This window comes from Corapipo altera, unplaced genomic scaffold (assembly GCF_003945725.1).
Source record: "Corapipo altera isolate COAL_440 unplaced genomic scaffold, ASM394572v1 1, whole genome shotgun sequence".
Classification (NCBI taxonomy): Eukaryota; Metazoa; Chordata; class Aves; order Passeriformes; family Pipridae; genus Corapipo; species Corapipo altera.
Genome location: NW_020884873.1, coordinates 22,770,077 through 22,842,165, shown reverse-complemented (window position 1 = coordinate 22,842,165; position 72,089 = coordinate 22,770,077). Strand labels below are relative to the sequence as shown.

The following is a 72,089-nucleotide window of genomic DNA, read 5'->3' as shown; positions in this document are numbered from 1 at the left end:
TAGACATCTCAGACTGCCCACAAACCTCATCACCCTTCACAGTAAGTGCTGACACAGCTATCTTAAGGACAAGGAGCCATCTTATCTGCACAGACAACAGAATTAGCCAGGCACACAGCCTATCCACAAAGCAGTGAGGCTGCTCTTGATAACCTTTAAAATTCCAGCACTACCCAATGTTTTTCCTGCTGGAGAATTGGCTGTTTTCATATGCCCCCAGATTCAGCAATAACAACCCCCTAACAAGTGCAGAATGAATAGTTAGCACATTTGGCTTCAAGACGAGTACTACACAGCATTATAGACACAGTTACCAAGATCCTCTTACATGCTGCATATATTTTGCCAATACAATCTGAAGCCATGAAGAAATATACTGCCAACAGAAGCAACCAAATGTGAATGCATTCTGCCAAAAGAACTTGCTATCTCCACTATGCCAACAGACTGTTTGCCAGCTAGACCTCATGTAGATAAGGCCACAGATTTCCACTGTCTTTCAGACTCTCTGTCAGATTCCAGTATTAAATGGATGGATTAACATTTTGCAAGCAACAAGGTGACACTAGTTATCTTCATAACTGTTTTTAGTCACTAGTCAATACTAGTCAGCATGTCAATTTACACCATTGTCTGTACTGAACCTTGTAAATACAAGGCTGCAAATATCTGCAATTGCCTAATGAGATACTCCATATATGTGGATTTACTTGAGAAGTCTGTGAGGTTTCATATGCTGCTACCTATATTACAGGCTTACTACTCCAGCATGTACACCCAGCAGACACTCTCTGGAAGTAGCTTTACAGGCTGTGCACTAGTACAAATCAAAAGGACAGATATAATGTGCTAACAAAACTGGTCATTGTTTATGTTTCACATTAGGATTTTGACTTTTGCAGTCCCAACAATAAAACTACCTTGCTGGAAAACTAGGTGGTGATTCAGGGTATTTGAAAGTTCTCTGGAAATATGTTTTTATTCCTGTTTACCAACCCAATGAATAAGGAACTTTGTGGGAATACACTTATTCTGATTCACCTTTTTATGAGGGTTTGAAAGTCTGTCCAAAGAAAAAGAAAGAGAACAGAGTAAGCATAATCTGGTGCTGAACCATAAAACAGATTCAGATGAGGCATCTGATTTGCCATTTTCCCAGAAGATATAATGTTCGACATCTAATTTACCAGAAATGTTTTGTGTCTTGAGCTTCTTCTATCTTCAAGAGAAAAGATAAACATTAGAAAGTACTTTAAATTTTCTAGTTTATTAAGAAGGACTTTAATAACGAAAAGATATGGGAGAGAAGACATAAATGCTGTCAAACCAATAAGTTAGCAAAAGAAAGCTACAGTTACCCTTGGAATCCTTCCTGCAGAAACTGTAGTACATTGAAGAACCTGTAACAATTTTGGCCACACCTTTTTTAACATAGTCATAACAAGACATCTACAGCAAAACAAACTAACAAAGCAAACTTTCAGTTAAAGGTAACACTCTAACAGATTAGCTTCACTCCCTCAGCAGAGAATGTGAGAGATGAAGTACAGGACAGATAAGTAAACAGATTACCAAAGGACTATATGACAGCAGTCAAATACTGTGACGGTATATATAGAATAAAATATGGGCTCTATTGAAATAACAGAAGAGCCAATGCCTGTCTTAACGTAGCAATAGAATTTGAAAGCAGAGAGAAATATGAAGTTACATAATTATAGATCCCATTTCTTACGCCTATACTAGGATGTAAGCAAAAATGTAAAAAATTCCATCATGTCCAGCAAAGATACTGTAACAATGTCATAGCAAAGTTGACCTCACAAGCCACATGGGCAAAATCAATCAGTTGGTCTCTGTGATAAACACTACACAACATTTACAATTAGTATTAATACAGATTAATGAGAATCACTGGTATCCTGTAAGACTGATACCAGACAGACATATTGAACAGCAAAATGGTTCTGTCCAGTTACAGTTAATCATTTCCACCACAATAAACTACACTGAGATTCAAAACCCAGGAAGGCTCTCACCTTCCAAAATCGATTCTCACTTAGATCAAATCAAAACAGAAATCAAGTTGATTGAGATCATTAAGAGAAAGAAAAGATGTGAAAACAACTGCTGACTTAGAGAACCTACAGTCTGCCACCTCGAAGGCAGCAAGATGTTTCAGGAATCCATGTTCATAACACGGCAAAAGAAATTCTGCTCATTTTGGGAGAAAATCTAAGAGAAGATACTTCCTTGGTGCATAGGCTGAGGCTAAAAATACGACATATTTCTTAGGGTAGAAAGCTTATCAAAAACTAGGCTGGACATCATGATTATCTCAAAGACATTCAATAACTGGTGAAGAAACATGAGGTGTCCATCACCAAACTGCCATTTACACATATTAAATTTCTGAAGGTAACAATATACTCTGTAGTTTTAATTCCTGGGAAAATCTGTATTTAAAGGGGATAAATCAAACTTCATAAGGAAATTTACCAAATACCATTGCCTTCTGCGGATCTTAGTTCTTTGAGAGGATTCAGCAGAAGAAAGCAGACTTTTAGTTTCTCTCCAAGTTTCAAGTTGTAGCAAACTAGAATTTTGAAGTAAGTTTTCTATTCCTATGATTTAATATCTGTTTGTACAGATGACTGGGCAAACACTTGTAAAGGCCCTAGGCAATTAGTAAATATGTTTATGGAAATATTATACTTAAAATGTAAATTGAATCATATTTATTATCTAAAGTCTTTCAAAAATCCTCTTTAACCACTCCATTTTACAAGTTAGAGAGAATTTTGCTCTTGACTTTCATGGTTATAGGATTGGCTCATCCTGACATGAATTAAGACACCCTTCTATTAAGGATCTGTTAGAGATGCACACACTCAGTAATATTTGCACCCTCACTGAAATAATTGTCCTTTAAAAAGAAGTTACCACACAGTCATGTGGAGCAGATAAAAATACTGCCAAAGTAAGTACAACGTAAGCCAGCCCTCTGACTCTTCACATTTTTCAGCTTTGGTGTAGTTCTGGTTTAAAAAATGTGGCTATTCAAGTTCTGTGTTGTTTAGAGCAATAGAGATGGATATTCTTCCCACCTACTTATTCTTCCCACTTTAACACTGTTGTGAGGAGGTATTTCTGATATCCACCTACTTCAGAGAGAATCTGGTCTAAAGGCTTTTTAAATCTCAGTACACTGAAAGACATATTCAGATAACTGTTATAGAGAAATCCTTTTGCAATATCTGCTGTTCATGGTTTTACCTATGTCCCACCAACAGACTAGTTCTGATAATCATCACTCTAACCACTATTTCTAGGACTCATGCTCAGATTTTGGAATAAATGCTAAGACCCCTCTTCAGCCAGGTCTAGCTAGAGGCTAGCTAGAACAGCAAAAGGCTAGCTAAAACAGGTGGTACTAACTAAAGAATTAACAGGATGACTCAGTACAGTAGAATTAAATCAGTTCAATTTAAAAATAGCATTTCCACAGTACATAACACACACACACAAAAATTTATCACTTAAATGTTATCAATGACTAGTATTTTAAATCAGAAGCAACCTATAACTTTTATTTTGGCTGTAGGAAGTAGGTTTCCCATTATGATCTCATTAAAGTCCAAATAGGAAATGTAGGATGGACGGGAAAAAGATATTTAGAAGAATTCTTAGTATGAATGTTACTTTAAAGCTCCACCTTCTTTGAAATACTATTTAGAGAACAAACCGAGCAGGTGCAGGTTAATTTGAGATTGAGACAACTAAGGTCCTTCAGCACATTTTCTGGACTGGGGTTGGGAGTATAGTGATGGTTTATGTAAATCTTGGTGGATGTTCCTTGCAGGATAGTAAATGCAGAATCTCTAAGTCCTATCAGCATTGTATTGAGTAGACAGCTCTTCTTATACGAATTTTGATAATCAAAGCTAAGCTTATCTATTGGGTAATTATCTCTTTTAATTTTTTTATTCTTAATTAGAGGCATTTCTGAGATAGTGACGGTGTGTTACCACTTCTCATTTATGCCTCTGGTGACTGAGCCAGGCTAAGGGTGAACTCTGGCTTAATTAATGTTTTATGGCCTATTCTGTGAGTGTAGACTTTAACGTTTCTCAGAGTCTACAGGATTCCCCTTCTGTTTTAAGCTTTTCAGGGAACAGGGTGTCATAATATATGTCTGCACTACTTTCAACTAAAAACCTGTTTAGGCCTCAAGACATCAAACTCAAGATGATATAATTTGAGCATCTGAACAACCTGAACTGGATTTGTAAGCTTTTTTAACTCTTACTAGAAGGAGTGCCTGAGACTGCCTTTTCTTCCACCATTAGGCACCTCAGCAGGAAGGACCTATTTTTACTGAAGAATAGTTTGTATGATTGAGAACTACTAAAATTGTTTTCTAGTGTTAAAAAGGGTATCTATGGAAACTTCACTAAAGCTCCATGTGTTAAATAAAGAAAACTTATAAAGACATTTGAGAAGCTGTTCTTAAAATATAGTGGAGTAAGCTTGAAATATTATTCAAATTATACAGAAAGCCTGTTTTAAAATTACATGCTACATACAGCTGTGCTTCTTTAGTTTTGCTTTGGAAAGATGAACAGTGTTTTTAACACCTGTTCATGCCTTGTAGCATGAAACTGGCAGCACTGGATTCTCTAAAATGCCAAGTTCTGTTTTGCCTTTTAAATAAAACACTTGGGTAAAACTTTTAAAGTTTGGGTTGTCTACTAACTTTGATCCACATAAATTCTGACAGTAAAGGATGAAATATTCTTCTTGTAGTATAATTACACATTCTTCAATTAAGATGCGACTTTACTTGGCATTGTCTTAGACTACCATCATTGTTGCTTTTTCATACAGGCATAAATGCATGCTTAAACACTTAAACCCAGAAATTTGACTTCAGTGTCATTGGTAGATCACAATTAATACAGGAGTACAGGACATGGATACCCTAAGGCTCTTTTAGAACTGTATGGAGAATCAAATATAGCTCTGCATTACGGGTCTAGTTACTTTGACCTCACTACAATTATTCCCTCTTACCATGTGGTTTCTCTTCCTGTAATTCAAATATCCAACAATCCTGTTACCAAAAGTCATCTTTATCCACTGGCAGAGAGCATTCTTTTGTGGTGGCATTGTTGACAGCATACCAAAAATATCTGGGAAAAGGGCATTGATTTTTTATTTTTCACCACATTCAACTGTTGGAAATAACCTAATACCAATAACAGTGATCAACTTTCTCTATACACTAAAAGTAATTTGTTGTAACTATTGATGCCTTAAGCCCCCAATGGTTTTTTTATTTTTCTAATATTGGTAAGACTTGTAAGTTTTATAAGTAGGTTTGAAAAGCAGAAACCCTCCCTTCTTTGTCCCTTGTCCCTTTCCCTTTCCCTGTAGCACCCTTGTTTACACATTCCTTAACCCTCTTACCCCATTCTATGCTCCCTATATCAGCCCTATTCCTGAATCCAATAGAAATGTTTAGTCTTTTGTCAAGGCAAGGCCTAGACAGTTGACAGAACAGCATATCTGGGCCTAAACCACAGAATGAAGTCAAGAATTAGGTAACTATGTACCTTTTGTGCTCTGATGATGGTGAAGATGATGAATGGAGGGTCCTGAAATGCACCCCAGACCCATTTTAAGGGGGTGGACCCCGGGGCGGACCAGAGAAAAGGCCACAGGGTGGATACATCTGGGATTGGATGGATGATGTTATAAAATGTAACCTCTCGGGCACAGGGGCAGGTATACGCGCACGTCTTGTAACATCTTAGCCTTGGCAAATAAACCCTTTCTTATCTCACCCCTAATTAACTGCTCCGGAGATTTTTTCAGCACCTAAATCCCACGGCATCACTATAATACATAATTTTATTAATTAATTCTATTCTGTATCCTTCTACATCAATAACTTTAAAGGCAACAGCTGTTAATGTACAAGCTGTTGCGCAAAATATTCTAAATGATTTGTGGAATCAATTCTTCCTCTGAAAAACATAGCATCTTTACTTTTATCCTTAACAGAGTTCTATTTCTGGTTGCCACATCTCCTACCCTCACTAATTTCCATATGTTATTCTACTTTGTCTCAGTACTACTAACAGCTATTTCCTGACAACTTCTTGAAACTCTTTGCAATCTTAACTTCAGTAAGGCCTTTGACACTCTCTGTTTAACATCCTCACAGAAAAACTGACAATGTATAGGTTATATCAGAGGACAGTGAGGTGGACTGAAAACAAGAATGGCCAAGCTGAGAGGGTGGCATGAAGTCCAGCTGGAGGCAAGACAGTGATGGTGTCCCCAGTCATCAGTACTGGGTCCAGTATTGTCTAATACTTTCATTAATAACTTGTACGAAGGGACAGAGTGCATCCTCAGAAAGTTCACAGATAACACAAACCTGGACAGAGTGACTAATATATCAGATGGGTGCACTGCTTTCCAGAGCAACCTTGACAGGAAGGAGAATCAAGAAGATAAAAACCTCATGAGGTTCAACAAAGGGAAGTGCAAAGTCCTGCACATGGGCTTTAATAATCCCAGGCTCCAGTACAGGCAAGGGGCTGACTGGCTGGAATTCAGCTCTGCAGAGAAGGACCTTGGGGTCTTTCCAGCCAGTATGTTCACCATGAGCCAGCAATGTGCCCTTGCAGCAAGGAAGGCTAAGAGCGCCCTGGACTGCATTAGGAACAGCATTGCCGACAGGTCAATACCTTCCCCTGTATTCAGCCCTGGTGATACATAGCTGGAGTGCTGACTCCACTGCTGGGCTCCTCTCATGGTTTAACCCCAGCCAGCCATGAAGCACCATATAGCTGCTTGTTCCTTTCCCCTCAGTGGAATGGGGAAGAGAATTGGAAGAGTAAAAGTGAGAAAACTGGTGAGTTGAAATCAAGACAGTTTAATACAGAAAGCAAAAGCCACACATGCAAACAAAGCAAAACAAGGAATTAATTCACCACTTCCCATGGTCAGGCAGGTGTTCAGCCATTTCCAGGAAAGCAGGGCTCCATCACACACAATGGTTAACTCGAGAAGACAAACACCATTACTCCAAACTTCCCCACCTTCCTCCTTCTTCCCCCACCTTTAATGCTGAGCATGACACTATGTGTATGGAATATCCCTTTGGTCAGTGGGGTCACCAGTCCCAGATCTGTCCCCTCCCAACTCTTTGTGCACCCCCAGCCTCCTTGCTGGTATGGTAGTGTGAGAAACAGGCCTTGGCCTGCTGTGTCAGTACTGCTCAGCTGTAATGTCCCGTTTATGTCCCTGTATCATCAATGCTGTTTCCAGCACAAATCCAAAACACAGCCCATACAGGCTACTATGAAGAAAAACTATTCTATCCAAGCCAAAACCAGTACAGCTCCCCAGTGCAAGACAGATTTAGTCCACCAAAGGGCAATTTAGGTGATTAAGAGGCTGGAGCATCTGACGTGAAAGGCTGAGATAGTTACAAGTGTTCAGCCCAGAGAAGAAAAGGGTCAGGTGGATCCTATCCATATGTATAAATATCAGATAGAAGTGAATGAAAAAGAGGGAACCAGACTCTTCTCAGTAGCACTCAGTGACAGGGTAAGAGGCAATGGGCACACATTAAAACACGTGAAATTCCATCTGAACATTAAACCATTTTTTTTACTGTGTGGGTGATCAAACCATGGACCAGTTTGCCAAGAGAGTTGTGGAGTCTCCATCCTTGGACATATTCAAAACATAGATGGACACAGCCCTAAGCAACCTGCCATGGCTGACCCTGCTTAAGCAGGGATTGAACTAGGTGATCCCCAGAGGTTCATTCCAACTTCAACTATTCTATGAATTCTAAAACTGAGATATTGTTAACATTTTCATTATCATATCTTCTTATAAAGCCACATGAGAACAGGACAGAAAAGGATCAATTGAATCTCCAGGTTGTCATCATTTCAATGTCAAGGTGTTCCATTCTCACACCTCATAGTTGAAGGTTAGGTTGTTTTAAAAACATTACTGTAATTTATTTTAGCTTAGTTCACACCCACATGTTCAAATCCCCACAATGGTTTTCAGTCTAACTGTATTTTCCCCTCCCACATATTTATAGAGATGTGAGCCTATTTAGCTTTTATGAACTCTTATAAGATACTCTCCATTCCTGTGATCAACCTCATAGTCTTTCCCTGCACCTGCTGGGAAGAGTTTTAATTCACTCTTCATGAACATGGAGCAGCAGAATGATACATGCTATTCCTAAAAAAATTATATTAATGCCTTCCTCTCTATACTGTCTGTTGTAAAAAATTTCCTCACTCTTTGTAGCAACAAATCTTTTATTCATCTTGCCAAACTAAATTGGGGAAATTAATAAAACAAAGGACTCAGGTGCTTACTTGCACTGTGCTTACAGTTCACACTAGTGTGACTAACAAATGTGAGGCCCCTTTCTGCATTCTCATCACAGTCATAGGGCTATGTCATGCTGGCTGCAGCCATTTCATTAAGATCTTGCTTCCAGGCAAGGATAAATTTAAGTCTTTTTATTACAGTTGTATTTCCATCCATGCACATTCTCTGAGACAACAGACTGCTTTTCTCAAGAAATCTTCAGCAGCCCCTATAAGATGCCTTAAGAAGTAGAAAGATCTTAGCTATGAGAGGATCTAATTCAAGTTAGTCCAGCACATATCAAACTACTCAGCAGAGAGTAAGTGAGTTTGGCTTCCTTTAAACAAGAGGAATCATGCCTATGAGAAACATTTTCAAACTTCTTCTCTATGTGTACCTAGTTCTCTCCAAAAAGAAGAAGTAGGGTCTGGGTTAAATTCAAGACTAGGAGAAATGACTTAGGCTCATCAGTCACTCACAAAAATGAGACTTCAGGGCTTTGAAATCTACATTCTAAGTAAGTTCCTAAATTAGAGAATACACTGAAGCAGAGTTTCAGCAGTAGAGCAGGCCATTTGATAGCCCAAAAATAGCCATTAGCAAAGCAAATATAACTCTTAAGAGATGTAATCTATTTAGAAGAACTTTGGAAGGTAGGTGGTGATGGAAGGAGGGGCAAAGCTAATGTAGAGATGACTTATAACTTATGATGTAAATGAAATACAATCCCATGGCATCTTGAAGTTTGGAATATATTTGTTCATGAGATATAAGCTCATCATCTTCTACACAGAGATAGGACAGCCTTGTAATACTACATTTTTCTGCTCACCATCCCTAAAATTTTGGAGGAAAGTGAGGTAAGAGAGTTATAACACAAAGCGGGAGAAATTACTCTCTTATACTGAGCAATTTATACTGTGCAATGCCAACACAACTGGCAGTTTTGTGCTCTTTCCTTCCTTTTGCAGTTACACTTTACAATAAGACTTTGTTTCTGTCCTGACATTTATCATGTCAGGACAGCCATTAATATGTGAAAGCCCTATAGGGATTTTCAAATTCCTATAACTATTACTCCTCCTATCTTGGACCAAATTTCTTTTCTTGGAGCAAATATACGATGTAAAGAGTGGTGGAAGGTGATATTTTTTTGTTTGAGTGTAATAAAGTCTACAGAACTAAAAGAAGCTGAAATCTAATTCCCATTTTCTAGTTTTTGTAACCACAATTCCACTCTCAAATATTTTGCCACTTAGAGTGACTGTGTATGTTCATAGGAGGGAAGCAAAAGGCAATCCAATATTAGATAGACTTACTGTAGCTAAAATTATAGAGTAAATATCAGTTCACTGAGAACTTACCCTCAATTCATTAGCAAATGTTATCCTCAGTATCTTGATATATATACACTGCCATGCATTCTTCTAGTTCTCAGCAAAATGGATTTGCCTCCTGTCTTGTGTATGATTGTATATTTGTACTCCATATGAATACAGTCACTCTAAAGAAAGAGACACTTACCCTTTGGTAGAGATTATATTTTTAGAGTGTCAGTTATAAAGATATACTAAAGCAGTAGCTCCCTTTTACTGGATAATAAACATAGCCCAACAGCTGAAAAGATATACTTACAATCTTCCACCAGAATCCTCCCAACCCCTTACAGCTAAGAAAAACAAGTGGGCCACTGCAGAGTGTCCCAGAACTATTTTGGTATTGGGGAAAGTGCAAGTTCCAAAGCAGTACGGAAAAATGCCCTGCCAGCTGCTCCCCTCTCAATTCAAATGTAGGCTTAAGCATCTTCCCTGGTCAACTGGCAGATAAAAGCACTTTCAGATAAGTTGCTTCTACATCATTAGTGCCACATCCATAGAGATTTTTGGGCATCTAAAGGCTTAAAGATTCAAATGAAATGCTGGAAGCTAAACAAGTATAACACCTCGGCTGACCTACAGTAACTGGCTTGTGTAAGTCAACAAAAAAAACGCAGTGTAACTCACAGCAGCTCAGCTCCCTTCACTGGGGAGTATGCTCACTCAAATTACTTGTGTCTGCCACATACTAAAGAGGACAGAGCATAGAGACCTATTCAGGCACAGTAATGTTACCTCATACCAACTGGCTCTGCTCTGAGCAACATTTGTATTTATAAATAGAAATCTGCTTTCAAAGCTCTGGCACCTGAAAGTCATTGGTGCTTTAACTCTCACCAGAGATGTTCGCCAAGTGCCAGACGTTCTACCACCTTGCATGCCAAGATCTTGGTTTAGCTAAGCATTTCAAGGGCCCATCTCATGCCTACTGATCACAAGCTATCAGGCCTGTGCTTTGTCTGCTGATCAACACAATAGACAAGCTTACAGCACAAGCGCCACACTAAGACCAGATTAAAATACTAGGTATAACACACATTTTTACTTAGAAACACTGCCAAAGCAGAAGGTGTCATCTCCTACCTTTTCCATAGCTGTCTAGAGTCTGGCATACTAAGAGACTACTCAGCTGAAGGGATTCAAACCCAGATATAAGAATTGTTCTTGGACACATGAGGGCATTGGTTTCTTTAAAAGCGATTTATAATGAAGTTCATTCTTATAAAGAAAAGTTTAAAAGTGTGAACATCCAGTGAGTCCAAACTTTGGAAGCAAACAAAAGCCATGCACATGTGAATTTTTTCCAGATCTCATTAGCTCCTGGAACCTGATTCATATATATGGCATTAATGACACTAATAACAGGCGACACAGAGCATGCTGAAACTAGTTTAGCCTGGAGAAGAAAAAGACAAAGAAAACAGCTGGATGGTCTATATGAACTGCACATAAACACAGCTTCTTGGTCAAGCTGAGTCTAAGAGCCAGACAGACACAGTCTGGTTGCTGGTGCTGCAACATTAGCACTTCCCTGTCAAGAAAGCAGCAGTTAAGATTGAGCAAGTAGTCATAAGATGCAACATCACCTCTTTCATCTTGACTGTTTTGTTTCTTCAAATTAATGCTTTTCCTTGGTATTAGAATCTCCTCTTTCTTCAGAATGAGTTTAAGGCTGCTTGTAAGTTGCAGCCAAAGGTAGGACTGAAGCTGACTTACCCCAAAACTCAATAGCTATAAGCAAAGTAGCTTCAGCTACCACACAGTACCAGGATACTGCCCAGATCTATACAGCTGAAGCTAAATCCAATGTTCTTGTAACCTCAGTGCTGTTGCCTAGGCTAGCTAGATCAGTCTACAAGTGTTGCTGTCACACCTTTAACTGTAATGTAGATACAGTCACAGGTAGTTGTCATTAGTGCTCTGAATTCATGTAGACACCAAAACTGGCAATTTTTCTTCTCAACTATTTGAGACACTAAATTTTTGTGAGTAGGCTAGGTTTTATTAGAAACTGTGGATCACAACTGGAAAGCAGTGACATGAAAAAGCTGAGAAGCATCCTGGGAACTACATCTATCTCAGTGCAAACTGCCAAACTTCCAAGACATCCTGAAGACTGCTATTTCAAACTGAAGAGATGCTAGACATTCGCATTTTGATTGCCTTAATGCTCTTATGAACTCAAGTTATACTACAATTTAAGCAATTGTGTAGTTAAGCTGTGAGAAATTTAAGCAATTTAAGTAGTTAAGCTGTGAGAAACTCCTATTAGTCTGCCAAGATTTATATTTTTTACTTTTTCTGAAAGCAATATATTACACTATAGCAATATCTAATTCTTCTTGCAGTACAGGTATATATTTAAGGTAAACTATAACATATTATACAGACCTGAATAAACCCCACTAAGAAATTGTTTTGAAAAAATACTTTGGTGATCCAAGCATCCAGGAAAGCCTAACAAAATGCTAAGACTTAAAAATGTCTTAGATTTTCTGGGATTTTTATCCTCTATTCAGTTTCAGCTCTGATGCTTTTACAAGCAATAATCAAGAGACCATGTTGCAGATGGAGAGGGAAGAAGCTACAAAATAGAACAGCCACCTTCCTATCAACTAACCCTGAGCACACACCCCATGCAGAATGGCACTATTGGAAGAATTACTGCCTCCCTATCACCTTTCACACATTCACATCTGCTATAATAAAAAATTGTTTCAAATATATTCAGGCTGTTCTCAAGGGTTTTGCTTTTTTGTCTGCCAAAAAGCAAATTCTATGTTAAGTTTCCACCTCAAGATTGAAGGCAAAGGCTGGAAGCTTCTGCTACAACTTCCATATGCAGAATCTCTTGTGTGGGCAGCTCCACAAGAAGCTCTTCAAGGCAGACTGCAGCTCAGAAGACATTGATGGCTGTGTTTGCACAGTGTAGTGACAGTAGATATAAACACCAAGCATGTTTTACATTTCATTTCAGAGCATGTGAACTACAGGCATCCAGAAGATGGGACATAAATACTGGAGAGGAAAATCCAGAGTCACTAGCTGTCACCTCACCTTTGCAACAACAGTAGCTATGAAACATGCCACCACACAAATGCAGGATTAAAATCTTTCATACCTTTTTTTTTCCATAGGGTAGAGGGGGACTTTTAGACTTAATTGCACACAAACATATGATAAGTCAAGAAACAAGCAGCTTTCTTAAATACAAATGCAAAATCCATACTATTGATTGCAGAAAGGACTATCTTCTCAAGTTAAAACGTGAGAAACAATATCCACCATGAACTGACATCTGTGGCAGATACAGAATCAAAATAGAGACAGATGACACACAGAAACTAAGGAGTCTTTGTTGTGTGTTACTGTCAATGGAAAGCTCAACTTGATTGTCATAAAGAAGAAGCTGTCAGCAAACTCATCGTGGATGGTGGCCTGAGGGCTGAGTAGCACCATTCAAACAATGGGTAGGACCAACACGAGAAAGGAAGTGGAACCCAAAACATGCTGTTTGATCCTATCCCATCTGTGGATATCCCAGTAACATTTTTCTGCAGCCTAGCCAAAAGCCAGACCCACATTTGCAAGTGCCCTTAATCACCCAATTCCTACTGATTTCAATGGGAATCAGGCTCCCAAATGCATTTGTCAGAGCAACTTTACCACCTCCAACAGCAATGAGAAGCTTTCGTACAACACTGTTTCTGCCTCAATACCTTTTCAGGAGAAGGGGAAAAATACGTGTGCATCTTAGGCATGATTCATATCTGTTTTGCAAGGAGATAACCACACAGCTAGCACAAAAGGATACATCAAGAAGTATATAATTATGTATGGCTTTTAATATTAAGTGACAGCAGTGGCTGGTTACCACTACATAACTCTTTCAGAAACTCCAACAGCATAGTCCAATATTAAGGAAATTCCTATTCACCTTTCTTTCACACATCTTTAAAAACTAGCTTTAAGGCTCTGCAATTGTGTCATGTTTACCAGCTCTTTTATATACAAAATGTATTCAGGTACAGTTGTCCTGGCTGTCAAGCAGTTTGATTGCATCAGTTTATAATACTGCAGTGGAATGTATTTAAGGTGACTCTCTTCAGAGTTATGTTCTGTTAACATTCTACCCCCATTATGAGAGAATACGACTGAAGGAATAAAGAAAAATAGCATGTGGCAGCTATTGCCAAAATAAACACATACCACATCTTGCTCTGAAACTCTGCATGCTACTCAAGTTACTTTAAGAGTAAAAAGAGGTTTTAACAAAATCAACTCCATTTATTGCCTCCTGGGATTTTGGGGTTTTTTTTGCCTGGCAATGGGACATCCTTGTTGTCATTACAAAGATCTAACAATCATTTAAACAAAAAAAAAAAAAAAAAAAAAAAAAAAAAACACAGCCCTGCTAGAAATTATGAATGTCAAAGGAAATTGAGAATGGTAGCACATGCTGAGTCTTGTTCTCCAGCACATTAGCAGAAACACGTTCCAAAAACAGGTTTTATCCTAAGAAACCCTGATTAGGGGTAAATTCTTCTTGCTACGGAAAAAGAGAGAAATGTGCAAAATGATAGCCAGTATTTACAATACTTTTAATGCTCAAATGGTTCATGGACATACCACCACAGATATCACTTATTTTTGCATGGCACAGTGTCATAACAGATCTTCAGCAGTGACAGCTGACTGACAGTTAATCTCCTTTTGCATAAATGAGACACACCTACTGATCAGACTACACTGCTCCCACAGGACAAAAAGTAGTCTTTCTTTCTAGAACAAGGACTTGGAAAAGTAGGACTTAAAATGTCATCTGGTCCAGTCCTCTACTCCAAGGAAGAACTCTTGGGGTTTAAACAGTATTATGACATTTTTGAACCTGTATCTAGAATAGCCTATATCTGATGACTAGAAGATACAAGTGAAACCAAACCTCCTCCGCTCCAGAAGAGGCTTTCACTCTGCAAACTAATTATGGAAAAAAATATGAAGAGTGATACTCTAGGAGCTGCACTTGAATTACATAGTTTGATCTGTGGGAGGTTATTGTAAGTTGAATGTTATGCCTTGAAAGTGATGCCTTTAGTACGAAAATTCCTGAACACAGGAATGCCTAGGTCCACAGGCCTTGCCACTGGCTTACAGTAATTTGGTACACTGTAAGCACATCAGAACAGTTACCAAAAATTGCCTGATAAAACAATACAGAAAAATACCTACCTTATTTTCTTTATCTATTAGAAATTTTGTACCAAAGTACTGATATTATTAGACATGTAAACTGATACATTCAGCTTGCAGGTAAGCAAGTGCTCCTTTCTCACCAATAAATAATGAGAATTAATGTTGTTTAATCTATCAGGTGATACAAGTGTCATCTAAATAACTGAATGTTTTGTGTTCCTCCTGAAAACAATGTGATTTTAATCCTGTTTATGTATGATGCATGGAACAAATTTGTTTCCCTTCTGAAGACTGTAAAAAATTTAAAGCTAAGCACATTTTTAGAGGCGTTCTCCTGTTTAGTCATCACATTTTTGGAGCAAAATGTTGCCTCGTTATTAAGAAGGAAATATCAGAAATACAATATGCAATGAGGTTCCCAGAATGGTAGCTGACAGCAGCAGCAACAAAGTGCTTTCACTGATGCAAAGACCAAAAGCTTAATTCACACGGGCAAAGGAAATAGCATTTTCACAAGCTGCAGCTAGCATGCACCATAAAAGCATCTTTGCTCTCTTTTTTTGTGCCATTCCTATCTGTCTTTCCCTTTCTTCATACCCGCCTTTCCCCCTCTATTCCATTATTCTTCTTGATGCTCACTCTTATTACTTTATTTTTCAGAAATTCTTTCTGTAGTTCCACTCCACCTTACTTTCAGATCAGAAAGTAGAACTCTGCCTACGTATTCTCAAATGATAACCATTTCATTCTAGAAAACAGCTGAGAAGCAAAAGCAAAAAAAAAAAAAAAAAACAAATCAAAATCAAGTTAACTTGCAATTATTTCAGTCTTCTGCACAGAATTGGGCAATTTGAGGTGTTTCCGCTGATGGAAGATGGAGACTTTTTAAAGGAAAGTTTAAAATTTTTCTATACTATTTCAAAACAAAGTAAGAATGGTTAGCTTTTCTCTACCCTTGCAAAATAATTATCTAGGATTTACAGAGGCCACTCTGGCTTAGGTTACTGTTTCAAAACATTCCTTGCCAGTAAAATCAGTATCATGGCTAATATGAGTCTACTTACGTGACTATTGATGAGTCACTCAAGTGACTACTTAAATTATCTACTTAAGACATTTTGATTCTCATTTCTGCATAAGATTACTATTAAAGTAATAGAAATAATGCTACTTGATAAGTCAGTGATCCTGTTGTTTCCAGGAGCACCTGTAAAAAAACAAAATCCTTCAAAGGATGTTGTAAGAAGCCCTGATTTGGCAAGTTTTGGAACTGTCTGCCCATGTGGGAATTTTCTTTTAATTACAGTAAATTAATTATTTTTACATTGAATCCTCAGACTTGATTTCAGTTATTCCAAGTTTCTTCTTCTATATCTGTATAGCAGAATATATTATCAGAGACCAATGCGAGAATGTTGGGAATGCAAAATTTAATTTTGTTTGAAATTTAATAAGAGATCCACATTTACTTTTAAAGTAAAAACTCCTCTGAAATACAGATATAGAAACAATTGGGGTAATATAAAACAGTAAAAAAAATGTGAGAAAACCACCATGGGCCTAATCCTCCAGGTTTTCAATTATGACAACAAAAAATACAGAAATAGAACTGATTTATTTTGTATATGGAGTTGGGGAGTGGAAAAGTGCTGCCAAATACTGAAGGCTTTTAGGTGCAGCAAGACACAAATTATGCTTCCAGAACATTTCTAACTGCATCTATTTAATTTTGTACTTATAAGTCTTCTATTCCCTTCAAAATGCATACAGAAAATACTATTACACATACTAGCACAAATCAAGTTACCACATACTATAAATATTTTATCCAGCACCAACAGAGTAAGTACAGCATGGACATCAAATTATAAAAGTCATCAAGACCTATAATAAGAGATGAAGGCAGGAAGCAGATCCTACTTCCCATCTCTGGACTGCACTATGAAAATTTTAACCAGGCTAGTTATGTAGTGGGAGGGATTCATACAACAAACCTATATTAAGCTAAACAGCCCACCAAAATGACACACAGAAGGAAGAAAATAACTGTCTGACCACTTCTGCCTTTTTCTGTCCATAATTCAACCTCCTATGCTCATTTTTACAGCATCTACTAAATGTCTTGAAAGATCTCCTAAAGGGCAATGGACAGCATTAACACTAATCACCCAACCTGGAGAAGGGGTTTTCATAGATGACACTGTACCGTTCTGTATGTTTGTCTACTGAGACACAATAACATATTTCAACAGAGTCCTTGAATATATGTTTGAAGACTTGGAACCTGTGTGAAGGAAAAGAAAAAAACTGCACACCTTTTCCAAGCTCATTCAGGCTATCTAGTGAAGCTGTTTGGAAGTGAAGGAAGAGCAATGAAGCATTAAAATAAATGAAACGTAAACAAAACGCAAATGAAATACTAAAAATATAAATCAATTAGCACTTTCCTGGTTTGTTTGTTTGGGATTTTTTTGTGGTTTTGTTGTTGTTGTTACAGTCCTTGGGTTACAATCAACTATGATAAGAGTTGAAGTAATCTTTGAACCGACCAGCCTTTTCACACAGCGAAACAGGCCTAACTGTCCTTCTACTAGCAATGGTTATACCTCATGTTAACTTCCTTACTGCCAGGATAACCTTATCACTGTAGAAATAAGCAGGTATAAAGGGAAGAAACAAAAAGAAGAAAGGAACCTGGGAAACACAGCATTTTTTAAAAGCAAGGTGACTCAGTGTACATTCTGTATGCTTTCCCCCCGTCCCAATATTTTTACATATTTAAGTACTGTATGAAGGAGCACTTTTTTATTCCTTTTAAGACCTAAGGTTCCAAACTTCAAGTCCTGTTCCCCAGGACTCCTTCCTTGTTTGCAGACTTTGTTACAGATCTGCTTGGTCCTCCACTACTCCCTTCTGTCCAGCCACTGAGCCTCATTTTAGTTTTGGGGGGTTTAACTGTCTACCTGAGTAGACATTGCCTTTACTGCACTCTTTGCTATGATTCTGACCCTTGGATGAGGCTTTTCTTTACCAGATACAGTCCTCACTCATTCTTAGCACCTCAGTGAGGACCTGCTCTTTGCTTGTACTCTGTAGGTTAATCCAGCTACCTACTACCCCTTCTCAAATTTAGTTTTTAATTTTTTTTGTGCTCTTACACAGTAAGAATTCATTCACACAAATGGCAGTTACCCCTATGCTATAGCATCCAACTGTGCCTTTCTCTGCCCTTGATAAATATGTAATGCCCCTTCTGAATACCCAGGAAGACTCACCCACTTGCTGGCACAACCCTACACACGTGCACTCAGGTTGGCTCCACACATTGCCTTACCCGTGCTGTTTCTGAGCACGTTCTTTTCCCCACACTCACTCAATCACACCCTCTTCTTCCTTTAGTACTCTTAACCTCTTACAGCACAAAGATATTACTCATAAAGCTGAAGTCTCCAAGTTATGTTAGATGTGAATGTTACCAAGTAACAAGGTCAATGTGTTTAGAAGCTACCTTGTGGCTGCAGAAAGAAAAGGTAAAGTGGAGTGTGCATTAGTTAGTGGCTTATGAAATAGAACCATCCAATGGCTCACCTGAAAAGACAACATGAAAGAACATCCTGTTTGAGTTTGTATTATGCCCACATTGAACAGATGCTCCACAGTGTTCTTATGATGAAATAACATTATTTAAGTAGCTGGATTCATAAAGCATTACTCAAAAATAAAATATCTGAAAGTATAAATTCTTTACATCATTTTACATTTGAAACTGGCTTTAGTATTTAAAGTCTATTCACTGAGAAATGGAATGAGGTAACATACTGTACATCAAGTTAAAGCTCATAATGTGCCAAATGCTCGATAGCTATAGACATGAAAGATGTCTTCAAATATCTGCCAAGAAAGTAATGTTATGGTTGCATCTGTAGAAGTATACAGTCCCTAAAATAAGCATGAATTTTACAGTACCCTTAAAAATCAGTCACCTGAGGCAGTTTCTCTGTATGAATCAAAACCATTGTACCAGGAAAGTCAGTAAAAGAACTAATCTTACCTTAAAACAAACTACCATTTCTGTATAATACATGTACATTATATTTAAAAAATGTTGAGGATGGGTAGTGTCAGCATCAGTTTTAACTTTGTGTAGTAAAGTACTTGTACTACATGCTCATTCTTTCTAATTTAGACTGTATTATATAAGAGGCCTATACATTGAGTACAACTGAGGACAAATCAAGTGGCAGACATCTCTTCATAGTTAAAAGGGACTGCTCCAGTGTTGTTGAATCAGGAAAGTGTACCAATAGAGTCCACACAAAACAATTAATATGTAATTATTAGCAATTTGCAGTGGTCAAGAATGAAATAGTTTTCTGATCTCTAATACTGGGGCAACACTTACACATCAAACTCACAACACTCTTACAATGCATAATACCAATTCCACAACCGTATCTATACAGATCACTTTCATATACATGAAAGCCCCAAAAGACTTCAGCAGACTGTTGTCAAAGATCATCTGGCAGCAGCCTAGATATGAATATGACATAAAACTGATACAAAGGGGATAACAATTCCCAAGGTAAAAAACAAAAAAGATAAAATATAAGAGGAAACATCAGTGTGATAATCAGAGAAAATCAGAAAATTAAGAAGAAATTAAATGAGGGATTAAGGGATGTTTAAAAGCACATGCTTGGCATTTATATTACAGAATTTTAATTTGTGTGGTTTAATTTATTTATTTTACTGAAATTTGTTTGGCGTCACTTATGATGCATCTGTAGAAATTATCTGAACTTATGCCAACAATTTTGGTCCTACTATAGGGGAAAACTAGTACCCAATTGCAAAGTCCAAGTATTCAATTGCAAAATCTGGTTTCAGCCACATTCCAAGGCAAGTATTTTGACTCTAATAGATGATTTTGAAAGACATATCACCACTTTCAATAGTGACAAATTTACAGTTGCAAATACAACTGATCTTTTAGCATTCTCATAATCAGGATATCATTTGCATAGACTATGCCTTCTAATCACCCAAACTAAGTTTGTCCTCAGTCAAATTCTAAATCCTATTCCAAACTTAATTTAAACCATAATATCTTCATTTCTTTTAAAACTCAAAATGGCAAGATTTGTAGTAAAGCACTGTCCTTGGTGGATCATTCTTACTAGCTTCCTGCCAATACTACCAATGCATAGAGTATGTTTAATCCATGGTATCTTTAGCCTCTCCCTAGGATTAGTCTTCATGATTCAGATAGAAGGAAAGTGTGACAAACACTGAACCACAGAAATCAGGTCTATAATTATCATTTAAAAAAAAGTTGGTTTTGATATGTTTTATGTTTCCAGTAATGGATTGCTATTGACAGAATTTTCTTTCTTATATACATACAAAGATGTTTTATCTAAACTCTTAAAACCAGTAACAGTAAGGCTCAGGAAATAAAACAGAAATCAAAAGGAGGCTCATCTTTTTACATCCTGTGAAAAATGTTAAAACTGGCTAGTAAAATAATAATTAAGGTGTTCCCTAAACTCTTATCTCAGAGTTGTACTTTAGTATATAATTTACATACACATACCTTAAGGAGATACACTGTCTTTTAAGAAATTTTACTTTTTTTTTCTTCTACCCTTTGTTCACAGTGAAAATATTAAGCACTCATTCTGAAGAATCAGTTTTAATTTAATCATTAATTTTACTACTTTATAAGTCATTTATCCCAGTAAAAGCAATATTAAAATTTATATTAAATGGAAAATGAAGCTTTTTAAAATCAAATTTTAGTTCTAAATACGCATAAGACTGCTAAAACTTTGTCAGTACTCTACAGTCCCACTTGACCTGTTGAGAATGAGATGGACCCAGCACCATCCCTGAAAATTCACACAAATAAGGAAGCCTTGAGGTAAAGCTGAAAACTGTATGATATATATAGAGCTGCAATGCCATCATGTAAGTCAAGTAAGATTACATGAACAGTTCTTCAGTGAAGTTACAAAGCTTGCACAAGCATGGTGGAAGGATGAAATTTGTTGCATTAATTATTTAATTTAATAAGACAACAAATGAAGTAATATAGCAAAAGTAAAATAATAAAAAAAAATAAAAAGCAGTTTTTAGGTGATTCACATGGCCATAAGCCGAAGAGACATAATCTATCAGTGCTAGCAATAGACAAATCAGATAACTCCTAAAACTATAACAAGACTTTTCTCTTCTTCCTGAGAAACACTGAATTACCACAGTAGAAAACATTTTTTAATTCCATGAAGGAATTTGAAAGAGTTGGATTTGTTCCCAAACTCAGAAAGTAGGGAACTTTAATAAAACAATAGACAGATCGAGTCTTACTGTGGTTCACCTTTAGAAGCAGTAACAGTGGAAAAGGTATTAATTTACAGCATACTTATCCTAAACACCACTCCCATCAATATTTTAACAGTCGTCACCAAAAGACCAGTAAAACCTGAGCCTCATTACACTGAAAGATGTGAAGCTGTTAACACACATCTCAACAAGAAGTTGAATTACAGAATCAACCACCCCCAGGCTTTGATTTGAAATTGCCTACATTTATTATCTCTCAGGACATAGTTCAGTAACCATTTACTCAGCTGCTATCAGGAATGACCAGTAGTTACTATAAAGTAGTAACTAACGCCCAATATACTAACTTTGGGAGAAATTCCAGGAGGAAAACTTGATTTTATTCTGTATAACTGCATTTTTTTTATTTATCTTCCTAAAATTTGGGAAGTTGAAATTACTATTAAGGAATACTATATCACTGGTGAATGCTTTTCAAGACTAACTGCATACATATATTTGACTACTTTCATACTAGTTGTATGAGGGGAAAAAAAACAAAATACAAAAAGGAAAAAGTTTCAACAGATACTTATCAAGATGTGCAATTTAAATAATTTACAATTAAATACATGTAAATATTTAATTAATTAACATAGGCTGTTCAATAAAGAAAAGCACTCAGAGCACTGCTCAGAAAAACAACTAAAAGTTCTCTTCTTGACTTTTCCTAATTTGAAGCTTACTGAGTCTCAGTGACCATTCTGATGATCTTCCTCAAGTACAAATTCTATCTCACAGGCCCTGGAAAGCTTTCTGAAGACAGCTTGTCAAAATAAAGACAATTCCTCAGTAAAACTTTCTTTTCTAGGGAAAAAAAAAGAAATTGAAGGCGTCCTGTCTAGCTCTAATAACATATTTTTGTTTGAATCCATCCCCCATACAGATACCATTTGATTGTAGCCATATACAGAAAACATATTCCACCTGCGCAGAAGCTGAGCAACAGAACCCAAAGCATATGGAAATCACTAGGCTTAAATACAGAGCCACCATAGTGATTTCCTACTGCTGCCAACATGTACATTTAAATGCAAATCTTCTGTTTGCCCACAGACTGTCCTTGCACGATTTCCTATGTGCAAATACAAAACAAGCACACATCTGTGCTTTTGACCTCAGCAGAGCCCTTAGGAATAGCTTAAATGCTACCTTCTGCTGGCCCTCTCAAAACTAGGAGGGTCAACTCTTAAATTGCAAACAGCTCCAATGCATATATTTAGTAACAATAGAAGAACCACAGTCTGAAACAAAAGCACTGAAATAAAAGTGACAATACCAGGCCCCACTGTAATTTGGCTCCAAACCTAGTAATGCATTCGTTCACCATACACCCTCTTTAAAAACAGAGCAATGATCAGCTTACATGTGTGGATGTTTTCAAGTAGCCCATAATCAATCTTAAGAGTCTTGTAAAGGGTCATGTAGATGATAATGACTAACTGTGATTAACAATTTGTGTGCTACCTATTATAAGTCTACTCCACTCATATCAACCTACAGATCTGTGATTATTTTAGAGGTATTTTCCAACCTAAATGATTCTATGACTTTATCATCTGCTCTTTTTTAAAGGTAGCTTCCAATAAGAAATATTAAGCCTGACTAAATGCATAAGGTTCAAGAGCCAACATTTTGGAATGAAGCCGTCACAGGAAAACAGTGGAGAGGGTTCAAGGTTTTTTATTGCCTTCTCTGCCACCACACCTTGCAGTAATCACTTTTTCCATTTACCTTTGAAATTCAACCAGACATAAGAGCAAAATTTAATCACTGTTTACTTCTCATGCAGAATTACCTTCAGTAATTATCTCAAGTATTTCCTGGACTCAGGTACACAAAATAGCTTACACTCCTGTTTAGCACAGTTCCTCACAAAGCGTAGCTTGGTCAAGTCTCCAGTGTTTCTGCCACAAATTGTTATGTTTTTCTACAGTCAAAAAAGATGTGCATTATCATACAAACTCTTCTGCTAAATTTATGTAGTGTCATTTCAGAAATAGATAGGCTCAAATAGTCAGTAACTTGGCTACACAAACATAACAAAATAAACATAATAAACAAATGACCTGTTCAGTGGAATCGAGTACCAAGTCTAGCCAAGCAGACTTCCGTTAGATTAAGAAAGAAGATTGCTTAAATGACATTCTATCCTTCTATTTTTCATGCATCTGAAAATAATACAACTTTTTTTATTAACCTGGCTTCTAAGAAGTAAGTTCTGCCAGAGAGAGCTGCATAGTTTTAAGGTAAGGCCACTATCAACTCTTTGCCTCAGCCCACTGCTGGAAAACATATTCCACAGTAGATTTAGCCAAACAGAACATGAACTATCTCTTGGCAACTCGGTTCATGGTCCCATTTCCTCTGTACCTTAAACTAAGACTCTGGAGCAGCTGATATTTGTTACAGGTTTGCTGCTGCTCTGGGGGTGATATCTTAACCACAAGTAGACCTCCAAAACTATATGAGTATTTTCTCAGCTTTGAGTCAGTGAAGTCCTATTTTTCCAAGAAGCCCAACTGCTCAAAACCTAGGCATATTTTGCCGTTTTTTATTCAGAAAACTGAACAAGGACCAATGAAGAACCTACTTCTACTACTACAATCATCACAGAGCCACACTTCTAATGTTCTTTGCACATAAAGCAGGATTTCACTGCAACCACTGGAAGGCATAACTTTACCATAAACAAGACTAGTAAGTCATATAGTCTCTCCAAACTACATCTACTAACACTAAAAATAGTCTACTACCAGAATTAAATCAAAACTTGAATAGTGTTACGGCAATGAATTTGTAACTAAGGAGGAGAAAATACTAAGGACCCAAATGTGAAATGCATATTTCACGGGAAGAATATTTATGAATATAAAACAATGGGAGATCCCATTGACAAAGCCCTACTCTAGAGGCTTAGAAGCTTAAACCTAAATTTAAGATTACATAATCTCAAAGAAAATCTGAAATACACAACCTGATCTTAATTCATACTTACTTATTTCATAAAGTCTCGACAAATCCTTTGGGTTTTATGTTGACTCTATGACAGAGAGAAAAGAATTTTGCATTAGTTTAAAAAAATTTTCAGGTACTTTTGATGAAGTTGCGTATCATCAATATAGCTTTATTGTAGAAGCCAAATAATATATGCTCAACAGTTATGTAAAGTACTACTTTTTCTATCTTGCTAAAAGAAATTCAATTTTAAGCAAATCCAAACCAATCACAATTCACTGAACACAAAAATCACAAAAAAATTATGCAATTCTCTTAATATATAAAAAAAAACATGCTCAGATGTCTACTTTCAAATGAACATAGCTTTTATTTAATTGATTTTCCCTTTTAATTAACAGGTGACTATTATTTATCCCCTTTTATAAGTATTTGATACTAAATCTTTACTGGCAGGATCACTTTTACCAGACATCAACGCAATGGTAACTTTACTTTTAATAAAAGTCAAGATTATAAAGATGGATTGGCATACAGTAATAGTGCAATTGCATATGGATCATACATATTGTTCAATGATAATAAACCAAAGGAAAAGATACTTGTTGGCAGCTGTAGCAGTGCTCTAGATTAACCTGAAAATTGGGGAGCCCTGTGGATGGTGAATGCAATCCTATCATAGTGAGCACGCACATTTATTCTCTTCAAAGCGCAGCTTACAAAAGATTCAGGTGAAAATGTGACTCTAAGGGAAAAGACAATGTGGGACTTACTTTATAAAAGCTCCTTTACACAGAAGTACAATTTAGAAATATGTAAGAGTTCCATTTTTTCTCCCTGTTCAGTGTTTACCAGAAGAGAGTTCATGCACGAATTGTCAAGCCTCTTGCATATTTTTTGGCACTTAAAAGTAATGCTGGCATTTTCATAACTGCTAAATCATTAGAAAGATGATATTTCAAGTCTGTAAGGAAGTTAGCTTGGTACTGTTCTCACTTGCATACTTACCTAGAGTAATATTTTTCCTGCCAAATAATATAAAATCTCAGAAGAATCACTACTCCCTTGGGTAGTAAATCACTTTAAATAAGAACTAACACAGTGAATCCTTATTTGTTCCCTAAACCAAATGTTCTTATATTCAAATATGTTTAAGATTTTTTTCTAGGTTTGGGAAAGGTGCTAACCAGGCTGGTTGTCAGGTTAACCTTTCCAACCTCAACACTACAGTTACTGCAAATTCTGCTGAAATGGTGACTGGGCCTATAGCTGCAGGCAGTCTTTCACCCAGCTACAATGCAGCACTAGAGGGATGTATTCTCAAGACACTGTTTACTTTTTGTCCTAGTTTAGCTGTTGAATACCAAAGAAATGTTATAACTGTGACAGAACAAATGATCATCTAGAATAATTGTAACTAAAGACACTGGTTTCCCCAATATAAAGTAAATAACTTGATGTGCTATTTGCAGAGGTGAGAAAAAAATTTAAGTATCCATTCCTCTTCAGAGCAAATGTTAAGTAGAGGATTGAAAGTACCTCCAAAGGAAATATTTCTTTTTTATAAACCATCATAAATTAAGAGTGGAAAAGAAAGTCACATACAGCTTGCCAGAACGTAGTTATTGAACACTCTAGTTTCTAATCTCGGCAATAATGTAGGTCAAGGGAACTGGAAAATCTAATTACTCTGTAAATTTTTAAACCTGTTTCTTTCTTCTCAAGGAAAAGAAAATTGTTCCCTCACATTTAAGCAGACTTCACTTTAAAGTGTAACTACAGCTAGGTGGAAAGCTATTTTTGCCTCAATGTAGAGGTTTCTGAACCTCTTTTAAAGTAACTTTGCATCCTGCATTGTACACTCAGCTCTGGTTCACACTTGTACTCAAGGTATTATGAGTTACATCACAATTACTATAGCTAAAATTCAAAATCCAGAGACACTCTTCAAAAAACAAACAAACAAACAAAAAAAACCAAAAACAAAACAAAAAAACCCCAAACAACAAAAAAAAAGTCTCTGAATAAAATAGATCTTTGGTACCACACTGTAGCAGTTCCTTTCAGTAATATATCCCATGCAATCATAATCTGATACCCAGTATTCATACACCGCATTAACAAAATACAAAGCAATGCATCATTACAGAACTATTATGAACACAAGTATCTGATAGCATTGTAAATATTATTCACTTATTAGTTGACTGTTTCACACAGTTAATGCTGACTTCAGTGTATGCACAGACCATATAACTTAAACTTACAAGACAGAATAATTTTGAAAAATACAAACACCTTGAAGATTCAAGCCTCCTGATGACTCTAGAAACCAAGGACCATTTAAGAATCACACCTCCAAACAAAAAAACAAAATAATTTCAGGCATTTACAATGAATCTCAACTTCTCTCTCCCAAAAAAGGAAAAAAAAAAAAACAAGAAAAAAAAGGCTGCACCTCTCAAAACAAAATCCCTCAAAGTTCAAAATACAATAGGTCCTAACACTTCACTTCTTAGGATTCATCTATCATTATTTTTTTCATGTTTTTCCATATTCACAAAGTTCCATTTCTTCTATTCTGTTAAATAAAAGCCCAAGTACATATAGGCAGAAGTTGGGGCTTTCACAAAAACAAAGAAGGCCCCAGTGAATTGACAAGCCATTGGAATTGTTATCGTGTTTGAGAATATGTGGACTGGAAACTGTTACTAAAGCTAGTCTACAAACTGGCCCATCTCACAAATCTCCATCTTCCAGCTCTTACCTCTGAGCTACGTGACGAAAGTTTCACAACAGACAAATATGTGTGTTGTGTTCGGATTTGGCAGTCAAATGTTTTGTTTGTTTTTGGGAGGTGGGAGGGGTGAGTTGTACAGAAGTGGAAAACCTGGCCTAAGGCAATCTGATCTTTGGACACTGCTCTCATTAAGTATAAATCCTACTTTCGAACTTACTCCAATTGCATAAGAGGTGAAGCCTCCCAAACAAACAAAACAAAACATAACAACAGCAAAAAGATAATTCAGAAAGATCTATATTGAAGACTTAAAATGGGTTTATCTTAAAAGGTAAAGCCTGAAGCAGTAAGCCTAAGGAACAACCCAAAGTAAAATGAGTTCTATCATGACCTATTATAAAAAGCAAGATTTTTTTTGCTATATGCATTTGATGAATGACATTTACTGTTTATAAAGATGTGTCTTTTAAACTGCATGGGAATACAGCAAACCATACCAGATCCCCTTTTCTGTATCATGGATGAATTTAAGAATCAAGTGTCAAAACCATTCCTGAGCATTCTCAAAGCTTTCAGATGTCAACACCATAAACTTTGAACTAAAAATTTCAGACACTAATTAGGTACTAGTGGTTCTTCCCTCACAACAATATCAATAAAAATAAATAAATAAATAGATTTATCCTGACTGAATAGATCCATTAAATTGTTAAAATCACACGTAGCTTGAGGACTGACTCATGACAAGTAGTAATAAATGAGACTTGGATCTGCACTGAATGAGGAGAAAAAAAAAAGATATCTTATCTGCCAGTCCATCCGCAAAGTGGAAAAAGTGGCAGGGGCCTTCTTAAAAAGATATGTTTATACAAGTGATTAATGTGTAAAGCAAATTAAAAATTGAGTTTCTTAATCTTTGGGTGTTTGACTTTACAGCTTAATATAACTTCACCCAAAATAACGTAACTCAATGAAATTGTGCTTTCCTTTCTTCAACTTCTACGGTTCTTAAGCGTGACATTGGACTGAGTTATCGCATTTAGTTCATGTACTGAAGAACAGAAGGTCCAAATTTCACTAAGAACCAGAGCAACTAACGATGATAAACCTATGCACTTCAATGAACCTATGCACTTCAATGCATGCCACAAACACCATATAAAAGATCTGACTTATTCCAGATCAAAAAACTGCCAAAAAATAACCCTGGGATGAAAAAAACAAGGAGGATAGAAGTTTAAAACACATTGGTCCACTCTAAAAGCACAAAAGAGCCTGCTAAACACCAGTAAGATTCAGATGAAAGAAGAAGTTTATGAAACAGTTTGGATGGGTGATTTCTACAGTCACACATCACCATAATAAGGACACACTACCTTCCATCTGCCAAGACAACTGAGCAATCTTCCATGCACAAGCACTAAATTTGTTGAGGGCTACTTGCAGTTGACAGAAATGTGGGTGCATTGAAAAGAGTAGCATTTCCTTGTTTTGCTTTTGGATTCGGTTTCGTGGGATTATTTTTTTTAATGACAATGAAAACACCAGGGCTTTCAGCGTGCCAGATGATAATAAAGGTATAAGGATAGCAGATCTTTTCCTGGCTTGCTGGCAGCACTGGGAAAGCCTTTTGTCTATCCTCAGCTCCCAAACAGCGTTATACAAACAAAATAAAAAAGGCGTGAGCTGCCCGCTTTCCCAGCCTGCATACACCCTATCTTCTAAAAACACGTTATTCCAAAAAAGAATATAACTTACACTGCCAAAGCTACACTCTTATTACGGCACTTGAGCCACGTGCATCCCCCCCGTACCGAGCAGATCCCCCCCGTACCGAGCAGGGAAAGTACACCTAGGCCAGGCTCGGTGCCACGGCAGCTGCCGGCACAGAACGCATCCGCCCGGCGCCCCGACAGCCGCGCCGGGCACGGGCTCGGGCCCCACGCAGCGCCCGCCCCGCGTAGCCCCGCGTAGCCCCGCCGCCGCCGAACCGCACCCGCCGTGACCGGGCCTCGCCTCCCGCCCCTCCCGCCGCCGGCCCCGCCCGGCGCCTGCGCGGAGCGGCGCGGCGGGCGCAGGAATGCGCGTTACGGTTAAATAGTGGGGGCGCAGGGGCGGCCGCCGCGGGCGGGCGGGGGCAGCTCGGGGTTCCGGGGGAGCCTCCATGGCGTGGTGCGGCTCCCGGGGCGGCGGCGGCGGTGGTGGCAGCGGCAGCGCCAGCAGCAGCAGCGGTGGTGGCGGCGGCGGCGGCGCGGCGCTGTTGTGACAGCAGCTTGGCAGCTGGGGCTGGCCTGCCTCCTGCCCCGCTCCCGAGCGGGGGGCCCGCGCCGGTGTCCCGGGGGCGCGGCGGCGGCGGCGCTCACAGAGAGGAGCCGTGGCAGCGGCGGCCGGGGGCAGCCGGCGTGTCACCGCCTCTATGATGAAATTCAAGCCGAACCAGACGCGGACATACGACCGGGAGGGCTACAAGAAGCGGGCGGCGTGCTTGTGCTTCCGCAGCGAGCGGGAGGACGAGGTGAGCCCACCGAGCCGCCGCGCGCGGGGGGCGCCGCGCCCGGCCCGGGCCAGGTTCCCGTTCCGCCGCCACCGGCGGGACCCCTTTGTCTGGCCGGGAGGCGCGGGCGCCTGCCGGGGGACACCCCCTGCGCACACAGTCATGCCGGGGCTCCCTCCGCCCCGAGACGGGGAAGGGGGTGACACGCCAGGGCCGTGCGGGTTCCTGCCGGCCGGAGCCGGTGGCGGGCGGTCACCGGGCGGTCCGGTCCGTGCCGTGCCGGGGGCGGGGCGGGCGCGCCTCTCGCCCACCATCTTGGGGCGGCGGGGCGCGCGCCCACGTGCGCGGCGCCGACTTCGTGCGCGGCCCCGGCGCCCCTCGGCAGGGAGGGGCAGCAGGGAGGGGCAGGCAGCTCGCTCGCTCCCGGGACACGACACGAAACGACACGACACTGGCTGGAACTCCAGGGTTATCCTTTGTGTGCCCGCAACGCGCGGAAAACCGGTTAATGTATAATGGCGCGCGGAAGGCAGGGCTGGTGTGTCACCCTGAAGGCGAACTCTGTGCCCCCCATGGGGTAGGATAATAAAAAAGTTGTGCTTGGAAAACTCTGTTTTCCCACCAAGAGAGTAAAACAGGGCTTGGAAATATTTTGTCAGGATGCTCGGTAGCCGGAGGGGTGGTGTTGCGGGTTTGGTTGTAGGAGGTAGCACTCACGCGGGGTTTTATGTTGCAGCAGAATCGGGAGGTGGCAACAAAGTTGCCCCGTGTTCCGAGCCAAGGTCAATGGCACTGCCCCTTATCTGGGTACTCGGCTGATGGTTTCATTGCAAAATTCGTTTATAGGTGGGTCTCAGGCTGGAAGCATACCACTTTTTGATTTCTGTTTTCATTTTGTTGTTTAGTAGCTATGAAATAACTACAAAGGTTAGGGCTTGGGCTTTTTTCTCCCCTTTATCTATATGCTGGAAGATGTTGGTGTCCTCTCCAAGCTGCCAATACGGCAGATGTCTTGCTTAAATATCTACTAAGCAATATAATGCAGCAGGGAGAGGCCCGATCTCAAAATACGGACACTGGGGTTTAGGCAGAAAAGTCTGTATGGTGTTCTAGTATATGCCATTCCCTTTGTGGTATAATTACAGCCTTGGGACCATGCTGATCAGCTTTTCCTAATATTATAAGGGAGAAAGGCCCTCAGCAGGAATCTTGCAAGGTTTTGCTATTGGTCTAGCTTTGCTTTGGTTTCTGATACTCCAGCATGCTTCCCCATTTATGTGACTTTAGTATTTATTTTTGAATGCTACTCCAGCTCAGACTTATTTGGAGTTCAAACACTTCAGCCACTGTAACAGCTTTCTTGCACCAACTGAAGTTGGAAACTCATTGTTGAGGTCACCTTTGTCAGTAATTTCCATTCATTCTTCATTTCCTGATGTAGCTTCATGTTATTCTCCTTTCAGTCTTGCACTGGCTGCTTCAAAATACTGTTGTGTGTAATAACATCCTCTGAGGCTAAGGATGATGGTAGCAGCTTTGCTGGGCTGTAAGAGTGGGTGCAGACACTTATTGGATTAGAGTCCATTGTGGTATTGCAGATAGAGTACCTGTATGGCTGGCGTGAGGCTGGGCTTTGGCATCATGCAAGTAGACACACTCAAGGGTGAACTAAATGGGATAACACCTCTACGTGTGTAGAAACAGTTCAAATTGCTTTCTGACAAGTTATTTCCAAGCAAGCAGTGACAACAGCTTGAACTTGCTTAGTAGCTGTTTCCTAAGTGCCAGCTTCACTTGTATCAGTACAGAACCTATTCCTTAGAAGTTTGATGCCTGAATGCTGTTTGTGATTAACTTGAATCACCAGCCACGTTCCCCAAATTGGCTGGATAAGGCTTGCTTCTGTGTTCTTGAACACTGTTGTCCTGGTAAGTTTCTGTGTAGATCTACTTCAAACTCCATGTAAGTATCTTCAGGGTTTCCTTTCTAAGTCTCTAGAGATTGTACCACTGACCTGCATCTCCAGAGTCTTAAAGTGCAGGATGACTTCCAGTATGAAGGAACACAAATGTGGTACCTGGGTGACTGCAACAAGAGGGGAGCAGGAGACTGCTGCAGAAGCTATTGGGTGCTGGGGAGGAGAAGAACCACAGGGCAGAATAGATTTTGTAGTTATTTTGATTTAGAGGATTACTACCCCATAAGCAAATAGTTGCTTGACATTAGAAGAGAGAAAATAGAACAGACAACTGAAAGCAATTTTTAGCAATATATTTCTTTTTAAGAGTCTTAAAAGCAAGAAATCCAAATCCCAAGTTTTTGTTTTTGTTGTTGTTTTTTTTTAAACTAGAGATACTGTCTGCAAGACTCAGTAGCTCTTGTTCTACTTTTTAGCTGATTAGTTTCTCTCTGGAGGAATGAGTATCTACAGCAATCTTCTGATACAAATCCTAGAATTAACCTGTCTTTCTAGTTCCATTCTGACTGTCAGAAAGGCCAGTCTGTATCCAGTTGTGCCTGTGCTTTAGCTTCTTTTTCTCCTTTCTCACAATTAGCTTTCTGACATATCTGTAGACAGCAGTCATTCCTTTCTTAGCATTTTTTATGAACTTGAAGTCTTAAAACCTTCTCTTAAAACTGGTTTTCTCTTTCGATAATCATGATAGGTCTTGCATCTCCTTCAGTTTGACAAGCATATTTTTTAACGTGGGCAACACTTGTGGTCACTTTAGATAGCATCTCACTGTATTGTGTAAAAGGTTACTAATACTTCTCTAGCTATAGCAGGAAAAAAAAATTTAATAGGACCCATCTTTGTCATGATAGTATAGCTGTCATGTAGTCTTCTTGTGCTCACTGGTGATATCTAAGTAACTTGTTCCCACTTTTTGAACTCTCAACTTGGACCAGAAATTCACAGTATTTTGTTCTTAACTGAATGTGATCCTTCTTTTGCAACTTCAGCTTGATATCCCCTGTTGATATCATGACTTATGGGTACTGCCTCTCAATTTAGAGACCCACATTTTCAGTAATAGCTTTTTATGCTCATTGACAAAAATTGGGCAAGTTACTAAAACATTAATGTCGATTGTTCATCTGTCAGAATCTGCTTGTTATGGCTTCTTGGTCCATTTTCTAACCATATTGCACTTCTTATGCTACCTTTGTATCTTTGCTGATGCCAGTGTTACAGCTGAGTTTTCTGGACAGTGAAGTAACATGTCAGTTGAAAAACTGTGGTAGCAAAGGATGGGTTTGACCAAACCCATCTTTTACATTCCATTGTACATCCATTTATTCTGTTATTATTATACATCTATGCATCTACTTATATTTGTTTTCTGTTTTCTTATTTATTTCTTAATTTGAAACATGGGTGGGCTGTAGAATACTGCTGAGGCAAAAATCAGTCTGGTGGTTCCTGCATACAGTTTTAAATACAGCCACTGAACTCCTACTCTCTGGCTACAGCATCCTGTCCAGTTAGACTTACCAACTTTGCTTCCAAACTTAAAATTGTTAAGTCAGTTCTCTTGAGTGTTACAGGCTGGAAACTGGTCTTGCCCGCAGTCCTGCAATCTGTCAAAAGCCTCTGCTTTGTCTTGAGAGCTGGTATTGTAGCCGAAAGTACGTACCTGAAATGATTGATGGTTGTGCAGATACACCACTGTGAAAGTCCTCCCTTCCTGTTTCTTCATCTTCAAGTGCCTCCACACGTAACACTTTAATGCTGTATAGTCCCGTTTGGTTTACATTTTGTAGCCTTCATGGTGTGATATTGTATGATTTAAAAAGAAAAATATCCTAGAGGAAGCCCAGATAGTCAAGTAATGTGGCCAATAGCTTTGGGTTTTTTTGAGTGTTATAGGAGATCTTAGCCTGCTGTCATTAAAGTGTTGCCCGATTTGGTCTCAGTGCTGTTGGGCTGAAGAGAGAGCAAGATGGCTGGATATGAGCTTAAGTGCTGGCTCCTTTTGTTGTTCTTAATGGAAATAAAACAGTAATTGCAGGCATTATCTGCCCTTTGAATGAAGAAAAAAAAAAAAAACAGAAACGAAGCAGGAGAAATCCCATGAAAAAATGAAACAAGGCTATGTGGGCATGAAGTGTGTGGTGGCTGCAGGCTTTTTGCTTTGAACAAACAAGAAGCTGTTAGATGTGTGCAAAAAGCTGATGGTATTCAGCAGGCTGGGATGGGCTGGTGGATCGGTATATGAGGAAATGCAAGTTTCTCTTGAGCAACTAGGAGTGGATGGCAGCTTTAGAACAAGCCTGCTGGAGAGCCCCTCTTGGTACTGTGAGGACCAACTGCTTCCACAAGTTGGAATTGCTTATGCATTCCGTGTTCTGCAAACAGTGGTTTTACATAAAATGCTGCTGTCTTGGGGTCTGGGCAGAGGGTAGACAAGGAAATTCTTTCCTCTCAAAGCAGAGAACAAGACAAGCCTTTAAAGCAACCAGAACAAATAGTAATAAACATAATTTTTCTAGTAATTTGGATAACTGAAATAATTTTTAAAGGTAATTTATTTTTTTTCCCTATCAGCTACATCTTACTTATACAAATTAATGAGCGGTTATTTTTATCTTGAATATAAACCTTGAGTGCGTTCTTATTATTCTGGCATCTGTAACACTGCTTTATGTAATCAAGTATGGTATTGAAAGCCCTACTTTAGTGTTCAGCCAGCAGTTGCTAGTGGCATATCTAAAATAATTTGATATGCAAAGAAAAGTCTTCAAGCTTTTCAATTTTTAATTTTGCCTTTGTTGTTCAGCCTTGTACATGAGATGAAAACAGATGGCAATGGTTTTCTTTTACTATTGAGACAGTGAGGAAAAAATTGTTATACACTTATGGGAAATATAGATTTTATTTTTTTTTCCCCCTGTAGCAGGGCATACACATGCATGACAACTATTGCCTCTTAACCTTGAGTTAAAAATTATAGGCTCTTAGTATTGTAGCTCCTTTATTGAAGGATAAAGGAAAAAGTAAAGTGTTATTTTTATGTGCATTGGTCTAAATTGTCTGAAAACCAGAAAGACTTGTTGTAATGCCATCTGATCCATAAACCAGGGCCCAGAAGTATGACTTGGCTACTCTGGCAAAATAAGGTGTTCTAGGAATTATTGTAAATAAACCTGCACGGTGATGAAAAATATTTCATACCTTGCTTGGAATTTTTCATTTGGTTTCTTTATCCTTCTATGTAAGCTCTCAGGTGTAAACAAACAAATAATGTGTGCTTTAAAATAACATGGGGTGTGAGTATTTAAGGCCAATATTTAAGGCCAGCCTGGTCTTCGTAGTGATACAGATTACCTGTGATTGTCTAATAGAATATGGGCATATTTTAAAATACCAGAGAATACCTATATCAATATGCATTTCAAATGCACTGTGGTTTTTACTTGTTCTGTCTTATGTCCCTGCCCTGCTAACATATAGGAGGAGTAATTGACATAGGATAATTGCTGTCTTATATTTTCCTCAGCATTTTCTTGATATTTGGACATCATCAGCCATGTGGGGTGAGCAATATGGTCTAGTGGAAGGTGTCCCTGCCTGTGGCATGGGGCTTGGAACTACTGCATGATCTGGGATGATCTTTAAAGGTCCCTTCCAACCCAAACCACCCTTTGAATCTATGATCTGTGTGCTGTAGGGGTATACCAAGGGGTATAGCTTGGAAAATCAAGACCTATAAACAGCTTCCAAAATGGCTCTTTATGATGTGTCTACAGAGACACTGTCTGCTTATGGTGTGTCCCCGCAGGCTCGTATGGGGTTCTGCAGTGGCTAAAGCTTGTGTTAATGTTAAGAAAAGTTGAATGTTACGTTGCTATGGTAGGATTTATGTCAGGTAATCAACTTAGAATACAAGACACTTGTTTTTCCGTGGAAGTAATAAATCCAGCTTTCTGCAGGCATTGCATATGCACCTTGCTTTCACGTCAGAATATTTTTAGACAAATTGCAACTCCTTGCAGCAGTGGAAGCCTGCAGGTTTGGCACAACTGTGGGAATTCATCTGTCCACCATGGCAGAAAGCTTTGGTCTTCATTCATGCATCTTCAGATACTGAAATCAGTCAACCATGACCTATTTTTATTGTGAAACATCAATTATTTTTTTCCCATACCTATGGTATTACTTGTCTATGCCATATGGATGTGTTTAATGGGGTGGATAGTTGCTCAAAGTGGGCTGAGGAGAGAAGGAAACATGGTTGTACTTGTCTAACATCAGGCTAAGATGTCCTGCAACACACTTTATGTCCTATTTAGTAGATGCTATCACTTTGAACTAGTAATATTTGTGTTTAGATAATTGAAAATATGCTTATAGCTTACTCGCACCATCCTAACTTTACTTAGAGGATTTAAACTGGTGGCTAAGTTTTTGTTTGAATTGCTGCAGTTGGCTCGGTGGTTCTCAAAACTTCCACATTACCAGTTTCTGTGAAATAGCAGAGTGGCCAGCTTCTTCAGAAATATATTAAAATCATAGCTAGAGATAGGTATGCCTATATACACACACATATATGCATACATATGTCTAAGTAGGGTTTGTAGACTTGTTTCCTTAAACATCTTTTGTAGATATGTGAGTTCACAGACCTTAGGTTGATGTGTATTTTTTTTCCAGTCTTGTTTGTAGAACACTTGAAAAGCTTATTTTAATTCAGTGGCTTTCTGACTTAGTGCTTAAGCACTTCAGTGAAACCAGTCCTATAAAACTAAATACTTTAAAACAAATTTTTGTCTTCAGAGACGTATGGTTTTTTCTAAGTATCTCAAAGACAGAAAAGGCTAAAAGATAACTTGTACTTGTCAAGAAGTAACCTTGTCATGTCTTTACATGTAGCTGAACCATTCTCAAAGACCTGGAGCTCTTGTTTCTCACAAGTGCTTGGAAGCTGATCCCTTAGTCAAACAGATTTTGTTGCTGAGTAACCAGTAAAGCCCAGTTCTCCTGCTCAAGATTAGACCATGGTTTCAAGTTAAAAGAAACAGACAGCAATATGAGTTTTAGCTCTACCCCTGTTGCATTATGTGTTTTCTCCCTTGGTCTGTATTAGCAAGTAAAGTGGATTAGCAAGTAAACTGGCCCAGCGTGAGAAGTAAAACTTTTTTTATAGGCACTTGTGGGAATTTCCTTGTTTGTTTGCAGTGGTTTTTTTTCAGCCAGGAATCTCCTTTTGCCATATGTCTGGGTGCAAGATCTGCATCCTTCATCACACCATGAGACCTGTTATATCTGATTCTCCAAAGCATACTAAAGCTTAGATCTTATGTTACAGGTGACTTGAGTGTTTGTTGACAAGAGGAAATGTGTTCTGACTGGCATGCCATAGTAGTATAGTGCTGTCTATTCCTGATATGAACACTTTAGCCAAAGAACAAAACAAAGTACTTTAAATAGGCAGAGGAAGGCACTCAAATTCTGAATCACTACAACATGTTATCCAAATATGTGAATTTAATGTGAATTAAAAATTTTAAAATAATATAATTTTATTTGTAAGTTAAAATCAAAACTTCTTCTGAAAAAGGCTGATGTTTCTCTCCTTATTGCCATATAGCCATTAAAGTCAGATCTCAAAGGAAAATTAATTTCCAGATCTAATTTTGAAGTATTATAAAATTATATCTGTAATTTGATCTCATTCATCTTCAGAGTGGGGGTAAAGTTGCACTGATTGATGTCCAAGCATTGTGCTGCTACTTTACTTTGAAAAGTGATCTTTAAGTAAAGTTGGGAGGATATTTCAGACTTTAATATATTGTGTAGACAGAACCCAGTTTTCTGGGATGCGTTCACGATATTGTGCTCAAGTTAACGAGTGTTACAGAATTAATGTATTGCTGGTTAGCCATTCCTCTGCTCTTTTGCCAGTTCCTGTTTGTTTAGGCTAAATTGTTTTTTTAACCTCTGTCATAGCTGGGAACTGTTTTTCAGTCTGTTGTCTTTGAAGTACTTTGCTAGAGGCTCTTGAACTGGCTTAGGCTGATCTGAAATGGGGTAGTTGCAGTTGTGCTTTTCTGCCCCAGTTTGTGCAGCGCTGACCCTTGAATGGCTGTGTCCTGATCGGTGTTGTGTGCGCAGGCTGGAAACTAAGCTTTAATGGACAAACAGTTTTCAGCCAGATCAGCTTCCTGAGTTCATTGTGCCATTGTAAGGGAGAAAGTAAAGATGTTGCAGTCTTGGTTTTTAAAATGCTGTGAAATCTGATCCTAAAGGGTTTTTACTACTTTACAATAACTTTGCGCACCTTATATCTCCAGGTTTAAAAAGTAACTTTGAAAATTTTTGCAGTAACAAATGAGGCTATAAGCAGTCACTCTACTGAGAATATTTTTAGGAAGGCAAATGTTCCTTACTAAATGCTGTCTATGTGGCATTGCTATGGCAAGCTGTAAAGCTCTATTGCATTTTTCAACCTTCTGGTATCCAAAAAGAGGCAATGGCGTTCTAGGACAAGGATACCACGTTAGCCTATAGTGAAACTGAGAAACTGTTTCAGAACTACTGAGGCAGTGATTCTTAAAATAGCAAAAAGTGTTAGATAAAGGAAATCTTTTAACTACAGTAGTACAGTAGCAGGTTGACATACGCTCTTTAATTCAAGATGTGTGCTTTTGCCTAAGAATTTATACAGTGAATTCTGGAAATGTGATCCAGTGTTTGTAAGAGGTGCTTTTCCTTGCTTCTCAATAGTGTTCCTGTGTTGCAGCATTCAGAGTAGTTTCCCAGTGCTGTTTAGGAAGCTCCTAAGCTGAAAATAACTGGAGGTTGAAAGTGTTAGGGAATAATAAAATATTTACTGTTTGTATTCTTCCCTGAGCATCTGTTTATGGCCATTTTAAAACAAATCATAGGGGTTGACTGATCCTTTTGGCTGCATTTGGATTAAAGCATCTTTCTGACTCTTTTAGATGCTTGAAACTTTAGCAGACCAACCACGTAGGCTGTTTCCACATTAAGTGTGTTAAGTTAGATTATATTAACCTCCATCAGAATGGGTCCTATTTTTTTTCTCAGAGTAGGCTTGGATGTTTTCTCCTCTTAATGCTTCTGATGCCTGTGAGGCATCAGGAGCATCTTCAGGATTTTGACACTGTTTTGTACCTGAGAGGTACCTTTTAATGCCTTTTCAATCTTTCCTATATTCTGACCAGTTAAAAGCTTCTGAAATGATTTGTGTGTACTCAGGTTTGCAGACTTGGGAGCTAAATCCTTTGTCTTCCCTGCACCTGCTTTCTCCTTTCCTTCTCTGTGCAGTGTTTAGTAGTACACCTGAGCAGTGTGGTGTTCTTTGCAACTGAGTCGCACATGCTCAGTGGTCTTTTGGGCGCGAGGGGTTGATTCATTTCTCTTGAACATTATTCCTTTTAACTGCCAGTTGTGCCATAAAAAAAGGCAGACTTGCCTGTCTCCATCAGGTAATTCAAACAGCAAACTGGATGTAGCTAGTGAGAGTGATGTAAGGGGAAAAAATGGGTTGTGCAGTGGGGAAGAGAGGGATAGATGTAATTAGGCTGGGAGTGGAGAACTTACTTCTGATGAGAATTACTGTGGAATTGGAATGATATGTTTTCAACTGTAAGCTTGTTTTTCCTTTTACTTCAGGTTGTGGATGACTTTGTTTTGAAGTCAAAAGAATCCGGGGGGGAGGGGGGGAGTTTGTTCTGTCTAGCAAATTTCAACTTTAACTTGTTTTTTCATGTAAGTTGGTTTTAAATACAATTATTTTTGTAAGCTATCTTGTCCTACAGTTAAGGAAGATAGAAAGCAATGATATTTTATATAAACTTAAACCGTATTCTGCTTCTCTAGTGCTTAATAGGAAAAAAATATAATGAGGAATAGCTTGTGGTTGTAATTTGTGCTACTATGAGCTGTTGCCATTTTGGTCTTCTGGAATATATGACTGCTGTTTCACAAGTGTTTTTGACTTGAGAACACTAAACAGGCCAAAACTTTTGCATCTTTAGAAATTTTCAGTTGTTTGTCTGCAGGCTTAGCATTTATAGTGACCAAGTTCCATGATGCCACCTGCACTGTAATTACCTTCGGGTTTTTGGTTAACCATATCATGGTTATGCGTATCAATAGGTGCTTATTACAAGTAGGTGAGCTAGCAGTTACTCCTCCTCACTGCACTCAAAGGTCATTGCTATTTCTGAACTTGAAAGCAAGGTGGAACTTGGCAATAACACTTAGTGGAAGAATTTTTCTTTTGTTTCCTCTTTGCTGAATTTTGCAGCTTTACTTCCTCACTTGGCAGCATTATGGAAAATTATACCTTTACCTTAGTCTTTGTAGTTAAATAAATAGCAGTATAACCAGACAAGCAAATTTGATGTCAATGTCTGTAAACTTTTTGAACAAGAGTTATCAAGAGTAAGCCTTTTTCAGAGACATGAGAGAGGCACTGATCCCTAGCAACTAATACAACTCAAGACACCTTAATCCTTTTTCTGCATTTGGTGATACAGATTTATCTGCATGGGATACAGATTTATCTGCATAGGAAGAACTTTTGCTTTTTTCTTCTGACCCTAATGAGGTTATGATGTAAAATTTGGTGTGTATAAGCCAGACAAAATGCAGGTGTGTGAGATTCTGCAGTCTTCTTTTTCAGTAGACTACTGTAATTTGTGTGACCATGAACCTCCTCATAAAAGACTGGATATCCAGGCAACCTAGATCTCTAAGTTTGATTATCTTCTATTAAGGGAAGATGAACTGCGGGATTTTTGCTGCTGATTTTGTAATTCAGGATGTCTCTTCTGGAGACTTACAGATGGAAAGACCTGAAAACTACATTCACTACATGGAATGAAAAACAACATACCGAAACCAAAAACTTGGAAGTGATTGCAAGACTGCTTGATACTGTGTCTGATACTGCTTGATACTGTGTGGAGTGCTTTTCAGCCTTACTATGCAATCTTGCAACTGCCAGCTGTCAGCTCTCAGCATTTGCAGAATCTGATTACCACCAAGTATGTTTTTGATAGCATACCCCAGGATAGATGCTTCATGTCCTGGTGGCTTCACATGATAATGTTAATGGATAAAAAAAATTGTGCATCTGAAGGTCTCAGGGATATATCTTAGTGTGATCCCTTGGATTCTGTAAAAGCAGAAGGAGAATAAAGCGTAGAAGGAAATATGCTTGAGCAAATGATTCGGTTCCAGGGTTAGTGGAGATATGGATAGTTGCTAAAATGAATTCCCAGGTTGTAATGCTTGGGAGTTCATTGTATATGTAGCTGTAGAGCCTATCTACAAGAGTTAATGTATTTTAATGTTGATTACTTGCTAGATTTATTTGTTTCTGCTTTTTAAAAGGGTAATTTAAAGCTAATAGATGTACAAACCCAGCTTGATAGTCTGTTGATCATATTAGCAGTAGTCAACTACTATATATAAACACATAAAAGATTCCTGGCTTTATGCTACACTGCCAGAATGAGAAACCTGATTTATCCCATAGTAGCAATTAAGAATTTTATGTTTAGTCTTAACTAAAAAATGAATGCTGATTTAAAACTGTTCTACCAAGCTGGGAATGATTTAATGTGATATAATATCCTTTTGTTAATTATTGTTGCTACCTGTCACATGACTGGAGTGAGTGCTAGCTTCATCAGCAGAAAATAATGTGTAATGCTTATATCTGGACTCCCATAAGTGAATTCATAACTTGGATTTTACAACTATTCTTTAAGTACTGCTGACATGGTGGTTCTTTGTAGTGGTACAAGTGCTTCACCTAGATGGTCAAAATTTTTTCAAAAATCTTCTAAAATTTCTAAATTTTTCTAAATTACAATTAGTAGGGCTGTGTATGCTTTGGAAATCTTTTGTTAATGTGAACGAATCCTAGGAAATCAAAATCTTTGGCTGTGAAGATCAAGTTGAGGTGCATTTGTGTCTAACCTTGTTGCTTTTGCTGACTACTCCTAGGTTTTTAGATAGTTGAGTAAAATATCTGAGTTGACTGAAAGAAAACCAAACATTTGGATCAGATGCTAAGAATGCTTCTGTACTAACTCTGCTGTGTTCCTTATTTAGCGTAGGAAAAAAATGGGGGGGAAATTAGTACAGTGGAGAATCCTTCAGTGTAGGACTAATCTTGACTGCACATAAGGTAAACATTACAAGATGGTACCTATCAGATAAGGCTCTTCCAGGTGCACCTCAGTATGTACATGCATTGTTGCATTCACAAAGTATGCAGTCATCTTAATTACACTCCTCAGTTCCTGTAGGTGAACCTACAACCTACTTCCATGAGTGCCAAAGGGACATAGTATAAGTGGTAATCATTTCACTGTTGCTTTCATCAGGGAGTCATTTTCCTACTTAATCCAGCAGGGGATAAGTTTAAAGTCCATAAAGGTAGTTGGTGAAGACTGGGACTGTCACTTCAGTTTTCTGCCACCAGTTAAAACTTTAACCTTTAGACTGAGGTCCTTTATGCTAGTCTTTTAATTGCTGTTAAAGATTTGAGCACTGACCCTGCCCTTATACTCCCCACAGTTGTCCTTTGACTTCAGGGGAGAGTTTATATAAGTATTCCCTAGAATATGAAGCATTTTACTACACAGATGACTGTGTCTTACTAATTGGGATGTGTCTCAAATACCAGTTAAACTGTTTATTTCCGTGTGGTCCTGAATCAAGGTCTTATTTTCATCAACTTCTATTGCAAAATTACTCCAAATACAAGGCATTTCAGTTTGCTGGACAGGTAGATAAAATCTTTTCAGCTCTGAATATTATGAAGGACAGGTCCTATAGACAGGGGGTTTAAATTAGTGCATATCAAGGATAGGACCAAGTTAGAGTCAAATTAAGTGAAATTAAAGTGTCTTGGGAAAAAATTTTTTATTAAATTTAAAAATCAAATTCAACGTGTTATGGTTTTTCCTCTTACATAAATGTTTAAAAGAAGCCAAATTGGAGAAAGGCCGATGAAGTGCTCTCCTTGTATTTTAGTTATGCAATATTGTAAGCGTGTCATGCTAACGTAACACTTCAGTAACATAAAAGGAAGCTCGTTTCAGACTAAAAATTAGAATTATTTTCAGAAGTCCTTTTTTTTTTTTATCCAAAAGATGACATTCCAGAAGAATTAGTTACACTTCTATGTGAAGTTTAACTTCATTAATATCTTAATTTTCATGCTTTGCCATCTATATGATCTGAAGACTTGCTCAGTATTGGAGAGTTGTTACTAGATTTTTGTTGTATGCCTTCATTCCTGTGCGTATTGTCTTCTGTATTTTTCACATTGTGTCTAAACATCCAATGAAAGTGTTTGTACAAAGAGATTGCAATGACATTGTCTTGACTAAGTTGTTTTAAAAAGACTGGATGTTAATTATTTCACCTTTTTTACAACTACTGGTTACCTATTATGTTTCCTTTCTAAAGTCTGCAATCCACCTGGCTAGGTGCATAAGTGCATTGCTGAAAAAGCAGATAGTAGGAATATTCCTGACTTGTGAGCTGTATTTAACAATCACTTGCAATTATTTATAGGTGCTGTTGGTAAGCAGTAGCCGATACCCAGATCAGTGGATTGTACCAGGTGGAGGAATGGAACCGGAAGAAGAGCCAGGGGGAGCAGCCGTGAGAGAGGTGTATGAAGAGGTAACAAAAACAAAACAAAGCAAAAAATCCATCTGCTTTTTCCCACTGCTATCTTCAGATGGGAACAAAGAAGGAAGAGGCAACTGCCTCCTTTATCCAGTATTTGACTGAGACCTATGTGGTTGTCAAATTCAAAGAGCTGTAGTTCTGTGTTAGAACTGGGGTATAGTGTGGTGAGGTGAACTAATTAACTTAGCTTGCTTCCCAGCACTCTTTCATTGCATAGCTAAATTTCTGTCTACCTTTATGAAAACACTTAATGGAAGTGGAACTGTGACTTTATGCCAAATGACATATTCTAGTAGTGTAACATTTCTGTGTTTGTGAAGCAAATGTTTGAGTTGCTAGAATGGACTGAAGATGAACTAACCATCAATGTGCATCTGCATAAAAAAGAGAAATAAAGAGAGCCTTGAGGACATTCCAAGCTAAGCAGATTAGAAGCAGATCTATCTGAGCAGTTGAGAATTTGTATATTTAAGATTGTTTATCTATAAAGAAAGCACCATAGTTTGCCTTTCTGTCTCTGCTCCTATGCCTAGGCAAAACAGAGCTTTAAATTGTGATGAATTCAGGCAGTTTCCCACTCCAGTACAATGCTTAAATTTCAAATTCAAAATTCTGGGGTTTCATTTGCTATTTATTTTTCCTAGGAAAACTGTCAAAAATGTTAAATGTTACTTTAAGCCAAGTAAAACTGAAAGAAAAATCAGAATGTCATACTTGTAAATAGGAGGTATAAGATTTTGCAGAAAGGGGATGCATCCTGGCAAGTGAGTGAACCACAGGATTTCTACTAGTCTTAAACAGTTTTCTCATCCCAGTTTGACTACTGCTATTCACAAAATACATTAATGCTCTTGCTAATTAGTATGTGGAATGATATTTTTTTTATTAGCTGTGCTATCTAGTGGTTTAGTTTGGTTAGCCTTAAGACTGGTTCTGTTGTGTTGTCATGGCTTAGGAACTTGATGTAGATGTGACTTACACCAAATGCTGCCTGCTATTCAGTGTCAAAATGAGATCTCTGAACTGTGAGTCAATGATCCTCCTCCCATCTTATATAGGGAACAGACTAGTTCACTATTCAGTGCTCTTAGCAGCTTTCATGCAGCAAGGTTAAAGCATAAATAAGCCTCACTCAATCAAAGTTATTCTGGACAGTGTTCAGTTCTGCTGGAGGAGCCAATTTAGACCTACACAAGACATACTCAGCTTCCATTTGAAAGAGCAAAGAGTTAGGATTCTAGGAATGAGTTAGCAAATATTTAGGCTTCTAAGCAGTAGTAGCACCTCTGGAGAAACTCCAGGCACTTCCCACTGCCACAAGTTCAATGGGTGTGATTAAAAAGCACAGTCCTGTGCTCAGGTTTCTTGTGAACACTAGTAGTTTTAATTGCTGATCTGACCTAAGGCATAGCCCAAGATGAGCGATAGTAAAGTGCCAACTCCATGTCAAACTAGAGCTGACTGAACTATAGTCATACATTTGAGTTTTTCTCTTTGATGGTGAAGAATGGATGATCTTGAAGGGACTATGCTTTTTATGATAATCTGGAGTACAACACAAAGTGCCTGCCATGTTCAGCCTTGAGCTCTGCTTGCAAGCACATAAAGACTTTTCAAAGGCTAGAGGCTTTAATAAGCAAAAATCATTTGGTGACGTTTGTTCTACACCTTCAGAGTTTCTGGGGTTTAATAGCTTGTGTAGCTGATCAGCCTTAAAAGCTCATGCCTTAAATTAAAATATTCTTGAACTACATATTCTTGAATCTTAAGTGCTTCCACAAGATTGAAAAGTGCCATATTTAAAGAAAAAACAGGTTTATTTAGGGTTTTGAGCCATGAAAATTCATACTGACCTTTCTAGAGGTAGATGTCCTTTCTATTTTTATACTGAGGTCAATGTCACCTGGCAAGCTGGTTACAGTACAGTGAACTGTTAAGAGTTTTGTGAATGAATAAACTTCAAAGAACACAAATTGGCACTGGTTTGACATGTTTCTTCAGTATTGGGTCATGCACAAACTAAGCATTGGTTTCTATTAATTTATTTAAATGGATAAAATCATAGTTTTATAATGGCATTTCTGAACAATAGGAGTGCTGATAGCCCACTGGCTTTGACACCAACAGTAGTGTATTTAAAATCTTTGTTTTAAAACTCAAGCAAAGATCAAATCTACATGGACAGCAGTTGTTTCATAGTCTCCCTGTGTACATGACTCCAGATTTTTTTTTTTCATCCTTAAATTCTGTTCATGTTAGTGATATGGGGTTTTACCTCTACTGAATATTTAGTATGTTTCATTTAAGTTTGTCTGACATTTCATAGGTTACAAGAACTTGACAGACTATCTTAATTATTTAGATACAATAAACATTTACAAACCTGAAAGTGAAGTACCAAAATTAAGTTACAGTATAAAGCAATCTAAGGGTATTAAAGGTATTAAACCTTTTCTAAATGAGGAGCTACTCTGTTAATGAATTTGTAACTTAGTCTTTAATTGCATAGCATGAAAGATGAAAGTAAGTTGATTGCACATGCACTGTTAAAAGAAAAATGACACAAATGAGTGGCAAGCTGATGATGTTCAGCCTTGTCAATGGAGGAGCACCCTCTCACTCCCTTTTCTTGCTCCATCTCACAAAAAACACTCTTGCTTTGTTTGTACTTAGTGGTATATTGAAATGCCCACTAGAAAATATGCAATTTCCAGACCTGTGTGAATATAGCTTCTGAGAAGAAGAGGCTGATCCTGAAGGTTAATCTGGTGCAACAGTGAAAATGGCAGTAATATTATCTAAGACCTCTCACAGGAAATAGAGGAATCGGCTCCAGTGAGCATCTGATGTTTTAAAAATGATTGGATGCTACAGAGTAGGACTAGGTAGACACTTCAGGAATAAATTAACAAAGCACCCTTTCAGCTGAAAGATTATGGCAGATACAGTGAAACACTTTGTTTTATAAGAATATGCAAAAAAGGGGCAGGAATAATCTTGCACTGTGCTTTCAGGAGTGTAACCATTAAAGTACTATCCGACACATCCTAGAGTTAAAAATAACTCAAATTTTTCAGATTTTAAGCAACTTTTTGCCCTGGTAGACTGTTAGCTTAAAAATTAAACTGCAGCATGACTCTTGCTCCATCTACAGGAAAAAGGCAAGTCTGACGCACATCTGAGACTGTAGTACCTCTGGAGCTGCCAGCAGGAATGACCTCCAGGCCAGAAAGATTATGGGATGAAGTGGATAGTTTTCCCTCTTGTGGTTGGATTTAGACTAATGCTAAAATATATGCATGAAATTCAGATTTGAGGTCTTATTTCCATAGTACTCAGACTTCCTTAGGTAATTGTTCTGGGGAAGTGTAGCACTTAATTTAACAGCTTGCCTGTCAGAAGTAGTGCTGGGGGGTTTTCAGAGTTTTCTCCCAAAGTTCAGACTTCCTCACATGCTTATAGCAGCCTATAGGTTTCTGTTTATTTGAAGAACCATATTTTAACAGCCATGGGTACATAAAGACCAAAGGAAGAAGTATGTTTTTATGGGAGGCAAAATGCTTCAAAGCCTAGAACTTAACCAGTGCATTGGATTAGAAGCTTACTAGTGGGAAATGGGGAACTTCATTTGACATTCTGGCGATAAAGCTGAAGTGTTTCTTGGTCCTCTGGCATTTAAATTTGACAGTGATCTATTAAGTGCTTTTGCTAACAAGAAAATTTCCTTCAAGTTCTTATTGTAATGTAGTTCCTTCAAAACGTGTCAAAACTAAGGTACTTTTAAAACTATGAAGATTATTGAGTTGAATATATTACTTTCAGAAAAAAATAATGGGATTTCTAATTACTTTTTTCTAATACCTTTTTACACTTGTGGGTGTAGAGGTTTTCAAAAGACACTGCTGTTTGCAGGAATTATGCTACATTTTGGAGGCATGTATCCTTGGCTAGAGAGTAACTAGACATCAGTGACAGTAATCACATTTATATAGTAACATCTGGTTGCACCAGAGCTTCATTACAAGCTTTGTGGAGTTTTTACAGTTAATGTAATGGAGTTCTTCTAATCACTTCATTCTGAATTACTCAGCTAAGAGTATTTGTTTAAACAACTGATTTCCTTGGAAGGAGAAAGAACAAACTGTTAAATAAATTCCACTTAGAGTAACATTGATAAATTCACATTGTCACTATGGGGTGCTAATAAGTTGAAAAAACTTGTATATGAAAGCTGTTCAGTGTTGATAAACTTAGCTGGTTGTGGTGGTTTTGCCACATGTTAAATACTAGTTGTCAGACTCTCACTTAGCAACTCAGAGAAGCCCTATTCTGTCTGTTGATGATGATATTTTGTCCTTTCACAGTCCTGTTGCCATAGACCTGCCTTCAAAAATCTTTGTAATGTAAATAAGGCCTTGGCCAGGACTTCTAAAAGGGTTAAAGAATATTAAAAGTTTGAGGGGAGGTTGGGATCATGGACTGGGGAGGCAGTTATTTGGGTTTGAGGTGAGGAGTCATCATTTTTTTTTTCTCCCTCTGAAGGAGCATAGTCTCCTTTAGTGCAGTTTCCTAGTACTTGGAAAAGCTTATTTCAACGTTTGAGAAACTTCAGAGTCTGTACTAGCCTTGCTGTCATGCTTTTATGCCATATATTTAAGCATATTAAACAGTCTTGTTCTCTGCTGCAACTTCAGGAGATAAATGAAGTTACAAAACTTGAGCAGCTAAAGCTGCACACTTGGACAGTTAAAGTATAAAAAAACCAAAAAACACTAATCCCACAGATTCACATGTACTTTTGATGGAATAGGATAATGGGAAATTGCTTTTTCTAGTTGTTCACTTTGCCACAATGTAGAAATCTGAAGGATATAATAATTCTAGATAGTGCTGAATGAGAAAAGCAGAAATTGAGAACAGAAGCATAAGTTTGTAGTCTTTTAGGTTCTGCTTCTCTTTTTTAAAAGATACTCTAATGTTGAGGAAATTAGGACAGATTAGTGAAATTTTAATGTTTCCTCATCATGTTCCTTTAGGTTTATAAGTGATTTTTCATTACACAGTGTAAAGCACAAGCAGTCTTTAGTACCTGTTGTTGCATAGCTTACTCTTTCAGACCAAAATAAGGGCCTGCCACTTTTCTAATTAATGTGCTGCCTAATCACTTATCCAGCAGGTCTAGTTATGTATTTCAGCTTCATGAGCTCTACAGGTCATCACAGCAGACAAACAGAATATTGTACGTAGTTTTGCATTAACTTCTTGTCTAGCTCTTGCTCTAGATTAGCAAAGTTTGAGTTGCATGGGCTGAGATCAGACTTCCTTTATCAAAATGGCTTAATAAATATCACCAGCCATCTGCTTTCCTTAAAAAGACAGTCACAGAAAACATTCACTTGTAATACTTTGATTAGACTTATTGCTAAAGCCTGTCCAGTGATTTGTCAGAGGTACTCATTAAAATGTAATTAAGATCCATATGGTTCCTTTATATAAAGATGTAAGACATCAATAACTGTTTCTGGCTAAAGCTGACAGCAAAGACTAAAGATTAGAAAATGTCATCTTAGTGCTAGGAAGCCTTATTTTAAATATCAGTTATACAACAAGCCAAAAAAAAAAAATCTAAATATGGCTTTGTCTGCCAGTAGGCAACATATGCCTTTGTGTCTCAGGCGTATGGACTGAGTTTTGTTTAGAATTAATGGATGATCATAAGCTATGTGTGTTGGAAAAGGCATTATATATTACTTTTAGAAAAGCAAACCTTAGAATCTTAGTAGAAAGTAATGACCACCTGAACTGGGTTGATAAAAATCACTAAGCACAGGCTGATACACACAGGGATTGTTTTAGAATGCTGGAGTAAAACTCTGAATTTAAAGCCTTTTGTAATATTACTAGCTAGAAAAAGAGTTCAAAAATGTAGAGAATCAGGGATGTAAATTTGGATTTCAAATTACATGCCAAAAGCTACACTTTTATATGAAAACCAGCACACGTGAAATCATTATGCTGCAAGATCCATGCAATTACCTACAGTTTAATTTGTTATTGTATTGTGAAAACTTGTACCTAAGTTTCTATGTAAAATAGCAATGGAGTTTCAAGTATTGTGTCTCTAGATCAGTTATTATACTACTTGAAATTATCTCTTGTCCTATCTACTTTCCTGGATTATTTCAGTATTGGATATCATTTATCTATTTAATAAAATACAGTACACAAAGAATGTGGTAAGTAATACAGTATTTTGGTCGGGATGGAAAACTTGAAAGATTTATGCATTCTTTGATCCACTCATTAGGACAAGCTTTTGTACTCTACTACTTGTAAGTACTCTAAATCTAGAAAGTTCAGAAGCAGTACAGCACCATCTAATTAAAACACTTGCTTAAATAGCCCTAATAAGGAGGAGCATGCTAATTAATGTAGGAGAATGGTACTGATGTTTTAGTTTTTTAAATTAATACCGCATGCTAACGCTTTTTCCTGTTTGTTTTGTAGGCTGGAGTAAAGGGAAAGCTAGGCAGACTACTTGGGATATTTGAGGTGAGCTATTTCTTTTAAGTTTTAAAAAACAATGGGTTTTTGTTTGTGTCTTTTTGTGAAAATTGATAAACTGCAACATCAGACTTAAGTTCATTAGTATTACATTCCTATAATTTTGCAATGCGACTGGACACGCTACATTAGACAGGTGACTGACTTCACTTGTTACGCAATGTATGAAGATTTGAATAGGAAAATTTCAAAGTACTTATACCAATTTCACAGAATCAGAATCACAGAATATTCTGAGTTGGAAGGGACCTAAAAGGATCATCTTGTCCAGCTCGTAAGTGAATGGTGTTATTAGCACCATGTTCTAACCAACTGAGCTCATCCCAGAGTCATTTTGGACCTTTACTGGAAAGATTAAATTAGTACTTGGACAACACCTAGATGTAAAAAAAAAAAAAAAAAAACCTAACAAAAAACCTCACAAAACCACAAACAAACAAAAACAAAACAACAAAAAAAACCACCAAAACAATAACAACACTGACAGATTTAAGATTTTTAAATTATCACGCCTGCCTTCTTTGGGGTGCTCTTTTGACTTTTCCTCCCTGGTTAGATTTTGCTGAAACAATTTAACCCTAACTTTCACACAGCTAAATTGATGGGTCTGTATATGAAGTGTATCTCATTATGGCTTTGATTCACTAAAAAGGCTAAGGCTTTGGATAACAGATAAATCTAACCTTTAGCAATCTATGTAGTTCAAAACTTCTATTTCGTAGTGTAAACATCAGAATCAGAGCTATTAACAGCAAGAAGAAGCATGCTAGATAGAACTCTCTTTTAGTGTTAGTGTTGCCCACTTCTGCTCAGGTTCTAGACAGAAGTAGACTGGTGTTAGTAATCGTCAGCTCCTAATACATCCGGTGTTATGATGTTGTGCTGTATGGTAAGTGGAAGTCCCTTAGTCTCAGTTAGGTACAAATCTTCACCCAGCTTTCAGAAATAGTGTATTCCTGACAGGGATTTCCTGTCTGAAATATTACTTAGTCAACTACTTACTAGTTGATACAGTGATATAGGTGTTCCCATTGTGAGAAGTATGGAAGCCATGACAAGCTGGAGAAGCTCCTGTTTGTAGTTAATAGCAGTCACCTTTTTTCTGATGTGTTTTGGGTTTGAGTACAACTGGATGGTCCTATATATTAACTTGTCTGTGTTTTAATTCTGCTGGTCAGTCTGCAGAAGTATTTTCCATTTCCCAGCTCAGACCAAAAAAAAACGCAGGATACCTATCATGTTCTTGCCTTTAAACGAGGGCTGCAAAGGATGGTGATTCATTGGTAATTAAGCTGTATGTTCTTCTGAAGGCATCAACCACCAGCTAGACCAGAAGAGAAAAATCTGTGTTATGTCACTTTTTTAGGTTACTTCTAATTTAAATCAAGGCCCTACTTCAGTTTCACAACATGGCCCCACAGTTTTTAGTACCGCTGAGGAGGCCACACCTTGTGACTTGGGGATGGAACTAAGCAAAGATGGAAATCAATGCTGCTGCTGAATCCTTCTGTTGTAGAACTACAGCCAGAAAGGGTACATGGTATAGATGTATCTATTCCATGTAATAGTGATACTAACAAAGAACTCTCTTAAAATTTTTATTTCCTAGTGAAGCACAACAGTCTAAAACTATATTGAGCTTGTAGTGAAACAGAGTTAAGTAGGAACAAGTAGAGGCACAAGGAAACAACCATCTGTAAGGGGAGCTAGGCCATAACATCTCTTGATTCTTAATATAGTTGTAATTGTAGATGTTCCTAGGTTTTTTAGGAGCTCGGCCCTTTTCCAAGTAGAAGGATGGTTTGATTAGTCAGGCGGCACCTCAGACACTGCCACTAGCCTGCTTTGGAGCTAGCAGGGAGTTATGTCCATGCCAGCCTTGTATGGACTTGGCTGCAGCACAGCAGCCTTGCCCTGAGCAGACCGCCTCTGTCAGTCTGTGTTTGACCTGCCTTGTGCAAAACATGTGCCTTCTAAAGAGGTGTTAGTGCTGCAGTTGTGGCACCCACGTCAAGTGAGCAAGACCTGGTAATGATTTTTGCACTTGTCATGAGTGCAAGCACAGCCTATTTAATTTGCCTCACTTACTGAGTGAAACTTTGTAGCTAACATTGTGTAGATGACCTGGATGACCAAGAACATACTTTGGTCACAACTTCACAATCTTCAAAATTGTTTGCGTTGTCTTTGGCTTGGTTGGGGTTTCTTAGCCTAATAGAACAGAATAGCTGTTTCAAATAAAACTTTTGTTTTCCCATCACTTTGGGTCTCATCAGTACAGAAGTTTGTTTAGTTAAAATAAAAGCCAGGTTTGCTGGCAAGTATCCTTTACAGGTAAGTAATTTTTAATCTTATAGTTGTGGTAAGTCTGTCAGTTTTGCTGAGAATTAAAACTTCTACTTCTAATATTCAAGCAGAACCAGGATCGGAAGCATAGGACATATGTTTATGTTCTTACTGTGACGGAAATACTGGAAGACTGGGAGGATTCAGTTAATATAGGTAAATTAATTCTCTGTCCTCATGCTACACTTATAAACGTATTAAGCAGAATTCTTTCCTTTTTCCGAAGCAACTTGTATAATTTAGGGGGAGTACTAATTCTGTTCTAGAAACTGAAGTTATTGGATGCTGTTCTTCCGCTCTTTAGTACACATATAACTAGGGTTGCTTCCAACACATTGTGTTACTCTTATGTTATATTAGAGTATTCTAAGTATTATGATGGAATAAACATCATTATTACTTCGAGACACAGCTTATAATTTTTTTAAAGGCCAAATACTATACTGCTAAATTGTTTTTTCCTTAAAAAGTAGAATGTTTTGCTGTCTGATATGCTTGATCTTAAACAAGCAGTTTATATATGTTCAAGCATAGTACCTGCAATGTTGTAAAAACAAATGAAAAATAGAATTAATCCCACTTTTAATAATACTGTCCTTGACCTTGTCTGTTTTCAGAGACCTTGAATTTTGAAGGACTGACTTGTAAAAAAAAAAAAAAAAAATGGTCCTAGAATGATCATAGTAGGATTAAGTCTTGAAACTTTATAATATAAACATATTTCTGGTATAAGGTGTATTATTTTCTAAAACTTATGCTAACCTCAGTAAGTCCATACATGGTTATATATGGAGATTTTTGAGTATGTAACTCTGCTTTTGACATCAGACCATCATTCTTCTGTAACTTCATGCATGCATGTTCAGTCTAAAGACTGGTTTTCCGCTAGGCATGACAACGTAGGAAGGCAGTATCAAGTAATTTAAATTATATCATCCTTTTCTCTAATGACTAAATGTGGCTTTTGGAGCATATGAACAGTCATGACTTTCTGTCCTGCATCTTCTTCAAGAGTGTTATCTCAAAGGCTTTATTATGAATTGCATTTTAGTAAGCTTGAGTGAATCTCTTGCATTCATCAGTTCTTTCAACGTCTTTTCACTCTCTTTTACTTGATAACCTCAGCTTCTAAAGAACTGAGAAAAAGTGAATGACTAGATAGCAACTAATGGTGCTGTTTAAATTTTGTAACTCTGTTCTTCCTCATTCAGGAAGGAAAAGAGAATGGTTTAAAGTAGAAGATGCAATCAAGGTCCTTCAGTGTCACAAGCCTGTTCATGCAGAGTATTTGGAAAAACTGAAACTGAGCTGTTCACCCACCAATGGAAACTCTGGGGTTCCCCCTCTTTCAGATAATAACTCCCTATATGTCACTTCTGCACAGACTTCTGGGTTGCCCTCTACTGTGAGATAAACGTTTGGATTACCTTTTTATTCATGCCATCACGTCGGGAGACATCTGTGATCACATGTAGGCATCTGTATAACTGTCCGTTCTAAGTGAAATATGTGAATGTGTCATAATGTCAAATTTATTTGAACGTGTTTTTCTTTTTTAACAATGTAAAATAGTATTTCAGCAAACCAAAGCCATATAGGGATTTTTTTAAGATGCCTTAATAGGCCATTTAAAAAAAACTTGAGTATATAAATTTCCATATCTGCTAAAATAAAATATGCATCTCAGTGGTGTTCAGCTTATTTAAGACTTGTGAGTTTTAGTCAGTAGTTAAAGCTTGAGCAAATAGTCTTTTACTAAACTCTTATTTGGTATCCACAGATGAAGTGCTAGGATCTTAAGCTGGCAGTAATTGAGTAAATGGATGTGCTGAAGGGAGAGATGCATAAGGGTGACTACAATAAAGCACTAAACCACATTCAGCCCGTCAAGAGCAAAGGATACCGACACTAAGCACTGCTTGCCTCAGTTATCCAAAAGGTTGCCTTGTCCTATGCAATCTTCATGTAATGTATAACTAGAGCAAGAAAAATAACTTTGTCTTGCAGCTACCAAAACTTGGTCAACTGATGAACTGTGAGAAGACTTGTGTGAAAAGCATTGTAGATCCCTCTTCCACCCACTTTTTTCCTTTTAATATTGATACATGTTTTGTTTGTGGTATAATTACTCTGCAGGTTCCAAAAACTTTTAATCTTCAATTAGAAGCATCTCATGTAGTGTTCCTGCAGTCTGTTACAATTTTAAAATGTTTGGAAGAAAGTAAGACTTAGCCAGGGGGCACCCTTACGTTACAAAGGTGTCTATTAGCAAGCATGTGTTGAGGTGTCTTGCCCTGCAAGGAGCTCGTAATGCTACGTCCCAGGCTTGGGACAGGATACTTATTACACTAGTAGGGAAATAATACTCCTTTGTCTTATTTAGAGGGTGGGTGTGCTGAAAACCCCAATTTTAAGTTAATTATTAAATTCTTCACCTCTAGTGTTTTAACATCAATTTCTTTAGGTTCTTCAACTAAAAGCTGGCCTCTTGATTAAAAAGTTAGTTGGAATAAATGAGGTACAGCTGACAACTACCCTGTTCTTAAATATTTTTTCCTCTTCAGCCATAAAGATGAAAATTAAATCCACTGTTGGTCTTAATGTTTTTACCATAGGATTTCTCTCTCTCCATATGTGTGTGTGCATGATTTCTTCTACAAGAACACAGTCTAATTCACATGAACTTCCTACTTCTGAATTTTTTCTAGGATGTAAACCCAACTGTACCTCCTTTATATCCAGCCAAAACAGAGGTTGAGGTAGACCACTACCTCATATGTGAAGTTAATTCTGGGTAAAGCTCATTCTCTTATATAACATTTGAACCTTTGTAAATAGTCCACCTAGTAAATAGTGAGTGTAAAATGGAAAATAAATGTAATTTAAACCTTTTGTTACTCAATACACAAATGGTTAACTTCTACTTTTTTAACACAAATTGTGGAAAATGCTGCTATGAATTTTTTTGTGCTGTTACACTTTTTTAGGAAAAAAAGGTTGTTGCCACAAGTTACTCTTAGAAAACCAATTTTGTGCCATATGTAAATGCAGTGAAACTAGGGAGACAGATGATCTGATCTCTTAATGCTGCTCTCTTTGAAGAGGCATAAATACTACTGACAAGAGGCATGAGCCACAAAGCTGAAGACTTCTGAAATGGCAGGTAGGATGCTCCTTTCCATCTCTCTTAGCTCCTGGTCCAGGTCACTTCCAGAACTGGAAAGAACACACAACTGTTCAGGTGCACCTAAAGGTGGAAGTATTGCCAACAGCTTATCCATCCTTTCAGATGGGAGGAGGGGGCCAGGGAAGGAGTGTTGCTATTTCATTAGTGCACACATGGGTATGCCTGCTTTACACTGAACCTAATGCAGAATGGGACACCATTTGCTCAGCTTACTACTTTAAACTATGAAATGCACTGTTTTGCCAGGTGAAACAGGAGAAGGTGGAGTTGAGCATGATGAATGTCTAATCTTCGTTAAAATCAAACCCATGGTGTAGAAGGGTACCTCTGGCTCTGAAGCTGCCTTTAAAAGAGTAAATCATTTAGCTCCCTTTTTTGATCACTTTAATGCTCACTTTTTTGTTCAGTAGTTATTTTATCACTTTAAATTGAGCAAACTTGTACAGGTTTTCTTATAACAAGATTATATTGAGTCTGTGAAAGCAAAAACAAGATCCAGAGTTTTGAGTTCTTATTCATAAAAAAATGTGTTGTCTCCATTTCAGATTCTTGGAATGAAATCAATCCAAGCTTGTATGAGATTTAGTGGTAATGCATGACCTTATTTTGTAACTCTTGAATTATGTATTTGATAATAATGTAAAATGTACAGTGTTGCTGTTGCTAACAAACTCAAGAGTTGATTGCCTATAAATATTTTGATTTTTTTTTTTTGGTCACACACATTTGAGCTGTTCAGTAGTGCCATTTTTTTTTTTTACACAGCATTTGTTGTATAAATCTCTTCAGTCTCTATGCAACCTTCAGAATGAAGCTCTACTGCTTAGTTTGACTTCTACTCCCTTTCAAAGATAAGTGTTTTGTGAATTGAAATGTAAAGTGAAAACACTTCAGTTATGCTACAGGGAACAACTGTGGTAAAGGGACAGCGGTATGGCTTCAGTACTAATGAAATCTGACAACAGAAAGAGTCTGTAAAAATGAAAATAAGAAGGCTACAGTTTTTTCTACTACCTATCAATTTAAATGTAGAAGCATTTTGTTATTACATGAATCTCTATTTTGATGGGCCAAACCTATTTCATACAGAGCAGATTTGGGATTTTTTCTCATGCCATAAATTCTGTACAATGTATCCAGATTTGGTTCTCCTGAGGAGAAAGGGAAGAGACAGGTTGTCATCTTCGTACTGCTGCTTTTCGTGACTGTTAGCTTTTGAGATTCTCATGAGTTAAGGTTGTGGTGGTATCAAACGAAAAGGAGCCTTAAAGTTCAAAACCACATGGAGCCAGAATTAAGTGAAATGGATGTGCTTTAAACAGCACAAGAAATACTGAGCTATTGCAGAGAGGCTGTTCAAATGAAAACTCTTATTTTGGTGCTTACTGCACCCTTGACTTAGCCTAGCATTGTTCTGTTAACAATGTGCTGTGGAAAAAACCTGAGGGACAGACACTTGGGTTACGAAGTAAAAACTGAAGGGAAGGGGGGGAAATTAAGTTGTAAACATTTTGACCTGCTTGCATGGATTTTCTTTCAAGATCGATGTAAGAATTTTGACTTTTTATATTCGAGAAATACCAGAATAAAATCTAAATTAGTCCTGTGGATGATGTAGTCATTCCGTTGCAAATACTCCAACAGAAGTGTTTGTGCAAAAGTCTTCATTCCCATCTAAACTTAATTTTCATCTAATGTTTCCTACTTCTTGCCTTGTCCTTGGACTCAAGCTTTACTTAGTCTGGTGGAAGAGCCATCTGATGGGCTTACCCAGCACTGCTGCCCTAGCTCACTGTACAGCTCTCTGACATAGCTGCTGCCCATAACAAAGAGATTTCTAACTCCAAATCTTTGTGCCACCTTTGTGCATATCAGTCACAGCACAGATGTGTATTAAATATCTGTACAATAACAGTGAGAGCAGCTGCATCAGATTGAACCAAAAGTCCATCTAGCCCAGTGCCTCCCTTCCACCAATGTGGGGACAAATGAGTAACAAGAGAGTATTTACCTCAGGCATCCCCCCTGTCTACCACCATTTGTGGCTCAGGATCTTCCCAAACCAGGTGTAATTTTTTTTGTCGTTCCAAGGAATAGATGTCTTAACACCCACCCCAGCTTGGAAATTGCTGCCAGAGTTCAGCCTGCTGCTGCAGACCTACCTCTTCTTACCTTGTTTTAAACTCACCTTCTTACTTGCAACACTCTTCTGGCCTCAATGCTGCTATGGCATTAAGCAAGGCACTGTCTCCTTAGCTCAAGTGATGAAACCAGCACCACATTCACATTAGGACAGTGTTCCACACAAGGAATGGTATCACCTTTTAACCTGCAAACTCAGCAATCAGGCATATCCCTGCCTGTGACGATCTCATTGCTACGGGCTATGTACCACCCCAAACAACGCTCTCAGACAATTTTCTTCATTCAAGTAAGCAGGAAATTATGTTCAAAGAGCTGTTTTAGAAGCTGGGGACCACTGAATGAGCCTGCTCTGTGATGAGTTGCTGCTTGCCTAATGGCACATACTGCACTTTCAGCAGCTCTCAGTGGTAGCACTCATTTGTTGCCACCGGTTCTGATGGAGGGACAGAACGAAGCACATACAGCAATACATGACACTAGCCAGACCATCACCTTCTGCACTTACCCTGCTCTTGGCCTACCTGGACCTAGTGCCCATTAGATCCAGACAGACTCTATAATAAGACTTGTGTCCTAAGGGACTTTTTGCTATCATTCAACTGCTTAATTCTCCTGAAAGCTTCCTTCTTTCCTCCTTTCTGAGTAGGACACTAACATAACCTGTCTTTGAATAAGGCAGGCAAACATGCAAAGCAACTGAAGGAAGGAAAAACACCATTAGAATCACCTTACTGTGTCTTACTCTTCTGAGATTAGTCTGCCCTTGGTAACTGTGCATGAGGCATGGGACTGCAGCCACCCTTACATAAGTGTACCAGTACCCAGCCTCAGCCTTCAGTGTTATCTGTATATAAAATGAGTAGCTGATGGATAAACTACAGCAGCAGTACTTCTGAAGGCACACCAGGTATTTGGGCTGAGATGAGCACATGTGCTACAGCAAGCAACAACTGAACACCACACATGAAATCTTTCAGACTTACAACTGAGCTTGCAAGCCTTGGTAGGCAGCTTGGGTAGGAAGGTGCAGATAAGGCCTGAACCAAAAATACTCCTGCAGCTCTGAAGACAAGACCCCAGCTTCCACCAGAGTATCTGGAACAACCTTGCAACAAGTAGTGGAGTCAGAGATGAGTTTCTTACGTGAATTAATTATATATACCTTCTCAGAAAAAATGAAGTAATAAAAATGCTTCTGTTACATACCACATTTGCATCAATCGCTTTATCTGGGAAAGTTCATGCAGTGCAATAGACAGAAACCACAGGTACTGCACCTTCCAGTACTCAAGAATCCTCCTTGAGGTAGAGAGTACTCAGTGTCTCAGTGATGGGCTGAACAACTCCCTAGCAACTAACAGAGCTGACTGATGCATCATACAGGTCCCTTTCCTAACACAGATCAGCCAGTGGGCAGTGTTCAGCTGACTGCTTCCATTAGAGCAGTCTTTCCCCATAGTTTTCTGTCCTGCAGACAAACACTCTACTTGCTCTCACCTAACCCCATCTAAGTGTCGAGGGGAGTTTATGAAAGGAAGCACCACAGGTAAGGCAGTCATACTGCTTGATGCCACTTTTCTAATGTACTTCAATGCAACATAACATTTAGATACTTGCTTTAAAATCTTCCTGCACACTTCCACAGGAAAGGTTGCAATAAACTGCCTACACAAAAAAAGTAGGCATGTAATTATTAACCCATGCCATGATGTAACACAGTTTAGCAAAGCTAAATCTATCAATTTGATTGCACTAGAAATTGTCCAAACTGCACATAAGTAGGTAAGTCTTGAACCAGACAGATTTAAACAGATGCAGGCCAAAAAAAAGGCGGGAGGGGAACCACACACAAAAAAATAACCAAAACCCACCATCCTTTGAGCTGTGTACCAGAGCAGTCTCTTCTGACGGGTTTTAGGACAGAGGTGTGCTCTTCTCTCTCCTTATTATGGCAGGGAGAAGCCACAGCAGTTAAAAAGTGAGTTATGAGAGAAGTTATCATGGTTATCTTCCTTATTTTACCAGATGTTAAGAACTAGTAGGAAACTCCATTGCACACTGATGGCAGCCCACTACAGTTAAATGAAGCTCAGTGTTTAAGTTATGAATAATCACTCTTCCTTTTATTTCAGTGTCATATTACATTACAGTCAAGACATGTTATTAACAAAACCTACCAGACATTTTACTTTAACCCTCAAAAAAAAATAAAAAAAAAAAAAAAGCAACCAAACCAACCCAAGAAGGAATGTATATAAATAGAGATGTCACAATTTTTTATGTCACTAGTCCATTAAGATGTTTCACAATAGTCTCGATGTGTTAGAAATACACTTTCTTGAACGCTATAGAAGCAATGTTTCACTTGGTTTAGACTAGTTAGCTAAAATATAAAAAACCTGTTCCATCAGGTCCAAATGATCATACACTTCACATCCATGAGAGAACATGGCTACACATTAAGAAACCACCACTGAATGTTTATGCAAAACCAAAAGCCTTCCAATCCCTCCTCTTGATCTAGAGGAAACTACCGCAAAAGTATTTTGCACGTGTGGCTGTAGAACCCATGCGACAATCCAGGCTCAACAGCTACGCAGTTACTACCCAAACACTAACATATAAAATGCAATTCATCACTCTTGCTCAGGATTTTAGGACATTTGACACATAGCACCAGTAATGGTAGAGGAAACCCATTTCCAATAGACACATACTAAAAACTGAGATAAAACTACTGCTCCCTAAAAGATAGTTACTTCTGTTATATCTGCCATTGCAGCTGATTAGCAAATGCAGCTGAGTTTCACATCACAGCTGGGAATACACAACTGAGGAAAAGGTTATATCTAACTGGCTTTGAAGAATTTGGCCTAAAAGTTTCACATGTTCCTCGGCATAAGCTGGAATGAAATTCCCAGCTTGACTTTATACAGGGGTCTTAAATCAGGTTTAAAAGTGAAATAAGTATTATTTAATATACATCATCTGGGTCTGGATTCATCCCACCTATGAAGTTTCATTGTTTTAAGTGCCAGCTCAGGTCCAGTTTCTCTACTGAAGGAAGGGAAAGCCACTTTCAAACAGGATGCTTAGGTGGGTCTAACTGTCCTCTGGGGGTGTCACTCACCCCTTGGGCGAGAGACAGCTGAGGAAAGCTGCATATGTGGTGTAACGTAAAGCTTTAAGAGGTAGGAGAAGTGAATCCAGAGTCTACAGCTCACTTATTCTCAGCTGCCTGCAGTGAAAGTTGTCTGCACTAACAGAAGCTATGAGACATCTGCCAGCTAAAGCCAAACACACGCTCGTTTGTAAGGAGAAGGCAGGGTTAATGGTGCTTACCCACGCTGAAGAACATGTCATGAGCCCTGAACACAACTTTGGCTTACATTCAACACAGTTTTTTTATAAGTTAGTTTGGTGAAAAAGCTGAATTCTGAACTAAGCTTCAACCATGTTACAGAGAACATTGAGGGACAATACCGGGCACTAACCACTGAAAGCACTGTCTGTTGGAAAACGTAGTTTTTAATAGATATTCTTCATCTTACATAAGAGCACAATAAATACACCACATTCTATAGAAATTCCAGATGACACGAATAAGAAGAGGTGAAAGAGGGAAAATACCAACAGACTACATAACCATACCCCTGAACTGCATGACAAAACACTCCCTACTGCAACCACTACAAGCCGTCATTTATACACTTCAGGTTGGCCTCGCCAAAAGCTTTTAAGTTTTTATTTTTTCCTTTTTTTGTTTGTTTGTTTTTGTGAGGGAGAGGGCTTGGGGAAACAAAGAGAATAGAAACACAAGAAATGAAGGGAAGCTATTAGATGGGTTCCCAGGAAAGATCCTGGGTTCCCAGACAAGATGCATACACAAAATACAAGGATGAGAAGGAATTTGTTCATCACTTTCCTTCCCTCCAATAAAGAAGCTTTGTTGCTATTTAAGATGAGCAGTTGCTCAAGTAAGTAGCTTAATAAGGCTTGTAGAGAAAACCAGTGTTATGAGGTGCTGGCTGTAAGTGGTTAAGCAGACATCAGTCAATACACAAGCTGGCTGTAACAGTGGTTCTACACACTGGTTTTTCATGTTAAGAGAGGGCAGGAATTAAAGAAGTTAGAAAACCGTGCTGCATAACATCTGATGACAATCAGCAATGAGACGTTATGTAGATACTCGTAATTAGCGCTGTCGTTTTCTCTCAACCTCCTACTTCATTCTGGTTATTTCCATGAAAATACATATAGACACATTACTAAAATTATGGTTACAATTGTTACATCAGACTTGTTTCTAAAAGTCACTCCAAATGCAATTTCATGTTAAATTGACCAGGTAAGGTCACCCACATAACACAAACTAATAAAAAAAGTCAGCAAACAGAAGCAAAAAAAAAAAAAAACCCTTGTGAACTCCACCTCTTTACTGTTTAATCTGTCAGACTGGTGAAGACAAATTGTCAACTCTGGATTCAATTTTTTTAAATACGATTGTCACATTAGAGAAATGAAAACACAGCAAAATAAACTGTACAAAGGCAAAGTAGAATAACAAAAAATATTTTACTAAAACATAAGATTTACAGGAGATTTTCCAGACAAGCCATACAAAATGGTCACAAGCTTTTTCTTGGAGGGATTTTTCTACACTTGACAGCAGAATCACAATATTATTAGTGAAGGTGGTGGATGTTTAATGTTCCCATTTTTTGTTCAAACAATGAAGCTTGTCCATCTACAGCGTCTAAGTTAGACTGGGCTAGAGGGTATATTCTAAAGTATAACTGGTTAGCTGCTTTTACCAATGCAATTAGCATCACCATAAAAAGGGAGGAGGAGCCCACAAAATTAAAACAAAAAGCCCCGCAGCTAACCCTGCCTACCTTCATTCACAGTGCTTATACTTAAACCATGACGGGAAAAATGATTAAAAGCAGAGATGTGCTGCTGCTTTCAAACAATTTCACAACAATCCGGATGATACTTCTAGCCTCTGCTCATGCGGTACAATAGTGAATTAGGACAAGACACAGATTTGCTAATGTGCATTTAATCACCAAAGGACTGAAGATGTCTGGGCTTTTATTCTGTAATGTTTCTAAGACTGTGTCCATTAAATGCAAACAAAAAAAGGAAGAGGTCTTGGCAGAACAGGAGAAGTGATGCACACTTGATGTTCAAAGCGCATTTAAATATTATTCATGGCATATAGCCTAGTCCATGCTCTGGCTGTAAAGAAAAAGAAACACATTTGAGAAAAGATGTATTTTTCAGGCTTGATTAAAGTAATTTAAAATACATATTTTTAAAGATCTCTTTTTATATCACTGCTGCAAGTACACAAAATATATCAGTTCTGAAATTTTAAAGTGCAATTTTGAATTCCAGCAGCTGTCAACTTCTGTATATTAAAGAAGCAGCCTGACAGCAGTGGATCCAAAAGTGAAGAGGCATAACATAGTAATTCGATCCACTACAGCCTGCAACAGAAGCAGGTATCAAAGAGATGTACTTTTTGGAACCTGATAATCTGTTCCTTAAGCTTTAGAGGAAAAGCAGTGATGTGCTTTTTCATTTTACCACAAATGCAAATTAGACAGGCTAACAAATTCAAACCATGAAAACTCAAGCCTCACAGGTTTGAAAACAGAACATTTAAGGCACATGTAGGGTACCTGGACTATGACAGTACACAATAATTGTTTCTGCAAGCTGCAAAGCTGCAGACATAAAACAAGAGGTCAGGATTTACATCCCCCAGCCAGTGAGTAAAAGGCATTCCTGAAACAAGAAAAAAAAAAAGTATAAGATACATCACCTGTTTCTATGGCTTGGGCTTCATTGGTCTTCCATTGCTCAGCTACATCATTTGCTAGTGGATCATCTGGATTGGGAGCGCTTAACAAAGCCTGGATTGATAGCAGAACTGTACGAATCTGCAAAGCTGGGGACCATTTATCTGAAGAGACATTTACAGCACTATGAAACACCATATTCACCATAGTCTACAGAAACAGCAAGTTTTCCGGATAAAGATATTCTTTAAACATATGAAAACTCTTTTTAGGGTCAATTTAAAAATTTCTGTACTTAATAAGATAAAAGGAAAGTAGCACACAGTAGCACTTACCTTTCAAAATATCTAAACATATTCTTCCCAGCTTGTCTACATTAGGATGGTAAATTTTGGTCATGAAACGTACTTTAGGAGCTGCCATTGGATATTCTTCTGGAAGGAATAGTTCAAGTTTAAATGTCCCACCCTCGAAGGGGGAATCCTGTGGACCTGCAATGACCACGTGAAAATAGCGTGCGTTGCTTTCATCTGGCTCTGCTTTTATCCCAGGGACTGGCTCTGCCAGCAAGCGCTGGGTTTCCTAGAAGAAGAGGAGGCAATGTAACAAATACGACCCATGTCAAATAAACATGACCTGTACAAACCATTTTAAAAATAACAAGCATTCATTCTGCCTACATTCAGAGAAACAATGACAGACAAATACCTTAAAGCCAAATAATACCTGCAGAAAGAAGACGAGGCTGCGGTAAACTGGTACTCATCTCCTTGTAGATCCCTCACCTGCTGTGTGTGCTTCTGTAGCACTCAGTAACAGATAACAATTCAGCTGTCCTCAAATTTCTTAACTTTTGGTTAAACTACTGCCAAGGTGCTATATTTTTTCCATATACTTAAAAGCACGTTAAAGAATATCACAATGAAAACACCAAAGCATTTCCCATTCTACCTTAAATAGAAACTCCTGTAAGTGAAAAGCCAAAGGTATTAATCACTCACAAAAAATGTTCAAGGTTTACTCTGACAAGAGTGAACTGGTTTATTAAGCTGAACATTTGTACTGGAATCAGATCCAACATCAAAGACTTTAAAGTGCTACTCTGCTGTAACACTACAGGTGTGTTTTAAGGATGTTTTATATATTTACACATATGCATGCACAAATAACACAGCTTTGGTGTGAGCACTTCCACCCTAAATAGAATCATGTTTAAAGTCACCGTAACAGACAGTAGGAGACAGTTAAGTTGTTCTATAAGCAGCAAACTTAGGGAAGGCTGGTTTCCTACAATGACTTATATTCTTTGTTACTCAATTCTTCTACCTACAGCACCAATCCTACCACGGGCACAAGCTGTGACCACAGGTAAGAGCTGCCCACGTTCTGATCGTTCATCCTGCTAATGCACTGAGCAGACAGACCAAGTCCTATACATCTTTCCCTCTCCTGTGCCAGCCTTCACAAGCCTTATGGGCACCATTCTACTCCTTATAAAAAAAGAACTCGAGGCCAAAATACGCAAAAGGACATTAGGCAGGGACAAGAAATCCTGCTGAAGCCTTATTTGCTCGCGTAATTTCTTATTTTTCTTCTAGCTTGCTTTCACTATGTACAGTTAAATTTTTCACCACCTTTCTGTGTTGGGTTTCACAAAGAAAAATTATCTGTTTCTACTGACAAAAAATGGCAACTTGTAGGTGTAACAATTTGATTTATTACTTCAGTTTTATAGAATATTTATTCCATATGCCTACAATAATAATAATCATAAAATCAAAAAATGGTCTGGGTTGGAAGGGTCCTCAAATATCATCTAGTTCTAAACCCCTGTGATGGGCAGGGACACCTTCCACTAGACCAGATTGCACAGGGCTCCATCCAACCTGGCCTTAAGCACTTCCAGGGATGGGGCATCCACAGCTTCTCTGGGCAACCTGTTCCAGTGCCTCACCACCCTCACAGCACAGAATTTCTTCCTAACATCTAATCTAAACCCTCTTTCAGTTTGAAGGCATTCTTCCTTGTCCTGTCAGTACATGCCGTTGTAAATACTCTCTCTCCAATACAATAAGTCTCTCTTTAATACAAGTACAAAACAGACAGATTACCTCTCCTTGGCTTCATAAATTCTTTGAACATAACTGGGCTGTTATTTGTAGAAATAAATGTACACAGCATTTCAGTGATATGCCTGTCTCAATGCAGTTAAACAACACCTCACATTACAAAAACTAATCAATATCTAAAGTGAAGTCACAGTAATTAATGCCAAAATCCAATTACTCATCTCTGAATTGTCAGGGTCCTACAAATCATAATATTGACGTTATTACTATGTACATATGCAAACCTAAAAATAAATATATCTGGTCTACTTCCTTGTTTTGCCTACTTATCTTCGTAGACATTAGCTGCCAAAGCCACTCATACACCTTGCTGGAAGGCCATCCAAGCTTCTTTGAGCTGTCTACATTCACTTCTATGAGTATATTTTAAATAATACTCAAAAATGTGTAACTTACTCATTCGTATGCTACTGGCTATTTACTTGTACACTAATGATGTAGAAAAGCAGTTATAACAATTTCTGATAGTTTATGGTCAGTGGTATGAAAAGTCAGTAAGAAACTATAGATTATCCCTGTAAATGCATAAAACATTCTCAGTTTCTTTCGGTAAGTTGTCAGTATGAGTGCTGCCACAGGTAAATGGGACAATTTGGATTTCCACCTATGAAGGACCATATACTTATCGACAGCTCTGCATGAGGAAAGTGTCTTATGTCAAATGCAAATTAATGCAGTGAGTTCAAATCAAAATCTAAAAATAAGGAACTTAAGGAAAAGACCAATTTTTAAACTTCTTCACAGCTGCTACCATTTGGACTTTGCCAGATATACCTGTAGGCAAACTGTGGCTTTGGTTCTGATGGGCACGATAGAGGCTGCTTTTTTTTTTTTTTTAATATTAAAGATAACACATTTTAATAGCTGGGCTGATCTCAGCAGTCCCTTGCTCCCTCCCAGTCCCTCTGGTCCCCAGACTGCCTCCCTAGTTATGCCAGTATGCTGACTGTAACAATACTAGGCAGCCAATCCTGGCTTAAAATAACCCAGAATCAGCAGTTCTCTGGCAGTAGCCTCAGCACTTCTACCTGCCAGCATAACTGAGGAAGCAACGGCTGGCTGCAAGCTGCACATTGTGCCACTAAAAACCATTTGTCAGAAAACAAAGAGAGAGCCCATATATGAGAAAAACAGTTCTTTTAATCAAGACACCCATAATACTGAAGGGGCTATTCTGCTAGTGTCATCCCTTTCAGAGAGATCCTTTATGCCCCCACATTACATGGGTGTGGTCATCATGCTATAAAATCCCACAGAAAAGGGGAGTGCAAAGAAAAGCACAACCACACTAGCACTGAGGCTACTCTGAACCCACGCAGGCCCCTTGGGGAACATTAATATTACATGAAAAATCCTTTAAGCAAGCACATCGTTTTTCCTGCCCTGTGCATGGACCTCCATCACTACTGGCATAATTGAAGCTGTTTCCAAACAGAAATGAGGAGGAATATTTGCAAGAAATCTGTGAGGGAATTGGTTGACACTCATCTTCCACACCTGCCAGGCTCTGACACAGCAGAGAGCAAGCACCAGGCTAAACTTCTCCGATACACACAAAACGCTTTGAGCAAAAGCTGAGAAGCATCTTTGCTTCAAAAAAGTATCTTTTTAAAACACTATAACAAAGACAAGTCTGTTAAGATTATGAAAAACCCAGGAGAGATGCCATTTATTAAAAGAAAGAGTAATGTTTGTACTTAAATACATCAACACCACCTCCTAAATTACGAGAGTAACTAAGGTTTTTGTCCTGCAGTCATGAAGACATTTATAACAATATCTTAAACATATTTTGGGGGAAATCATGGAAAAGGAACAGAAAGGGAGAAATTAATCAAAAAGTTACATTTTAAGGTTTAAGCATATAAAATGCTTAGACTAGGCCCAGTTCTAAGGTGATTACAGAGACTTGATTTTGCACATTTTACAGTAAGATGGACAGTTACAGACATGTAGATACTAAAATAAATTTGATTTGCCATAAAAATCGGAGAAATAAGTAATATTTGAGAGAAAAAATTGTGAGTATACAGGGCAACACTATGCACCAGGTCAGGAAAAGGAACTGCCTTGAGATTTTAATTTTTTAAGTGTACATTACCAATTTAAAAATAAAACCCAGAAAAACCACACACATCAAAACAAAAAAGGAATACCTATCACCCTGTAAATCACCCACAAGAGAATCATGAGATGCAAAGCAAACAAGGAAATGTTTAACTACATATCAATCTTATTTTGTAACTTCATACTACTTCCCAGAGGATGGCTACTGAATGAAGAAAGTCTCTCAAACACGTTCAAATTAATAAATCTCTTCTAATTAAAATTTTAGATTCTCACCTTTTTAAACTAATCAGGACAATCAAGCATATGCAATACCTAACCTTTCCATATCTTTTTAGGCAAAGTCTTTCTAACACTTTTTTAGCTGAGGAAGTGAGTTTTATGCAATCTGCTACTTCTTCCTTTCTCCCCAAAACTGCCTTTGAACCCTTTGTCCAGTTTCACATGTTCTGTACATTTTGTAAGCTGTCAGTGACTAAGACTAACCAAGCTCAGTGCTACTAAAGAGGAAGACATGAACTCCAATACTACTACTGCTGCTTGGCCAGTTTATTCCAATGAAGTATATACTAACCTTGCCCAGCAAAAATCCCTGCTAATAAGGATAGAAAGAGCTGGAACACTCATATATAAACATGCTAAAAAGGATAAAGGATAAATCTGAGAAAACTGGGGTTTGCACTTCTGCTGCTCACAATAAATGTTTTTACAACAGAACAGTTAATTTTGTCTTCTTGAGAACAGAAATTCCCATCAAGTAAGTGTTCCAGAACAGTAATTTATAGTGATTTTTATTACCTCTCCTCTAACGTATTTAAGTAAGTTTCACAGAAGAGATTCCAGGACATATTTTGAGCTCTAAGGCTTTTAATGAAGTGTCCCATGCTGCCGTAGGCAGTTATTTCTATTTGTCATACTCTGCAATGTTTTTGGATTGAGATCTCTTCCCGATCCCACATTTACTCCACTTTTTCCAATTCCAAGTAATGTCATAATTTCCATTGACTAAAATAAATTAACAAATCCAAAAGGAAGATATATGCCAGTCAATGCTTCGAAAAAATAAATCAAAAAATCTTTCATTCACAACTGATTATGCCTCCCCTCCCAATTTTATCTTTTTTATTTTTAATTAAGTAGTTAGAAAATACAGAAGTGTTGAAAGTGCTTTGACAAGCAGACGCTAGGCTTTCCTGATTATCACAGGTGGCCCGAAGCAGAGTGACAGATGATACGGATGGGACAGATGGTGTAGCTGACATTCTGCATAGCTATTCTTCTATGAAGACATTAAATTGAAAACTAATTGTACCTGAGGGGGAAGAAGCTCTCAACCTGTTTTTACAGTAACCTGTGAGGACAAGAAGCCTCAGGAAGAGAGAGAGCACTGGGATCTTTAGAAGAGACCAACTGAGCAGGAGGGGGGGGTGAGGGTTTTTGAAATTGCCAAGAGTAAGAGAAGCCACACAAACAGGAAAGCTAGATCTGCAGGGGAGTGTGTTTCACACTGAGTTTTCACTTGGTCATCCTGCTTTCAGTGAAAGAGAAAAAGAAGTTACTGAAAAGCAGATATAACCATCAGGATTCTCCTTGTTCTTACACACAGAACAAGACAGAGCACTTCTTTAAGGAAGTGAACTGAGCACCTCGGAAGATGCTTCCGTACAGACATACAAGAAAATCAACTGCTAGTGCACCTGGAGATATGAACAAGCTAGAAAGGAGGAATCCATTAGAAATATACTATTTTAATCACTCTCAGTCTTGCAGAAGTGTTTGCAAAAGCCTCAAGCTGCCAAGGCCTCAGTCAAAACAATTGAAAAAAGATTTCTGTACCCTACATTTTCGAAAAACAAAAAGCTACTTCAGAAGTCTTGTTTGCTATCAACAGACTAAGGCAGGACCAAACAAATAACTACAAATACAGTGGCAAAATACAAAAGTGGCAAATAACTACAATCAGAAGATTCTCCTATGCAAGTATTTGCAAAAACATTATTTCTTACACAGCAGAGCTACTGCAGCTAAACTGTAATCTCTAAAGCTTCCCTGTCTGACAGACACCACTCCAGTACTGAAGGAAGAAATTTCTGCATGGGGTTAGACAATTTTTAAAGCTTCTTCATTGCTGTTTAGAAAGGAGTACTATTCTTTGCTTGGAAAAGTAGCTGCAGTTCTGTTTCCCATACTATGGCAATAGTTAATCACCACAAATTTTACACTGCCTGCCAAGAGATGTGGCTAAAAAAAAATTAAGAACAAATCAATATCTATCACCTCTAAAATACATGAACTTCAAAGCTACTGTATGAAAGCCACTAGAATTTAAGAAAAGCTTGCTTGCAAAGTCAGCACAAAGTCGCTCAAAGAAGAAATCCAACCTCCTTATCTCCAGCCAAATTTGCTTTGCTTAGTAATTCAGCTACCTGCATGTTCATTTTCCTGACACCCCAGTTTTCTTCTTATATATTCAATATTACTGCTGTACAGTTACCTTCAGTAAGTAAAAAATACTGCATATTAATCCACATATTAAACACAGTGGTCTTTAATGAGTGTTACAATTGAAGGAATACACTTTTTGACAGAATGGTCTTCTGCTCTACACTGTCCTTTAATACCAGCTGTGAAATCACCTCATGAACTTCGTAAAGAACTATTAGAACCACGGGAGCTTAGAGAAATCCCAACACCTTACAAGGTCTGCATATTTTAAGCTGATAAATGAATGGCCACTGGGGAAAGAAAAAAAAAAAAAAGAAAAGCTGTGCTGCCTTTCCACTTCAGCCTATTATGCACTTTCACTTTTGCCTGTATAGCCGTCTCTTGACCTCATGGTCCAATATAACACGTAGCCAATCTGGAAGAAAAGAAAAGAAAGAAAAACAAAGCCATGCAAGAGAGAAGAGTCCCTGATGTAGTTCACCACATGTCCAGCAAACAGCTGTGCCAACAAAACGCAGGGTACAAACACATGCTGTCAGAATGATGGAAGAACAGACTGCTCCTTTTGGTGAAAGGGCTGCTTTAAAGAGTTGAGACTGCAGTGTTAATCACAGCAAGATACTAGTGTAACAGATTACTATTCTGTAACCAACCTAAAAAGGAAATGCAGAGGCTACCTCCTCATTCCAAAGGAAGAAGCTTAACTACCAACAGGGCTAATTTCAGTAACAGATGGTAAACTGCTAAATTAAAGTCTTGATCCATCTACAAAAGTCTTAAACACCAAAGACTCTGCAGTATTCTTACTTATAAACAGTTATCTAAGAACCTTTTATAGCGTTAAGACTACAGAAAAGCATCCTTATGGCTAGCAACTTTATGCTAGTACCTTAAAAAGAAAGATAACATCATTAAGCCTTTCAGAGGTTGACATACTTGTGATAAAATTATTCTGAAAATTCAAAACAGAAAACATTAATAATGGCCTCTTACATAAAGAGAAAACACTGCAGGTCTTAAAGCAGCTAAGTATTTAAAATGGCACAATGCCACATTTTTACACGAAGTCTCAATGGAATGAATCTTTCCTCATATTTTCAGCAGCACATTTACTAGCTCAACTCACTGTGCAATAGTCAAGAAATTTTCCTTCAGTATCAGCTACTAAAATGGAGGTTACACTCCTACAACTTGGTCAGGCTGAGGCCAGATATAAGCCCTCTCTAATCTACTTCAGACAGTGAAAAAATGAAGGTAGCATCCACCCTCATTTGTAGATTGAACTAACTGTAGGTGGCTTTTTTCTGTCTGAACAAATCAGGGAAGATACATGATGGATGAGTATCTTTGTTTTAATAGGACCTACTCTACATCAGGAACTACAGCTCAAGTACCAGTGTTTATTGCTGTCCCCTTTCCAGAAATCATCATCCTGCAAATCTACTGAGAAAGTAAACCCTGTCAGCATTCTCAATGCAACTCAGAAAACACAAGCTGGGTTATCTTAACTAGATCTTTAACCTGAAAAATACTGACTGGTTAAATACAAACTACTGCCATCCAGCAGAGGACAATAACTTCCAACAGAAACCACGGAACAATTGGCATTGGCCATGGGTAAAAACATCTTCCATCAGTACAAATGAACGAAATCTACACATCTCTTGACACATTTTTTCCATGAGCGCTACAAGCAAAGGTCTCCAAACAGCTGGCTACAAAACAAAACAAATTTTTTGTAACCTTGACAATTTAAAAAAGGAACAATAGGATGCAACACTGTATGAATAGTCCCAAAGTGGCCTAAAATAAAAGTTACTGGTAAAATGAAAAAGGCATCCGGATTGAAAGAAATCTGAATCAGCTTACCTCACTTTTTTTGGCCATAAAACTTGTACTTGGCATGATCTAATTAAAGTGCATAACCATCTGAGCACATCCACAGAGTGTAGGTGTCAAGGTGTTTGCAACAAGGAGGCTTCCAGGGGTGACCTCTGAGGGGAGAGGCCAGGAGCTACACCTTGCCAGACAGAGCCAGCTCCAACAAACCTGCCACCTGCTGAATCCATTAGCCAAGCTGGTGGCACACCTGGGAAAAACTAGTGTGAACACGAAGGCCAGAGAAGGAAGGCAAGAAAGAGCTCCAAGCAAC

General features: G+C 38.1%; 1 protein-coding gene across 2 annotated transcripts; it reads left to right on the top strand.

Annotated features, from left to right (window-relative positions):
• The first annotated feature begins 29,336 nt into the window (after positions 1-29,336).
• On the top strand, positions 29,337-56,954 carry NUDT4 (nudix hydrolase 4). Of its 2 annotated transcripts, none has more exons than XM_027660261.1 (5): positions 29,337-29,581; positions 43,128-43,238; positions 49,755-49,799; positions 52,226-52,313; positions 53,369-56,954. In XM_027660261.1, the coding sequence occupies exons 1-5, from the start codon at positions 29,483-29,485 to the stop codon at positions 53,569-53,571; spliced, it is 546 nt and encodes a 181-aa protein (XP_027516062.1). In that variant the 5' UTR covers positions 29,337-29,482; the 3' UTR covers positions 53,572-56,954. The 2 variants fall into 2 exon arrangements, with proteins under 2 accessions (XP_027516062.1, XP_027516072.1); XM_027660271.1 differs by having other exon boundaries at positions 29,358-29,581; positions 52,229-52,313.
• Positions 56,955-72,089: the final 15,135 nt, after the last annotated feature.

Bases quoted from the DNA above. Each gene is read 5' to 3' on its own strand.
- NUDT4 (XM_027660261.1), top strand. From the start codon at position 29,483: ATGATGAAATTCAAGCCGAACCAGACGCGGACATACGACCGGGAGGGC. The intron at 29,582-43,127 runs GTGAGCCCACCG...AATTATTTATAG, and splicing joins GCAGCGAGCGGGAGGACGAG to GTGCTGTTGGTAAGCAGTAG. The intron at 49,800-52,225 runs GTGAGCTATTTC...CTAATATTCAAG, and splicing joins GACTACTTGGGATATTTGAG to CAGAACCAGGATCGGAAGCA.